A 72,089-nucleotide genomic window follows, 5' to 3' on the forward strand; every position below is an offset into this window, starting at 1 on the left:
CTGTGTCCTGTTTCTGCCCCGCCTCAGCAAGCCACTATCAGCCCTGCCACTTGGCACCAGGAAACTGCGAGGGCTCAAGGCTGTGGAGGAGGTCGCGGGTTCCAGAAGGGGTTGCTGGTTCAGGGCGCAGCTTTTCACTCACCTGTCACTCAGGTCAACTCTTTAGATCTGTGTTTGATGGTCAGGGTTCGTAGATTGTCATGTATGTGATCGATTCACTTGTTTTTCTGAGTCTTTGTTACAAGGGGGATCCGAGGTAGCGTCTAACTAGTCAGCCATCTTGGCCCCGTCTCCCATTAAGTATTTTTTAATGAGTAAAGAAGATAAAAAATAACAATCCTGAAAAAAGACCACTTAAAACTTTATCATAGTTAATTTCCTTCACACTTCCTCAGAGGACAAAGTAATTCCCACCTTCTCCAAAAACAACAAGTCTGGTGAAATGTCTGTAGGTTCTCAGGTCCTGGCACCTTCATTTTTCCATTAGCTTACTTTCTAGATTCCCCAACAAACCAGGAATTGTCTCAATTCTCAGAAAATTTACTAGTAGACACATCATCTTTCTTCTTTCCCTTCTCGTCCTTCTTCTTCCTCATAGAATATTGTATGTGGTACAAAATTCAAAAGGTACCAAAGGGTACAGAGTGAAAATAAGTCTTTTTCCTTTCATTATATCTAAGACGTCCTCTCTTCCCAGATGCAACCACTGCTAGGTTTCTTCTCGGTCATTTGAAAGATTATTTTTTTTTAAACACACACACACAAGTTTATATTTTTTATACATAAATAGCAGTTTACATACTGGCATTCATTTATTCACTTAGCAATATATATTGGAGGTGGTGCCAAGGTTTTAATTTTTATGTTCCAAGAAATTTCTGCAGAGCATATTTCATATCTTTGTTCCTCAGACTGTAGATCACAGGATTAATGAGTGGGGTTCCTGCAGAATAAAACAGGGTCACAATCTTCTGCATTCCAGATTCATGCTTGGATGTTGGGCTCAGATACATGACCATCACTGAACCATAGAAGAGTGAAACCACAGCCAAATGGGATCCACAAGTGGAGAAGGCCTTTCTTCGTCCAGATGCTGAAGGGACCCTCAATACAGCTCTCAGAACCAGAGCATAGGACCCCATGATAGAGAGGAGAGGAATAAATGAGAGCAGAGAACTTAAAATCATCCAGAGGAACTCTATCACCGGGGCTCTGGGACAGGTGAGTGCCAACAGAGGACCTGGGTCACACAGGAAGTGATCTATAATCCTAGATCCACAGAAGGACATCTGGGAGATGATGATGATAGGGACCGGGAACCAGAGGAAATCAAGTATCCAGCAGCTGACCACAAGATTGGTGCAGAGACGTCCAGTCATAACAGTGGGGTAATGCAATGACTGGCAGATGGCAAGGTAACGATCAAATGCCATAACTGCTAAGAAAAAGCATTCTGTAGACCCCAGGGAGGAAAAGAAATAGAACTGCAGAAAGCACCCAGAGAAGGAGATGACCTTGGTCTCAGAGAGGAAGCTGGCCAACATATTGGGGACGGTAGAGGTGACATAGCAGATCTCCAGGAAGGAGAAGTTGGCAAGTAGAATGTACATGGGTGTATGGAGTTTCCAATCCCAGCACACAGCACAGATGATGGAACCATTCCCCATGAGGGTCAGAAGGTAGACACCAGAGAAGAGCACAAAGAGGAGGACCTGACCCTCCCTGGGGCAGGGGAAGCCCAAGAGGATGAAGCCAGTGACGGTGCCGGAGTTGTTGGGGGTGTTGAAGATTTTCATGTGTCTGTGAGCTGTAAAAGACCAGAAAATATGGAATAACACTGTAACAACAGATGGGGACCCAGATTTATATTTAAAGATTCTTGGGAAAGAAAATAAAGACTTATGTATCAATTGCTACTCTTTCTTTAATTCCGAAATATTGTCCTGGCTTGCTCTTTTGCTCTCATTCATATTTTCATTGCTGTTCAAATAAATTTTGTTCAGAATTGATAAGCTCTTGAAGGAGAGTGTCTTAGAGAAATTTGGAAATTATATTAGACTGTATACTTAGTAGAATATCTGTATATCTATGTATATATGTATATATACATAGATAAAGATAAGTGTGTGTGTGTATTCCCCTAAATAAAATATATATGTATATAGAGAGATATGTTGTCTTTGTTGTGTGCCATCCAGTTGATTTTTGACACGGTTATGTGTGTGTGTACTCTTCTAAGTATGATATATACGTATATAAAGAGGTATAAATATATACATCTACGTTGTGATATGTCTATATATATATTCATATCAATATCTATATCAGAGTCAACTCTGACTCATGGCAACCCCATTCATTTCACTGTTGAACTGTGCTCCATAGGGTTTTCAATGGTTGATTTTTGGGAAGTAGATTGCCTGCCCTTTCTTCCCAGGTGCCTCTGAATATAGCCCTTACTAAATTAGGATATTAACAGGAACACAAAGGTTATCTGTTGCCCTTACCTGGTATATACAATCTCAAATGTAAGATTTTCGAACTGTGACTTAAGACACTAAAGAGTCTCTATTAGGGGTAACTCCTAATAGGAATATTCCAGGTTTATAAGACCCCTCAGGACAAAGGGCATAAAGTTGCAGGAGCAGGTAGTTACTCTTATAGGTAACCACTTATATAAGGCTCTCTCCAGATATCCCCCTGCCAGGTAAGGATATGGGTGATTAGAGAGTTGTGTTAGGAGAGGGAAAAATTTAGTGAGGGGGACTGGGGGAGGGTATAATTTTGAAGCTCAAATAATTCACAAAAAGTTCCTTTCTTTTGGTCAAATTTGTTTAAGACATTATTTGATTTCCACAGCAAGGGGGACTCACACAGCCAATAAAAAAGTCTCCCAAGGGGGGGCGGAGCCAAGATGGCGGACTAGGCAGACGCTACCTCGGACCCCTCTTACAACAAAGACACGGAAAAACAAGTGAATCAATCACATACATAACAATCTACGAACCCTGAACAACAAACACAGATTTAGAGTCAGAGAACGAACTAATACGGGGAAGCAGTGATTGTTTCCAGAGCCTGGAGCCAGCGTACCAGTCAGGTACGGCACAAGCACAGAGAGCGGCTCCACCCCCCTGAACTAACCCCGGGAGGGAGACCAGCCGGTACCGTGGGCGGCGTGGGACGCAGCCCGTAGGAGAAGTCCCCGGGAGGCAGTGACTGCTCTTGGAGCAGAAAGAGCAGCGTCCGAGCCGGGGAACCGTCCCGCAGGGATTTGGACTGTACGCAGGCGGCTTCATTAACATCTGAATAGCCTGAGCCAGAGGGAGAACTCTGATAGGGATCTGACTGCATTTTTTTTTAGCGGATTTTCTGGAAAAACTAGTTTCCCAGTGATGGCTCGGAGACAACAATCCATATCAAACCACTTAAAGAAGCAGACCATGACAGCTTCTCCAACCCCCCAAACAAAAGAATCAAAATCTTTCCCAAATGAAGATACAATCTTGGAATTATCAGATACAGAATATAAAAAACTAATTTACAGAATGCTTAATGATATCACAAATGAAATTAGGATAACTGCAGAAAAAGCCAAGGAACACACTGATAAAACTGTTGAAGAACTCAAAAAGATTATTCAAGAACATACTGGAAAAATTAATAAGTTGCAAGAATCCATAGAGAGACAACACGTAGAAATCCAAAAGATTAACAATAAAATTACAGAATTAGACAACGCAATAGGAGGTCAGAGGAGGAGCAGACTCGAGCAATTAGAATGCAGACTGGGACATCTGGAGGACCAGGGAATCAACACCAACATAGCTGAAAAAAAATCAGATAAAAGAATTAAAAAAAAATGAAGAAGCCCTAAGAATTATGTGGGACTCTATCAAGAAGGATAACCTGCGGGTGATTGGAGTCCCAGAACAGGGAGGGGGGACAGAAAACACAGAGAAAATAGTTGAAGAATTCCTGACAGAAATCTTCCCTGACATCATGAAAGATGAAAGGATATCTATCCAAGACGCTCATCGAACCTCATTTAAGATTGATACAAAAAGAAAAACACCAAGACATATTATCATCAAACTCACCAAAACCAAAGATAAACAGAAAATTTTAAAAGCAGCCAGGGAGAAAAGAAAGGTTTCCTTCAAGGGAGAATCAGTAAGAATATGTTCTGACTACTCAGCAGAAACCATGCAGGCAAGAAGGGAATGGGACGACATATACAGAACACTGAAGGAGAAAAACTGCCAGCCAAGGATCATATATCCAGCAAAACTCTCTCTGAAATATGAAGGCGAAATTAAGATATTTACAGACAAACACAAGTTTAGAGAATTTGCAAAAACCAAACCAAAGCTACAAGAAATACTAAAGGATAATGTTTGGTCAGAGAACCAATAATATCAGATATCAGCACAACACAAGGTCACAAAACAGAACGTCCTGATATCAACTCAAATAGGGAAATCACAAAAACAAACAAATTACGATTAATTAAAAAAAAAATACACATAACAGGGAATCATGGACGTCAATAGGTAAAAGATCACAATAATCAAAAAGAGGGACTAAATACAGGAGGCATTGAACTGCCATATGGAGAGTGATACAAGGCGATATAGAACAATACAAGTTAGGTTTTTATTTAGAAAAATAGGGGTAAATATTAAGGTAACCACAAAAAGGTATAACAACTCTATAACTCAAGATAAAAACCAAGAAAAACGTAACGACTCAACTAACATAAAGTCAAGCACTATGAAAATGAGGATCTCACAATTTACTAAGAAAAACGCCTCAGCACAAAAAAGTATGTGGAAAAATGAAATTTTGAACAACACACATAAAAAGGCATCAAAATGACAGCACTAAAAACTTATTTATCTATAATTACCCTGAATGTAAATGGACTAAATGCACCAATAAAGAGACAGAGAGTCACAGACTGGATAAAGAAACATGATCCATCTATATGCTGCCTACAAGAGACACACCTTAGACTTAGAGACACAAACAAACTAAAACTCAAAGGATGGAAAAAAGTATATCAAGCAAACAATAAGCAAAAAAGAAGAGGAGTAGCAATATTAATTTCTGACAAATTAGACTTTAGACTTAAATCCACCACAAAGGATAAAGAAGGACACTATATAATGATAAAAGGGACAATTGATCAGGAAGACATAACCCTATTAAATATTTATGCACCCAATGACAGGGCTACAAGATACATAAATCAAATTTTAACAGAATTGAAAAGCGAGAGAGATACCTCCACAATTATAGTAGGAGACTTCAACACACCACTTTCGGAGAAGGACAGGACATCCAGTAAGAAGCTCAATAGAGACACGGAAGATCTAATTACAACAATCAACCAACTTGACCTCATTGACTTATACAGAACTCTCCACCCAACTGCTGCAAAACATACTTTTTTTTCTAGCGCACATGGAACATTCTCTAGAATAGACCACATATTAGGTCATAAAACAAACCTTTGCAGAGTCCAAAACATCGAAATATTACGAAGCATCTTCTCAGACCACAAGGCAATAAAACTAGAGATCAATAACAGAAAAACTAGGGAAAAGAAATCAAATACTTGGAAAATGAACAACACCCTCCTGAAAAAAGACTGGGTTATAGAAGACATCAAGGAGGGAATAAGGAAATTCATAGAAAGCAACGAGAATGAAAATACTTCCTATCAAAACCTCTGGGACACAGCAAAAGCCGTGCTCAGAGGTCAATTTATATCAATAAATGCACACATACAAAAAGAAGAAAGAGCCAAAAGCAGAGAACTGTCCCTACAACTTGAACAAATAGAAACTGAGCAACAAAAGAACCCGTCAGGCACCAGAAGAAAACAAATAATAAAAATTAGAGCTGAACTAAATGAATTAGAGAACAGAAAAACAATTGAAAGAATTAACAAAGCCAAAAGCTGGTTCTTTGAAAAAATTAACAAAATTGATAAACCATTGGCTAGACTGACTAAAGAAATACAGGAAAGGAAACAAATAACCCGAATAAGAAATGAAAAGGACGACATCACAACAGAACCAAATGAAATTAAAAGAATTATTTCAGATTATTATGAAAAATTGTACTCTAACAAATTTGAAAACCTAGAAGAAATGGATGAATTCCTGGAAAAACACTACCTACCTAAACTAACACATTCAGAAGTAGAACAACTAAATAGACCCATAACAAAAAAAGAGATTGAAACGGTAATCAAAAAACTCCCAACAAAAAAAAGCCCTGGCCCGGACGGCTTCACTGCAGAGTTCTACGAAACTTTCAGAGAAGAGTTAACACCACTACTTCTGAAGGTATTCCAAAGCATAGAAAATGACGGAATACTACCCAACTCATTCTATGAAGCCACCATCTCCCTGATACCAAAACCAGGTAAAGACATTACAAAAAAAGAAAATTATAGACCTATATCCCTCATGAACATAGATGCAAAAATCCTCAACAAAATTCTAGCCAATAGAATCCAACAACACATCAAAAAAATAATTCACCCTGATCAAGTGGGATTTATACCAGGTATGCAAGGCTGGTTTAATATCAGAAAAACCATTAATGTAATCCATCACATAAATAAAACAAAAGACAAAAACCACGCGATCTTATCAATTGATGCAGAAAAGGCATTTGACAAAGTCCAACACACATTCATGATAAAAACTCTTACCAAAATAGGAATTGAAGGAAAATTCCTCAACATAATAAAGGGCCTCTATGCAAAGCCAACAGCCAATATCACTGTAAATGGAGAGAACCTGAAAGCATTTCCCTTGAGAACGGGAACCAGACAAGGATGCCCTTTATCACCGCTCTTATTCAACATCGTGTTGGAAGTCTTAGCCAGGGCAGTTAGGCTAGACAAAGAAATAAAAGGTATCCGGATTGGCAAGGAAGAAGTAAAGTTATCACTATTTGCAGATGACATGATCATATACACAGAAAACCCTAAGGAATCCTCCAGAAAACTACTGAAACTAATAGAAGAGTTTGGCAGAGTCTCAGGTTATAAAATAAACATACAAAAATCACTTGGATTCCTCTACATCAACAAAAAGAACACCGAAGAGGAAATAACCAAATCAATACCATTCACAGTAGCCCCCAAGAAGATAAGATACTTAGGAATAAATCTTACCAAGGATGTAAAAGACCTATACAAAGAAAACTACAAAGCTCTACTACAAGAAATTCAAAAGGACATAGTTAAGTGGAAAAACATACCCTGCTCATGGATAGGAAGACTCAACATAGTAAAAATGTCTATTCTACCAAAAGCCATCTATACATTTAACGCACTTCCGATCCAAATTCCAATGTCATATTTTAAGGGGATAGAGAAACAAATCACCAATTTCATATGGAAGGGAAAGAAGCCCCGGATAAGCAAAGCACTACTGAAAAAGAAGAAGAAAGTGGGAGGCCTCACCTTACCTGACTTCAGAAGCTATTATACAGCCACAGTAGTCAAAACAGCCTGGTATTGGTACAACAACAGACACATAGACCAATGGAACAGAATTGAGAACCCAGACATAGATCCATCCACGTATGAGCAGCTGATATTTGACAAAGGACCAGTGTCAATTAATTGGGGAAAAGATAGCCTTTTTAACAAATGGTGCTGGCATAACTGGATATCCATTTGCAAAAAAATAAAACAGGACCCATACCTCACACCATGCACAAAAACTAACTCCAAGTGGATCAAAGACCTAAACATAAAGACTAAAATGATAAAGATCATGGAAGAAAAAATTGGGACAACCCTAGGAGCCCTAATACAAGGTATAAACAGAATACAAAACATTACCAAAAATGATGAAGAGAAACCCGATAACTGGGAGCTCCTAAAAATCAAACACCTATGCTCATCTAAAGACTTCTCCAAAAGAGTAAAAAGACCACCTACAGACTGGGAAAGAATTTTCAGCTATGACATCTCCGACCAGCGCCTGATGTCTAAAATCTACATGATTCTGTCAAAACTCAACCACAAAAAGACAAACAACCCAATCAAGAAGTGGGCAAAGGATATGAACACACATTTCACTAAAGAAGATATTCAGGCAGCCAACAGATACATGAGAAAATGCTCTCGATCATTAGCCATTAGAGAAATGCAAATTAAAACTACGATGAGATTCCATCTCACACCAGCAAGGCTGGCATTAATCCAAAAAACACAAAATAATAAATGTTGGAGAGGCTGCGGAGAGATTGGAACGCTCATACACTGCTGGTGGGAATGTAAAATGGTACAACCACTTGGGAAATCTATCTGGCGTTATCTTAAACAGTTAGAAATAGAACTACCATACAACCCAGAAATCCCACTCCTAGGAATATACCCTAGAGATACAAGAGCCTTCATACAAACACATACATGCACACCCATGTTTATCGCAGCTCTGTTTACAATAGCAAAAAGTTGGAAGCAACCAAGGTGTCCATCAACGGATGAATGGGTAAATAAATTGTGGTATATTCACACAATGGAATACTACGCATCGATAAAGAACAGTGAGGAATCTCTGAAACATTTTATAACATGGAGGAACCTGGAAGGCATTATGCTGAGCGAAATTAGTCAGAGGCAAAAGGACAAATATTGTATAAGACCACTATTATAAGATCTTGAGAAATAGTAAATCTGAGAAGAACACATACTTTTGTGATTATGAGGGGGGGAGGGAGGGAGGGTGGGAGAGGGTTTTTTATTGATTAATCAGTAGATAAGAACTGCTTTAGGTGAAGGGAAAGACAACACTCAATACATGGAAGGTCAGCTCAATTGGACTGGACCAAAAGCAAAGAAGTTTCCGGGATAAAATGAATGCTTCAAAGGTCAGCGGAGCAAGTGCGGGGGTCTGGGGAACATGGTTTGCGGGGACTTACTTCTAAGTCAATTGGCAAAATAATTCTATTATGAAATCATTCTGCATCCTACTTTGAAATGTGGCGTCTGGGGTCTTAAATGCTAACAAGCGGCCATCTAAGACGCAGCAATTGGTCTCAACCCACCTGGAGCAAAGAAAAATGAAGAACACCAAGGCCACACGACAACTAAGAGCCCAAGAGACAGAAAGGGCCACATGAACCAGAGACCCACATCATCCTGAGACCAGAAGAACTAGTTGGTGCCCGGCCACAATCGATGACTGCCCTGACAGGGAGCACAGCAGAGGACCCCTGAGGGAGCAGGAGATCAGTGGGATACAGACCCCAAATTCTCATAAAAAGACCAAACTTAACGGTCTGACTGAGACTGGAGGAATCCCGGCGGCCATGCTCCCCAGACCTTCAGTTGACACAGGACAGGAACCATCCCCGAAGACAACTCATCAGAAATGAAAGGGACTGGTCAGCGGGTGGGAGAGAGACGCTGATGAAGAGTGAGCTAATTATATCAGGTGGACACTTGAGATTGTGTTGGCAACTCTTGTCTGGAGGGGGGATGGGAGGATAGAGAGAGAGGGAAGCCGGCAAAATTGTGAAGAAAGGAGAGACTGAAAGGGCTGACTCAAGAGGGGGAGAGCAGGTGGGAGTAGGGAGTGAGGTGTATGTAAACTTATATGTGACAGACTGATTGGATTTGTAAACATTCATTTGAAGCTTAATAAAAGTTATTAAAAAAAAAAAAAAGTCTCCCAAGGTTCTAACCATCTCACCTTAGTTTATATTACCCCAGGGCTTTTTTGATCTCCACCTGGGTCAGTGAGGGAGGAGAAGTTGGATGCTCTATGAACTACCTCTTCTATATGTTTTCACTTGGTCTTTAAATACATCTGTTTAGGGGATCATATTAAGTCTCAAACAAGTGTATATTCATGAAGGACAGCTGAAAGCAGATTTCACAAAAAATCTCTTATTTTCAAAATGACTCTGTAGTATCTTCATTTAGGATCAGGAACACCCCCACATGTAGCAATTGATACTTAAGTCTTTATTTTCTTTGTCCTTGTCTTTTTGTAGAATGTTTTTAAAAATAACGTTGTGGTCATTAGTTACATGGCACACTGACTCAAAAGTGACAGAAGTGACACAAAGTAAAACTTGACATAACTGAGGAACTCAAGGTATCTAGTCTCAGAAGTTACAACAAAACAAAAATTTTATCAAGACTCTAAGTTCATAATATTAATCTTGAGTGTTAATATTATCTTAGAGTGCAGGACCAGGCAGTGTTTCGTTTTGTTGTACATAGGATTGCAATGAGTCAGTACTGACTGGATGGCACCTAACAAAAACAATATAATTCAGTGCTAATGATCAATTCAAGAAATCTGTTGCTAATAGTGTTTTTTTTTTTTTTTTCCTCCAGACAGTTCTGTGGATTTTCCTCAAATGATAATTTATAGGCAATCACCTATTTGGCCATCCCATTACTGGAAGTATGGATGGTTGAGGTCTTTATTTTTTTCCTTCTGTTCGTTTTAATGTCCCATCTCCTCCCTTTCTGTTATCCTTCATACTCAATTTAGCTGCAGCTCCTAGCGTCTTTATTTCTAAAATACGTCTTGATGCCTTGTTTCTCTCTCTTCCCTGCAACCCCCTAGTTCATTATTGTTTCTCTGGATCACTACAAAGGCCTCCTGAAGGACTTGCTGTACAATCCATTCTCTATGCAGCAGCCAAGCCTTTGAATCATGTACATCAGATCATGTCATTACTTCTCATAAAAATATTCAGTAACATTCTCAACAATAACAATAAAAGAAATAAAACTTAGGGAAAAAAACTACTCAGTAACTTCTCTTTAAACCTAGAATGACATAAAACAAAAGCTCAATTTTATGGTTAATGGGCCCTTGAAGGATCTGGCCTCTGCCTATTTTACCATCTATCTCACCCCTTTCCACTTCTTCAGTTACAGGGGCCTTCTTTCAGTCCCGAGTGCCTGGGTGGTGCAAGTGGTTAACGTGCTTGACTGAAAACCAAAAGGTTGTAGGTTAAAGTCCACCCAGAGACACCATGGTAGAAAGTCCCGGTGATCTGAAAAATCAGCCATTGAAAACCCTGTGGAGTACAGGTCTACTCTGACACACATGAGGTCGCTGTAAGTTGGAGTTGGCTCATGACAACTGGCTTTTCTTTTAGAATAAGCGAAGTCCTTCTTTGACCAGGTTCTTTGCTCTAGGTGTTCTCTTTGCCTGCAACTCCCTTTTGGAGTTCTTATTCTTCAGTTTTCAACCTAAGCATTATATCCTCAGGGATGCCTTCTTTGCATGCCATGTGTAATCTTTCCTGCCATTCTCTACCCATAACTTTTATTTATTTTCTTCCTGATGTTGTTGTGGTTATTAGATGCCATTGAGTCAATTTTGACTCATAGTGACCCCCTGTGACAGAGTAGAACTTCCCCAAAGGGTTTTCTAGACTAATCTCTGTGGGAGCAGATTGCTAGGTCTTTCTCCTGTGGAGCCACTGGGTTTAAACTGCCAACATTTTGGTTAGCAGCTGAGCCCTTAATCATTGCACCACCAAGGCACCTTATTTTCTTCCTAGTACTCATAAATATCAAATTATTTTGTTTCTCTGCTTATTGTCTGTCTGACACTTGAATGAGGGCAATGCCCTTATCTATTGCTTTCACTGTTTTATTATAGAATATAGCACGAAGCAGGTGTTTAGTAAATATTGTTTTATAACTGGATAGTTCTACTCTTTTTTCAAAAAAAATTTTTTTTCTATGGACTTCCAGCCACGTAACACCATACATAAAAGCACCATGCCATCCCTCCACAGCAAAGATCCAAAAAACTGAGTAAAACAGAGATAAACGTCATTCCTGGAACCTTAAGTGCCAAATGAAGAGAGGACTCAGCCAAGCACCCAATGGGATAAGAAACTGACAGAAGACGGAGAGCAAGGAGAGATACCTTTGGAAGGCCCCACAGCTAATGTAGCACGGATCCGGCATCTTGGACTCCTGTACAGGATTAGCAGACAGGGAACATGGGGAAGCAGCTTCGCAGAACTCCCAGGAGGAGACAGAGCATCCAGTAACGGGCTATACACGCTTTCCCACCCCCCCATTCTCTCCCCTTTCTCTCTCTACCTCTGAGCTTCCAGGCTGGCTGCAGTGGCTCTTCCTTCAGTGAAGTGCAGCACTCGTGCTGCTTTGATTCGCCCCGCCCACGTTGGAGATCCCGGTAACAGAAGTATGGAAAAGCAGCTTCATGATATTCCCAGCAGGAGACAGATCACCTGGTAACAAGCAAGGATATACGCTTTTCTAGTTCTGCCCTTCTTTTTTTTTTTTTTTCCTCCCGCCTTCGGCCTCCTCTGCTTCCAGCCAGCAGCAGTCTCTTAGCCTGGAGGCACTGCTTTGGCCTCAGGCGGCTTGGACTCGCCCTGTCCACAGTCCCATAGCCCCTGAGCTGATGTTGGTTCTTTCCGTCTCCTTTGGTATCTTCTGTGCCTCCTACCACCTTTTCCTCCTTTCTCTGGAGCACCTGGCTCCGTGTGCCATCTTTGCTTCTCCTTGAAAAGCTGTGAAGCCACGCTCAACTGCGAAACCACTCACCTGGCCTGTGACGCCATGCTGGTGGGATCCCTGGGGCTTTTTTTCTCCTTGTTTTTTGCTTTGATCTATTTTGTTTGTTGTTTTCTTTTTCTTTTTTGCAGCTTGGGAGCCCCATCTAGCCAGGCTGCACTGCAAGGCTTAGGAGCCACTCTCCCAATCTGAGCATGGACATAGGTGGGATCCCTGGGGGCATTTCTTTTTTTTCTTTCTTTTTTTTTCTCCCTCTTTTTCCCTTTCTGTCTGCCTTCATTTCTCAGGTCTCATCTCTCTACACTTATCTTATTTTCCTGTCTCCTGAATACCTGGTGCTATGTGACATCTATACCCCCTGTAGCCAGACTGTACTACGCAGCCTGGGAGCCACTTCTGCAATCTTAGCAGCCCCAGCAGTGGGACTCCAGCACCTCCGGGGCCTTTTCTTTTTTTCTTTTCCAAATTTTTATCAAGTTATTTTTTTCTTTCTTTTTCCATTTTTAATTTTTCTTTTTGGTTTTCTCCATTTCTCAGTTTCTCATCTCTCCACTCCAATGGGAAGCTCCCTTAGCACTCTTTTTTTTCCTGTCTTTCTTTATTTGCTTGTTTGTTTTCAGCTCCTATTTTTCTCTCCTCTCTCCTCTTTCCCACACCCCTGTTAGCTCTGCACATCACCACCTCCACCCTCTTTCCTGCCTACCTGCACCATGCACTGAACATCACACTCCCAAGCAACACAGGCACAGCCTACTGGAACCTGCCCAACACTGATTCCTGGCCCACCCTTTCGGCCCTAGTATGTGCCACAAACAACCCCTCCTAGCCCCTCCCCTTCATCTGGGCCTGCCCCACTGCACCATAGCTGAATGACTGTCCCTGCCCATTAGAACAGGAGGTGAAAAGTATCATGACTACAGACCAGCAAACAACAAAGAATGCGCAGCCCATCTGCTCAGACATAACCAAATAAAACAAAAAAGCAGGACAAAACAAGTAAATCTACAATCAAGAAATGAAGAAAATAACTACTGAGTGTCCCAAAGACAGCAGACAATATCAAAACATATTTAAAAAACAGGACAGGATGGGTCCAGTAGGCATCCAAAATTAAACACCAGATAACTTTCAAGTAGAAGAAAAGGCACTAGAACTACCTGACAGAGAATTGAATTCTCTAGTATTCAGAGAAATCCAAGAGTTGAAGCAAAAATTAAGAAAAAAACAGACAAATTTTTGGGAAAGGCAGACAAATTCATGGAATATACAGATAAAAAAAAAATTGGAACAATTCAGTAAAGTAATACAGGAACAAAATGCCAAAATAAATTCACAACTAGAAATCATACCAAAACAGCAATTAGAAATCCAAAAGATAAACAACAAGATTTCAGAAATGCACAGTATAATAGAAGGGCTGAAGAGCAGATTTGAAATGATGGAAGACAGAATCAGCAAAACTGGATACAGCTTTGAGGAAAAATCTGAAAAAAGAACACAGAAAAATGAAGAAACCTTGGGAATTATGTGGGATAAAATCAAAAGCAAAAATATGTGAGTGATCGGAGTTCAAGAGCCAGGAGAGAAAACAGAAAACACAGAGAGGATCATTGAAGAATTGCCGACAGAAAACGCCCCTAATATGAATGATGAAAAGCTGGCCATCCAGGAAGGTCAACAAACCCTACGTAGGACAGACCCCAAAAGAAAAACACCAAGGCATATCATAATCACACTCATGAAAATCAAACACAAAGAAAAAATCCTGCAAGAAGCTCAAGAAAAACAAAAAGTCACACACAGAGGAGAAACACTAAGACCAAACTTTGATTATTTGTCAGAAACCATGCAGGCAAGAGGGCAATGGGATGGCATATATAAAACCTTGAAAGAAATTAATTGCCAACCAAGAATAATATATCCTGCAAAACTTTCATTCAAATATGATGGTGAAATTTGGACATTTTCAGATAAACAGAAATTAAGGGAATATGTAAAAACCAAACCAAACTTAAAATAATTATTAAAGGGAGTCCTTCAGTCTGAGAACAAACAACATGAGACCACAGCCTGAATCTAGGATGCAAGATTGCACCAGCTAGATACCAATCTAGGAAATGAACTCTCAAGGACTATACAAAACCAAAATAATTGCAACAGGGAACCAGAGAAGTTAATCTGTAAATGACAACAATGTCATAACAATAAAAGAGGGAATAAACGGTATAGGTATAGAACTCTCTAATGGAGAGGAAGGCAAGGTGATATCAAGTAATAGTAGACTCGTTCAAACCTAGGAAGGTAAGGATAAATTTCAAGGTAACCATAAAAAGTTAACAGACTACTCACCAAAATAAAGAAGAAAAACATAGTCTCAATAAAAACAAAATCTACAAAAACAAAAGAAATCCACAAACAAAAGGAACTCAGCACGGGACATTATATTGAATGAAATAAGTCATTCACAAAAGGACAAATATTGTATGAGATCACTGCTATAAAAACTCATGAAAATGTTTACAGACAAAAAGAAACAATATTTGATGGTTACGAGGGAGGTAAGGGGTGGGAATCGAAAAACACTTAATAGACAAAAGATGGGCCGTAACTTTGGTGAAAGGTAAGACAGTACACAATGCTGGGGAAGCCAGAACAACCTGTACAAGGCAAGGCCATGGTATCTCCACAGACACATCCAAACTCCCTGAGGGAATGAATTGCTGGGCTGAGGGCTGTGGGGACCATGGTCTCAGGGAACTTCTAGCTCAATTGGCCTAAGAGTTTGTAAAGAAAATGTTCTACATTCTACTCTGATGAGTAGCATCTGGGGTCTTAAAAGCCTGTGAGTGGCCATCTAGGATACTCCACTGGTCTCACCCCTTGGGGATCAGGGAAGAATGAAGAAAACTAAAGACACAAGGGAAAGATTAGCCCAAAGACCTGATGGACCACATTTACCATGGCTTCCACCAGAATGAGTTCAGTACAACAAGATGGTGCCTGGCTATCACCACTGACTGCTCTGACAGGGATCACAGTAAAGTGTCCCGGACAGAGCTGGAGAAAAATGTAGAACAAAATTCTAACTCAAAAAAAAAAAGACCTGACAGAGACTGGAGAAACCCTGATAGTATGGTCCCGGGACACTCTTTCAGCTCAGTAATGAGGCCACTCCTGAGGTTTACCCTTCAGCCAAGATTGAACAGGTCCATGGGACAAAACAAGACTAAACGGGCACACAGCCCTGTGGCAGGGACTGGAAGGCAGGAGGGAACAGAAAATGTGGTAACAGGGAAGCCAGGGTTGAGAAGGGAGAGTGTTGACATGCCGTGGAGTTGTTAACCAATGTCATACAATTATGTGTATAGTAATTGTTTGATGAGAAACTAGTTTGTTCTCTAAACCTTCATCTAAAATTCAATAAAAAATAATAAAATAAAAAAAATTCTAATTGTAAAATATGTTAATTGTAGGAACTTTGGAAAATGCATGAATTATAGTGAAGAAAATAAAAGCCAGTTTCCATCTATAAAAAGGGGATATTTTGAAATAAACATGTTCCAAACCTTAAAGCAATATTATTCATATAAAAGTGATTTTTACACCACGTGAATCTTAAAAAACACATGAGTAAAGCTTGTGGGAATGAAACATCTAAGAAATGCTGTTTACCTGAAGATACTAGAGTGTTGATACAGGTTTCAGAGAATTCATCTGAAAGGGCGTTATGCGAGACTGACTGGTCTTGGCAATAAAAGCTACACTTTTTTAGCTGATTACCCCTCCAGCTGCTAAAGTTAATTACAGTCCCATCCATAACACTAGAAAGAGGTGTGAGGCAGGCTGGGAGAGTGGGAAAACTAGGGCCTAGTTTTTTGTTTTTAACTAACTTGTTCTATGGTTTGTGGTTGTGGTCTGCCGAGTCTATTCTGACTCATAGCAACCCTATATGATAGAGTAGAACTGCCCCATAGGGCTTCTTAGGCTGCAATCTTCATGGGAGCAGATCACCAGGTCTTTTCTCCCATGGAGTAGCTGGTGGCTTTCAACTGCTGACCTTTCAGTCAACAGCGGAGTGCTTAACTACTATACCACCAGGGCTTCTGAGGTCCTGAGTTTTTTTTTTTTTTTTCTTGCATCTAAAATGGAAGTTGGAGTACATCATTCTTAATCCTGTCACTTCTGAGATGTTTATTGCTCTTCCAGGATTGCCCAAGATACACATGACAGCTAGACTTGCAAATCCAGAAGTGATCGATTTATATGGTATAATCCTGGAATGAAAACCTTTGCTGGATATTGCATTAATTATATATCAAGATTCAGGATTCAGGACAGCTCTCTTTTAGGATTGTTCTCTACATATAAGCCTGACTGTCCTGGAAAATGGGAAATGTGTAAAAATAGGTTATACTAAATCTAATAAAATTAAGTATGGGTAAAAGCAAAGATGTTTCCACTAGGCTATTTTGTTACCCCTCTAGTTATTATGTTTTTTTTTTCTCCTTAATTTTTTTTTTTTTTTGATGGCATGTTTTCTGTATTGGAATGCATGCGTACTAATTGAGTGCCTTTAAATTTTTGGTTGGTAATGTGGAGAAATATGATCTGGTAATACAGGCCACCAATGAGGCAACTGGCACTGTGATGCCACCAATCTGTGGTGTGACAATATACCAAAGTGAACTATATAAGTGATTTATTGTGGGCAGCTTTCCACTAGGTTACATGGGGAACTTCTAGTTTTCCAAATATGACATGGGAAAATCAAAACAAAATCATCAGGGCCCACTAACTATCACAAAGGGAAGCCATAATTATGCTTGAAAGGCTTATCTCAGAAATAAGGGGAAAAAAAGACAAAATTTTACAAAACTAACACATCCAGGAAGCATCAGCTAATAGAATGCTCAACCCTCCGGACAATGAGGGTCCAACTCTGGTGTGCTGAGCTTCACAAATTTCAAAAGGGACCCACCTTGACACTAAATGCATTTAGAACTGAAATAACACCTTACCTCTGAGGTCCAGGGCATAAAATGTGTCTGGTATATCCTTAAGCCAATGCTAATGGAAGAGTTACTCAACCCTCCTTAGTTGGCTCCTGCGCATAGAAAGCAGCCATTGTGTTCGCTGGTCTGTCAAAGTTGGCAGTTCCCTCTGACTTGGCAGCAGAAGGAGCTGCTGTCCAGGTAGTGGGAACATGTGTACAGGGGCCTCAAGGCCGTGTCTATGAACATAGGCTGCTTGAACCGAGGAAATGAATAAAACCCACAAAACAAACTTCACTTTTTTACTTGTTAAATTAGCACCCAGAAGTCGGGATGCTGTACATGCTGTATGTGTTACATGCAAGGTAAGAGAGGACATTTCCCTGAAATTTCTTTTTCCCTGAAGCTAGGTCCAGAAGCTGCAGGCAAGTGAAAGTCTTGTCATCCTCACTAGTAAGCTTCTCTCAGGAGCCAGTTCAGACAATTGTCCTGTCAGCATAATCCTATGCCTCGATGGTACCTCTGTGAAGGAACACTGCTTCCAGAGCTGGATCATCTGAGTTCAAATCCTCCACCACTTTCTAGCTGTGGGATATTAGATATGTTATTGACCTCTCTATGCTTTGCTTTCCTCTTCTGTAAAATGCAGAGAATAAAAGTACTGACCACACCGGGTGTTTGGAGGGTTAAATGAGTAATATTTGTAAACTGCCTGCCCACCAGTAAGTGATGTGTAGCCCTTTATGCCGTAATATAAACTCTTTTTTTGAAAGTCCTTGGAAATATGTTTACTCATTCATTGCTGATAAGCCGTAGCTGTGGTGTACTGGAATAAGCACTTTATTTGAAGTTGGAAACAGGGTTTGGGTTCCAGCACTAACATTGCTATGTGTGGGAAATTCTGCAAGCCAATTATTTCTTTTCTTTTTAAGCCAATTATTTCTTGCCTCTTCGTTCCTCAAATGTAAAGTGGAAATGATAATGCCTTTCTCAAAAGGTTGTGATGAAGACTGCCGAATGAGGAGCATGTGGAAACACCTTGTCAATGTCTGACATATAAATATTGGATGTTTTGTGTAAAGCCATAGCAGAGCTAACAGGAACATTTTCTCAGAGGCTTAGGTCTTCAGCTATATTTTAATATGTTTTCTCCCCCAATCACTACATCACCTTCTCTCCTGAAGCAGAAAAGGGAATTTCAATCAAAGCTTCTCAGTCAGTTTCTTGCAGGCTTTTCTGAGAGCAGAGCAGCTGTCTTTGTGATAACCACCTCCGAGAGTTGTTATTTCCTGTTGGACCCAGGGGTTATAAGAAGAGCCTACCCTTTGCTCCTTGAGGATTCATTTATTGCCTCTAGAAGAACAGGGCCATTAGGCAATTTTGCGCTAGTTATTCCCTTGTTCACTCCACCTTCTCTGGAGACACTTGTGCCTTTGGTTCTGCCTTTATTCTCCCCAGTAGTGGAAGAATAATACTTTTTACTGGGTTTAAATCCCTCAGAGATGACCAGAGATGCAATCAATAGATTTGTGAGCCAATCATCAAACCTGTTCGGAATACACCATGTGCCCAGTCGAAATTCTGTGGAACACAACCCAGGATAAGATGTCTGTATGCAGGAGTTTATGTTTTGACTTCTGAGAAGTGATGTCAACTGTGGGTTCTGAGGAAAAATCCCCCTCTCCCTACCAGAAAGAGGAGATTGACTGGGACCTCAGCCAAGGGGTTGGGCAGTTTTAGCAGGAATCACTCACTTCCCAGGAGTAGGATGGCCTCCACAGGGATCTTTCCCTCTCTCACTGCGTTAGAGCCACTGAGTCACAACAGGTCCCCCAAAGAAACTGCCTCTTATAGGACATTTACCAGACCTGAGGACAACCTTGGTCAACAGGGTCATAGCAGCGTCATTCTACAGCAATGCTCAGAGAACCAGCAACTGGGTTTGGGCTCTGAGATTTCTTCATCCCCTCAAAAGGGGTAGGTCTTTCGGCATAATTCATCTCCTGTCCCTTCGCACACACTGAACAACTTTTCATCTTACGCATTCACTTCCTGTTTAAGCCTCTTTGATGTTTCCCCTGCCTTCAACATAAACTCAAAGCCCTTAGCTTGGTCAGTAAGGCCCCTGCAATGCAGCTTAACCCACCTTTCAAATCTTGCCCCTCAGAGTTTCCAGTGCATACCCCCTCCTCGACGTGCCAGGCATATTTACTTATTTGTACACAATATTCCAGACACATATTTGTGGAGAGAGTCCTTTTACCCTCTGCAAGGCATGAGAGAACACCCTGAATGATTGAAAGCAGAGTCCTCCACCTTATCTGTGTGTGGTGATATATCCAAAGTTCTGAATTCATATCTTCTGGTGTAGCAGATCTACAAGTTAATTGCATGAAAGAGTAGCTATGTGTACTATGCCTAGGTTTCTTCCTTTTTATTTGCCTTTCCTACCCCTCCTGGTGGTGTGATTAGATCTTGGAATACATTAGTATTATGAGAAGGTACATTATAGGTTAAATAAGATTTTGTGTGTTGACTTAGGTACCTAGTCACCATTTACAATGTTTAGATAAATAAAACCTCTTGCACAGTCCAATTAACTTTCAATAAACCTTCGACTTGAGTTTATATTTCCAGGAATGGTTACTTTAAAAGTGCACATTTCAAATGGAAAAATAGTTATAAAAAGGGATGCAACACAAAAACTGAATCTTCAGAATGGCTGATAATTTTTATCTACACAGTATTCTTTGTTTCTCTTCATATTTCTTGGCAACTATTTTTAAGGATGAAATTCAAGACAATTGTGCATTGTAATATACTGTTAGTGATAGCAGGCAAAGACCATCCTGTAGCTAACTCCCCTGTTTCTCTATTTGTTAATTATGAATTTATGTAAACTCAGCAGCTCAACTTAGTATTCAACATGGGCTATCAATAGTGAAAATAATTTTTGGGGTTTTTTTTTTCCTGTAGAAACAAAGCACTTAAGAATCTTGCACAGAATCTGATAAGCATTCTGATCTTTCTATGGAAAGAATGATTTTGCTTTTAGAAGTCTACTTGTATTCTCATCTTTCTCTAGAAGAATGATTTTGATTTTAGACATTTGCTTTGGAACCTTGAAGTTTTTCATTACTTTATCACCATTTATTTCCAAAACTTTTTCATTACCCCAAACAGAAACTCATTAAGCAATAACTGTAAGCTCCCTACTTGTCCAGCCTACGGTAACCACTTGGAAGTGTGCTTTTCAGTGGCATTTGGTACATTCATTACCTATACCTACTTCCAAAACGTTTCATCATCCCAAAATGAAATCCTGTACCCATTAACATGTCCCTCCCTATTCTCCCTTCCCTCAAGCCCCTGGAAACTACCAATATGCCTTCTGTCTCTATGGATTTTCCTATTCTGGATATTTTATATAAGTGGAATCATACACTATGTGACCTTTTATGCCTGGCTTATTTCACCTAGCAATAATTTTTTTTTTTTTTTGAGGTTCATACACATTGTAGCATGTATCAGAGCTTCATTCCTTTTTATGGCTGAGTAATATTCCATTTTATGTATATACCACATTTTGTTTATCCATCCATCTGTTGGTGGGTGTTTGTTTCCAACTTATGACTATTATGAATAATGTTACGTACGTACATTCCAATACAAGTATTTTTTTGAGTATCTATTTTCAATTCTTTCAAGTATATAACTAGGAGTGGAATTGCTGGGTCATATGGTAAGTCTATGGATAACATTTGGAGGAACTGATAAACTGTTAACTGTTTTACTTTCCACCAGCAATGCGCGAGGGTTCTAATTTTTCCATATCCTCGCCAACACTTGTGGTTTTGATTTCCATTTTCCCTAATGACTTATTAGTAGCACCTGAGTGGTACAAACAGTTAATGCTCTTGGCTGCTAACCAAAAGGTTGGAGGTTTGGGTCCACCCAGAGGTGACTCTGAAGAAAGGCTATCTACTTCCGAAAAATCAGCCATTGAAAACCCTATAGAGCACAGTTCTGTTCTGATACACACAGGGTCACCATGATCCGAGTAGATTGGACAGTAACTTGTAACTGGTAATGACATATAGTGTTCAGCATCTTTCCATGCAATTATTGGCTGTTTACAAATCTTCTCTGAAAAATGTCAATAGGGTGATTAATTGTAAATCAAGATGCCTTACAGTCTCTAATTCTATGAACACTTCTCTATTCTGTATAGCGTGGTGTACTTGTAAATAGATAATGCCCTCTAAATGGTGGTACATGCATTTTTCAGAAGCTGCCATGTTTTATCACCCCTCAGTATTCGTGGCTATTATCTGTAGTGTTCGTTCACTAGCTCTAATAGAAATTATAATTACCACTCCACATATAACATGTTTATAGCACATCTCACTCCTTTTACCACTGGTTTGTGAGCCCCACAAGGAAGGAAATATGTCTTGTCCAATTTTGCATATGATTCTGGTTTTAGCTCAGTGCCTAGAATAATGAAGGTTTTTTGATGAATAAGTGGTAACAGAGGAAGATAATAAAATCATTATTAAATATAGCCAGTTTCAATTTTTCTTAATTTATTTACTCTCACAGGCTCCCAGAAGAGGAAGACATTTTCCACTTTGTTGTATAGTATTCCATTCAATGGAATGCAATAATTTAATCAGTCTTTAACTAATGGGAATTTAAGTTGTTCTAATCTTTTCATATTAGGAACAGGCCACGGTGAATATTCTTGTATATATGCCAACAGAATCAAAGACTTTGAAGAGATGATACCAAGTGGCTGTCAGTTTCCTTTTTCATTTTTTATCAACAATCAGCCCTCTTTCTAGTTTCCAAAGAATCAAGGAATTATGAAGAAATGTTTCCCTGATGCTAAATTCATAATGAAATAGACTTTAAAGTTTGTTTCTAAAACTTTCTTGGAAGTTAAGCAATACATGCACATAGAAAGGTATTTAAGTAACACAAAGGCTTATACAGTAAAAGCAAGGCTCCTTCTCTCCGTGTCCCCAGAAACTCAACTCTCTTTTCTAGAAAAATCACTGTTACCCATTTCTTCTTTCCTCAAGAAATATACCAGGTATTTATAAACATAAATATATACGTATCTATATGAGTTTTCTTCACATGAAAGACAGCCAAAGATACAGCGCTCCTCCATCTTGCTTTTCATACAACAATACATGTTTAAGATAGTTTCATGATAATAGGCTTGTATACCAAAAAAAAACAAACCCAAGCCCATTGCCGTTGAGTCGATTCTGATTCATAGTAACCCTGTAAGACAGAGTAGAACTGCCTGCATAGGGTTTCCAAGGAGCAACTGGTGGATTCAAACTGTTAGTCTCTTGTTTAGCAGGCAAATGCTAACCACTGCAAGATCAGGGCCCCAATAAGCATGTATATCCGCCTTGTTTTTAAAAGCTATGTAGTATTCCATTCAATGGAATCCAATTATTTAGTCAGTCTTTAACTACTGGGAATTTAGATTGTTCTAATCTTTTGATGTTAGAAACAGGCTATAGTGAATATTCTTCTGCACATGCCATTTTTCTCATGTGTGAATATATCAGTAAAATAAATATGTAGGAGTGGAATTGCTAGGGCTAAGAGAATGACCTTTAAATTTTTATAGTTACTGGAAAAATGCCCTTCAGAGAAGTCTTACCAGTTTATTCTCTAAGAGTATCATTTTTTTCCCAACATCATTTTTTAGCTTTTTCAATTTGAGAGGAAAAAGAGAGGTATATTTATTACAGTTTTATTTGTATTTCTCTAATTGAATGTCTTTTCATATGTTTAAAAACCTTTGCTGTTTACTTTTTTCACATAATTGGTACTTTCTATAGTGTCAGTGGTATTTATTGATCTCAAGATAGTTCTGTTTATCAAATATATTAACCTTTTGTTTATGCAAATTGCTGAAAACATGAGAGATCATCTGGAGGACAGAAATATAAGCTTAGTCAGAAAAGTAAAGACAATTTGTTGTTGAGCAAAGATAAAAAATTTTATAATAGAAAAATTTGGTTTTGCCCTGAGGTTATGACCTTATCTAACTTACCAAATTTTTCAATCTATATCCCTATCATTTGTAAAATCAGGGAGTTGGAGGACATCTTCAAGATCCCTTGTAGCCATATAAATTCTAGGAAATATAAAAAACACCATGGTATGTAACATTCAAAAACAATATGAACAATTTTCTGAGTGATACCAGTAAATTTTCTTTTTAACCAAGAAAAGTTAACAACAAATTCTCTGCTCCAATATCCTTTTAACTAAGACTTTCATTTTTATATTCCCAGGAATTTCTTCATTGCATGCTTCATATCTTTGTTCTTCAGACTGTATATCACAGGGTTAATGAGTGGGGTCACAACAGAGTAAAACAGGGTCACAATCTTCTGCATTCCAGCCTCACGTTTTGATGTTGGGCTCACATACATGACCATCACTGAGCCATAGAAAAGTGAAACCACAGCCAGATGAGACCCACATGTGGAGAAAGCTTTTCTTCGTCCAGCTACTGAAGGGACTCTCAACACAGCTCTCAGGACCAGCATGTAGGATCCCATGATGAAGAGAAAGGGAATAAACAAAAGTATAGAACTTAAGGCAGAGCTAGTCAACTCTATTGCAGGGGCTCTGGTACAAGTGAGGGCTAGCAGAGGACCTGGGTCACACAGGAAGTGGTCAATGATCCTAGATCCACAGAAGGACATCTGGGAGATGATGATGATAGGAAACAGGAACCAGAGGAAACCAAGTACCCAGCAGCTGACCACAAGATTGATGCAGAGATGTCCAGTCATAATGGTTGGATAGTGTAGAGGCTGGCAGATTGCAAGACAGCGATCAAATGCAATAACCGCCAAGAAAAAGCTTTCTGTAAAACCCAGGGAGAAGAAAAAGTAGAATTGGAGAAAACAACCAGAGAAAGAGATGACTTTGGTCTCAGAGAGGAAGTTGGCCAACATGTTGGGGACAGTGGAAGTGACGTAGCAGATCTCCAGGAAGGAGAAGTTGGCGAGGAGGATGTTCATGGGGGTGTGGAGTCTCTGGTCCCAGCGCACAGCACAGATGATGGAACCATTCCCCATGAGGGTTAGGAGGTAGACAATAAAAAAGAGCACAAAGAGGAGGATCTGACCCTCCCTGGGGCAAGGGAAGCCCAAGAGGATGAAGCCAGTGATAGAGTTATTGGGGGTGTTGAAGATTTTCATGTGTCTGTGAGCTAGCTGTAAAAAGACCAGCAAATACTGAATGACAATGTAGATAAATGGAGACTCAAATATGTATTTAAGCCATCCTGAGGAATGCAATAAACACATTCAATAATTAGCTATGTCTCTTCTCGAAATATGGTCATGTGCCACATAACATCTGTTTGGGAGATGTTGAACCACATATACATCCATGGTCTCATAAGTTTATAACAGAATTCAGAAATCCCTATTGGAGAGCAGAATGTAGTGGAGGTAACTGGATGTAGTGAATGCAACAGCTCCCCACATGCAACACGTGTATCTCATGCCTCTTATATAAAGTGATTGTGATGCCAGGCATATGAAGGTACAGTACATATGTAACCTATAATACCTGTCTTGGTAATCATAATAAATGCCTATGTTACTGGCTTGTGTATGTACTGTATTTTCTATCTTTATTTTAATTTGAACTTTCCCTACTTACAAATAAAAATTTTACCATAGAACAGTGCATGCTTTGACTCCTAGTCAGCAGTATCCAATCTCGTGTTCACACAATGTCCAAATCACATAATGTCCTATTTCACAGAATGTATTGTAGATGTTAAATGGCACATGACTGTACTGCCCTGGGTTACTTATTGGTCTGAAAACACCAGAAATTACTGAATATTAGTGGTAGGCAGAGAAGTTTTCTTATTGCGATCTGTATGAAAACATACATATTATATAAATATACAACTTAATAAATCATTATGCAGAAAATTCCATTGTAACTACCACTATGTTCAAGAAATAGAATATCATTTGTATCTAGAAGCTTCCTTCATTGTCCATCCCAATAACTATCTTCTGCACCTCTGACTCTAGAATCATTACCCTCCCCTTTCCATTATAGTAGTCACTTCCTTGCTTTTATTTTTAATTTTAGAACTTAACTACGTGTAAAAATGGAGTGGGGGTATTGTTGACCTCCTGTAACTTCACAGGAGGGAAGGAGAATCAAGATCAATAACCAAAGACTGATTCCTACGAGGTAGAATTCAGACATGCGTCCTCTCTCTGCCATCTTTACCACTTCTGACACCAACCATCCCACCCATGGCACTCTCTACTTTTCTGCTGAATTCAATAATTCATTGCAATGGCCACACAACTCAGAGACAATACTTAAAATTATGGGTTTACTAGGGAAGTAAAAGGTTACAGTTCAGGCTGAGGAACACTCAGGATACAGTTCTTCTGTCAGGACAGCACTCTTCTTAGCCATGCTCACAGGCATGCCTCTCTCTGGCCTTCAGCCTCTGCCCCTGCCCCTGCCCAGGCAACTCTTACAAAGCTCTTTTAGCTCTACTGGTAAGTGTTCAGAGGCACTCCAGCTCCGTGGGTAGGCAAACTAGCTCCATCAAGTGCCTGGAGGCACCCTACTCCATAAGCAAGCCTCCTGCCCGAAGGCATTCAGCTAGCTGTGAGGGGCTACCACACCATCTCCTGCCAGTCTCTCCTGTTGCCATTTCTCTGCCATAGCTTCTCACCGTCTTCAGTGTTACTGCTCTCTCTCTCTCTCTGTTTGTCTCTCTGTCTCTGTATCTTTGACTCTCTGTCTCTCTCTCTCTGTCTCCTTGTTCCAAGAGCTTCTAAGTGCAGGATTCTGAGTCCAAAGGGCATGCTCTTGGTCCTTCTTCCTTGGTGGTGGTGAGATCACCTCCTTCCCACCTCTGCGATGGCTCATTTCAAGCCCGGTGGGAAGGCAAAACTGACTAATCCCCTTGGTGGGCCACAATTACCCTATTTGCACAGTCCTCCCCAATCACTTGGGTGGGAGTTACAAGACCATGGTGAGAAAAGCCACATAAAAGCAATCCACTGCACCACAGTATGCATCTCTAAACAATAATATTTAGTTGTACCTGTTCTTGTACTTTATAAAAATGGAACCATATTATATGTAGTATTTTGTAGATAGCTGAACATTAAGTTTGTTACATATAGCTATAGTTTATTCATTTTTATTACTCTATAGTATTACATTTTATGAATAAACCACTTTTTTTTTTTTTTTTATTTACCTAGCCTACTATAGATGAGTATTTTGATTATTCCCCATTTGGGCTGCTAGCAGTAACGCTACTGTTAATATAAAATTCATTTCTCCTAGTCCACAAATACATGTGTTTCCGTAGGCTGCATCATAGAGTATGTGTACCTTCAACTTTAGTAGATTAAGCTAAACCGTTTCCATAATCATTGTATTATTTTTTAATCCCACTGGAAGTATATGAGCTCTCTGGTTGTCAACATTCTTCTGCAATTTACCAGAGCCTGGGGAATGATATATGCATTCAATAGTTTTTCTCTCTTTCTTTCTTCTGATAATATCAGAAGAAAATAATATCTGGTAGATTAGTTCTCTTCTTGGCAGTAATTGTTTTCAGAATAGGCAGTTACATTAGCATTGGTCCACTCTTAAGGGAGAGTATCCTTGAAGTGAGAAAGATAATTATCCGAAACCTGGTTTAGGAGAATACTTTACCACATGATGTTACAGCTGCTTCTGAGAAGTTCATTATCCATCTAGGTGAGCTTTGAGTCTTGTGACCAGCTTTATGCTTAATCCAAAAAATAATACCAGGCATTATTTTCCTTTTACTGAAAGAGAAATCTTCAGAGTGGCTCACTCAGAAACCTCTTCCTGGGCAACAAGTTTCAAACAGAACTTTATCATGAGTTTGACATCATTTTATCTGAGAAGTTCACTTTAACAAAGGTTATTGGGAGTTAGCATAATGCTTTCACTTAGAGAACTTTCAATAACTATAAAATGATTAAATAAATCCATTTCCTAGGTTTCCTCAAAGAGAACACACCAACACAGTTACTTTTGAACAAAGTCAACTCCTATTGTGTGACTGTGGAACAGAGACTCTTTGGTACTATTGGGTTCAATTTTCTTCTTTTTTTTCAGGCCATTGAATAACTTGTTAATTCATGTTATCTACCAATTTTATGAGAGAACCATTCAAATTAATTATAGGAAATAATTGCAGCTCATTTGCTTCTAAGAAGTTAGTCACCTAGTCATTCTGGGTCAATACCGTTGAAGGATAGAATTTGGCCTTCTTGGCACAGCTGTTTGATTGGGTCAGAAAACCGAGTGGAACCTGATATTACTGGTCTAATGTTAAGATTGATTTAGCAGAAAACTTAAAAAGAACAAAAAACTTTTTTTTTTTTTTTACTCTGTCTCTCAACCATTGCTTGTGACCACCTAAGTCATTCTAAGAGCACATTGACTTTGGATGATTATACATCTTCATAATGGCCTTCCTCTCTTCTAAGTTAAAAAAAAAAAAAACTTCTGTTCTCTGTTAAAAAAAATAATCTTGAACTCAGACATTGGCTTTGGTTACTACAGCCTTTTGTAATGATGGGCTCAACTATAGCAACAATTGTGAAGGTGGCACAGGACCAGGCAGTGTATCATTCTGTTGTGCGTAAGGTTGTATCTTACTCATCTAGTGCTGCTATAACAGAAATAACACAAGTGGATGGCTTTAACAAAGAGAAATTTATTCTCTCATAGTCTAGGAAGCTAAAGTATGTATTTAGGATGTCAGCTCCAGGGGAAGGCTTTCTCTCTCTGTCAGCTCTGGAAGAAGGTCCTTGTCATCAAATTTCCCCTGATCTAGGAGCTTCTCTGCACAGGAGTTCCAGGACCAAAGCAGGCACTATTCTCCTGGTGCTGCTTTCTTGGTGGTATGAGGGCCCCATGTTTCTCTGCTCACTTCTCTCTTTATGTCTCAAAAGAGATTGGCTTTAAACATAATCTAATCTTGTAGATTGAGTCCCATCTCGTTAACATAATTGTCACTAATCCAATCTCATTAACACCATAGAGATAGGATTTTCAACACTTAGGAAAAGCACATCAGATGACAAAATGTTGGACAATCACACAATACTGGGAATTATGGCCTAGCCAAATTGATACACATATTTTTGGGGGACACAATTCAATCCATGACATGTCACTGTGCATCAGAACTGACTCAATGGTACCTAACAACATAACAGTTAGGGCATGCATAAGGAACACACCAAAAAAAATGTCTATTTTCCCCCATATGGAATACAGCACAGTGGACTAACTAAAATATATAATTATTTTTGAGAGTTAGCATACTTATCCAAAGAATTTGTTAATAATTTATCTTCTAAACACTATACCACCTTATTACCTGAATCAGGAAATGGAATCCCAAACTGAACCTTCTCAGATGATTTTTCTTTTTATCTTCTTGTCAATAACCAGAGAGGAACAAAGAGGTAGAAACAGTTGTGATAAAGATTCCTTGATTGTGTTTGTTGGAGCATGGAGGAGTTATAAGCAAAGGCTACTAGGGAGTAAGCCCTGTTTTTCATGATCCTTGAGGATCCATTTACTTCTTCTAAAAGGAGAATGGTATCAAGAGACAGCTCCATGCTTGCTATTTACTTCCCTCGGGGCCTGCCTTCATTTTTTTTTGCAAGTTGAAACAACATATTTTCTTGGCTTCAAACATCTTATAGGTGGCATGAAATATTAAAAATCAATTTATTGCTTCTTTGATTAATTTATTAACTAACAATTAAATTTCTAAGTCCCCTTATAGTGTTTTACCACATACCCAATGAAAAATCTTACAGGCCTGAAAGAGGGAAAAAAAAAAAACAAGAGCAGCCACTGGCATCCAGAACTGATCTGACATTCACAGCTAAACCTTACTGTTATTACAAGCTGATCTGACCACAGGCCATGTTATTCTCCTATTGGATATAAACAGTCTCACAGAGTATCCACCTCAGACCATGATAAAATCAGACAAAACAAGGCACTTCATAATTTTGGCTAAGCACAGAAAAAGACAATGCCACTTTGTTACCCATAAAATACCAAATATCTTGACCTTTTTTTAAAAACAAATTATAGCTTTGTTCTCATTCTAGTATATAGAAAACCAAAACCCAAACCAAACCCACTGCTGCCGAATCGATTCTGACTCATAGCTACCCTATAGGACAGAGTAGAACTGCCCCATAGAGTTTCCAAGGAACACCTGGCGGATTTGAACTGACAACCTCTTGGTTAGCAGCTGTAGCACTTAACCACTATGCAACCAGGATATATAGAATTGCCCCCTTTTCTGACAACATCCAATCTGGAGCAAACCTCTGCTTCCTTAGTTGTTGTTAGTTGCCGTCTAGTCAATTCCAAGTCATGGCGACCCCATGAGTGTACAGTAGAACTGCTCCATAGGGTTTTCAAGGTTATGACCTTTTAGAAGTAGATTGCTAGACCTGTCTTCTGAGGCACCTCTGGGTGGGTTCGAACTGCCAACCTTTCAGCTAGTAGTTGAGTACTTAACTTTTTGTGCCACCCAGAGACCTAGTACTTCCTTAGACCCCTCCCCCAGATCACCTAACCAAAGCTCAAATCCTATAATAGGTTCTTTCCATAACTTCCCCCTGGTATGTGCTCTTCCTCATTACAATGAGTAATAAGCCCAACTTGCTCATCTACAGGTGTTCATGCGGTCTTTGGCTGAAGGACATTAATAAACCTAACGCAGACTATGGTGGCTGGGACACCTGCACTTTTTCAATAAGACTTCACTTATCCATCTCCAAGAAAATGGTGGCCTCTGGGGAACACGATCCAGGCCCAAAGATGTTCCTGGTTAAGGTTGTAACCTGACCCCACGAGTGTCAGTAAATTTTCATTAGTCCTTAAGCCAGATTTGTCCCATCCCACATGCACAGAAGGTCAGCTGTGACAGCTAATTAACCTCAAGTGAGGATGAAGCAACAGGTGGAATGAACCAGAAGGAAAATCATCACCGGACCCTATTCAGAAGCAAGAAGTCCAACAAGAACCAAGTCATTTCCTGTTTCCTGGCCACCTTCTAGAATTTTCCCTCCCAAGTAGCTGCCATCTTGTTGCCCAAATCACATATAAGTCCTGCTTCCCCGTAGCTCAGGGAGTCAGATCTGAGCAACTTCCTCCCAGTTCCTTGCTCTGCGCATTGCAATAAAGTTACTTTCTTTTTCTCAAAGAGCAGTGTCCAGATTATTGGCAAGTCTGAGCACGCCAGACAGAGCTCACCTTCTCAGTTTTGGCAATAAGATCAGTCAGAACAGGGTCATTCTGCAGCTGCTCTCTGGCCAGCTTCAATTGGGAGGTGGGCTCCAAAGTTTACCCATCCTCATTAGAAGCACAGGTCTTTTAACACTGCTAATCTCCTATCCCTCCACCCTCCCTACTGTGGCAGATATTTTCATCTAAAATGCTAGTTAGTTCAGCTCACTTCACGGCTTGGGCACTGTTATGGATTGAATTTTGTTCCCAAAAAAATGTGTATCAATTTGGCTAGGCCATGATTCCTAGTATTGTGTGATTGTCCATCATTTTGTCATCTGAGGTGGTTTTCCTACGTGTTCCAAATCCTACCTCTATGAAGTTAATGAGGCAGAATTACAGGCAATTATGTTAATGAGGCAGGACTCAAATCTACAGGATTACGCTGTATTTTAAGTCATCACTTTTGAGATATAAAAGAGACAAGCTAGCAGAGAGACATGGGGACCTCATTATCACCAACCACATAGAGCCAAGAGGATAGCATGTCCTTTGGACCTGGAGTCCCTATGCTGAAAACTCCAAGACCAGGGAAAGATTGATGACAAGGACATTTTCCCAGAGCCAACAGAGAGAGAAAGCATTCCCCTGGAGCTGGCACCCTGAATTTGAGCTTCTAGCCTCCCAAGCTGTGAGAATAAATTTCTCTTTGTTAAAGCCATCTGCTTGTGGTATTTCTAGAAGCACTAGATAGCTAAGACTGGCACTGTTAATATTTCTGTCAATGGCATAAAATTCAAAGTCCTAAGCCTGGCAAATGAGGCACTGAGCAGTGCAGCCTCAGTCTCTTTACTACCCCACTTGTCAAGAGTTTTTTGCACATGTCTCCATGTCTTAGTAACACCAAACCACTTGGGTACACTGTGGGAACTCAAAAATATGTTTAATTCTTTGAAAAATGTAAAAGAGCACCCAGTGTGAGTGGCTTTCAAAAAGTCAAATCCATGTGGAGAAAGTGACCTGCAGGTGTTGAGGGTTGATAGGTTAATGGTGTTCAGGAGTATCTGTGCTACTCTTTGCCTTTTTTTCAGTCCTTTTTTTTACCCCTTCCTCATTTCTAAGATTAACCCAAGAAGGCACTTTATTTTTAAAACACATTCATGGATGTATAACTGACATGCAATAAACTGTATGCACTTCAAGTGTGTGTTTTGGTAAATTTTCACATATGTATGTACTGTGAAACCATTACCATGATCAAGATAGTGAACATAACCATGAGCCCCCAAAGTTACCTTGTGCTACATTTTTAACCTCCCTCCTCCTCTTCCTCTTCTTTCCACTCCCCAGGAACCCACTGATCTCATTTTCACTATGTTTTCTATAAATGAAATCATACAGTATTCTTTTTGTCTGGCTTCCTTCACTCAGCATAGTTATTTAGAGATTCATGGATGTTGTCGCATGGACCAATAATTTATTCCTTTTGTGAATATTTTATGAATATTGAATTTTAATATTCAACTCTATGGATATACCGAAATGTGTTTGTATATTCACTTGTTAATGGATATTTAAGTTGTTTCCAGTCTTTGATTATTGGTTAACGATGTTGAGAATTTTCTTTTTTATTGTGCTTTAGGTGAAAGTTTACAGCTCAAGTTAGTTTCTCATTCAAAAATTTGTACACGTATTGTTTTTGACATTGTTTGAAATCCCCACAATGTGACAGCACTCTTCCCCTTTCCATCCCAGGCTTCCCATTTCAATTTGTCCAATTTTTTTCACATCCCTTCCTGCCATCTTGTCTTGCTTTTGGGCAAGAGTTGCCCATTTGGTCTCATATATTTAATTGAACTAAGAAGCATGTTCCTCATGTGTGATATTATTTGTTTTATAAGCCTTCTAATCCTTGTCTGAAAGGTGTGCTTAGAGAGAGATTTAGTTCTGAGTTAGCATAATGTCTTGGGGCCATAGTCTCAGGGATTCCTCCAGTCTCTGTCAGACCAGTAAGCCTGGCCTATTTTTGTGAATTTGAATTTTTTCCACATTTTTCTCCCTCTCTGTCTGGAATTCTCTATTGTGATCCCTGTTAGAGCAGCTGGTGGTGGTGGCCAGGAACCATCTAGTTCTTCTGGGCTTAGGCTGGTGGAGGTTCTGGTTCATGTGGTCCATTAGTTCTTTGGACTTTTTCCTTTTATCTTTGGTTTTCTTCATTCTACTTTACTTTGGATGAAATGGGACCACTGAATGTGTCTTAGATGGCCACTCGTAAGCTTTTAAGACCCCAGACACTACTCACCAAAGTTGGATGTAGAACATTTTCTTTAGGAACTGTGTTATGCCATTTGCCATGGTCCCTAGCCCTCAGCCCCATTAACTCAGTCCCTCAGGGTATTTGGATGTGGCTAGAAACTTTCTATGGCTTTGCCTTGGTCCTGTTGTTCTGATTTCCCCATACTGTGTGTTGTCTTTCCCTTCACCAAAATTGACATTTGTCTACTATCTAATTAGTGATTTCCGCTCCCCATCCCTCCCCCCCCATAACCATCAAATAATGTATTTTTTTCTCTGTGTAAACATTTTCTTGAGTTCTTATAATAGTGGTCTCACACAATATTTGTTTTTTTGTGATTGACTTATTTCACTCAGTATAATGCCCTTCAGATTCATCCATGTTGTAAGATGTTTCATGGATTCATCATTGTTCTTTACCATTGCATAGTGAATATGTTTTAATTCTATAATTTTTCACCTGTTTATCTTCAGGTGAAATGTCTATTCTAATATTTTGACCATTTACCATGCAAGAGACCCAGGTTTGACTCTAGGCCAATGCTCCACAAGTGCAGCCACTACCTGCCTTCAGTGCAGGCTGATTGTGATGTTGAATAGGTTTCATCTAAGCTTCCAGACTAAGAAGGGTTAGGAAGAAAGGCCTAGTGATCTACTTCCAAAACTCAGCCAATGAAAACCCTGTGGGTCTTAATGGTCCAATCTGCAGCCAATCATGGGAATGGTGTGGGACCAGGCAGCATTTTGTTCCGTTGTGCATGGGATCACCATGAGTAGGGGGGTTGACTCAATGGCAGGTAACAACAACAATAACAAGGAGCCATAAGAGTTTTACTTTCCCTGAGGAATCCATTTGTTTTCTTCTCACAGATAATGAAAATCATATACACATATGTTTCCCTCTTTCCTCATTTTGATGAAAAGGGAGTTCAGAGCAAATTTAGGGACTAGACTTTAATAACAACACAAAATCTTATAGTCCAGAAATCTTCATTCTATTTTTTCCTTCTAAATTCATATTTTTCCTTCTTTCTCTCTCTTTGCATTTTTGTTGCAAATCTTTTACAAAACAAGGTGGAATATAGTAAAATAAACAAAGACATATATATATGAAGATGTAAGTAAATAAGTAGCTACGAGTGAAGAATAGTTTATGAAGGTGGTGATATCTTTATTAAGACTTTACTTTTATAAATAGTATTCAACAGGCTCCCTCAAAAGTTCACATCAAATTCTAACTCATTACTGTTGCCAAGATGTTCAGGAGATCTGACCTTGCCTGCATCTCCAGCCTCATGTATCATTTTCCTCCTGTGTAGCCAAATTTAATTTTCCTATTCTTTAAAAACCCCAAACATGTACATATACTCACTTGGTACTTGCTTCCTCTAGATCTTTGCCTTTTTTGCTCCCTCTCTTTGAAATAGCACCTCCTCAGAAAGCCATTCCCTGACCATGTTATCTAAATTATCCCTCATCCTACCTCAATATTTTTAAATTCCTACTCTCTTTTATTTTTTCCTAACACTTATGACTACTGAATTACAGATTATGTGTTTAACTGCTTTTTGCATGTCTTCTTTACTAGAATGTAAGCTTCACAAAGGCAGAGACTTGGTCATATCAGTAAATGTTTGTTGAATTAATGAAATGCATCAATCTCAGATGCCAACAGACCAATTTGTTTTTGACTAAATAGACCAAATCACCTGGAGCTGCTATCAAAATCTTCTGAACCTGCCATTTTCCTCTGTCGGTGTATTAGAATCACACTGGTTTTTTTTCCCTCTGCTTTTTATCAATTCTGGGCTATCTGTTCAACCTAAGCATCCTTCTTTTGAAACTAACCCCAAAATGTAACGCCACTGCAAGCTAATCTTTAAAAATGTAATCCTATTCCAAGTATCTTAACTATCTGTCACAAACAGGGAAAGGTAAGAAGAATGTAATCTACTGCTTATTTTGTAAATGGAAGTCTTGAAAGTTGAATCGGGGGAAAAATTTTTAAAAGGAGCTTCTACTGTTGTAAATGTTTTAATCAAAGTATTCGCTGCAGCTTCTTTCCTTTTCCCTGCTAAGAACAGAACTAATATAAGATTTTTATGTCTCGGCCTGTATCACACACTTATTTAACATAGTGTCTCTAAAAGACCAGTCTGTGGACTGGTGCTGGTTCAGGTGCATCAGAATCACCTGGTTGCTTTAAAATTATGATTTTAGGGTTCACCTAAGGATTCTGTTTTAGGAGACTTGAAGAAAGTCTCAAGAATCTGTTCTTTTAAAAATTTTCTCTGGTAATTATGAAACACGCTTGGGAGCTAGTGCTTTAGATCATTATTAATCACTTGGGTGCCAACTAAATAAAAATTTTAGCTCAGTTATGATTTATTGAGTGGCATTAATTTCCTTTTATCTGAGCCTCAATGGTGTGAATGCTTTATTCCCCTGCTTGGAGTAGAGTAGAGACACTAGGCTGGAAAAAAACAAGCCTAAGAATGGAATATGCACTTATCAGAGGTAAAAACAAAACAAAACAAAAACATGAGGTCAGGGACTAGGTAAATATTCACACAGAGAAAGGGAGCCCTGGTGGCGTAGTTGTTCAGAGCTTGGCTGCTAATCAAAAAGTCAGCAGCTCAAGTCCCCCAGCCACTTCTTGGAAACTCTATGGGGCAGTTCTACTCTGTCCTATAGGGTTGCTATGAGTTGGAACTGACTTGACGGCACCTAACAACAGCAATAAAAGCAGAAGAAATTATTGGAGAAAGGCCTAAAGTCCAGATATCCAGGTGATTTAATTCAAATTACCAGCTACCAAGTCCTAATTTGCAGGCAAAATCTGATTTAATTGGGATGCAGCTATTCATTCCTTGACTAGGCAGCAATTAATGAATTTGGGTCTGGGTCTATAGGTGCAAATGAAGAGAAGCTTACCTTTCACTTGGGAATAGAAATAGAGGAAAAATAGTCTGATCCTGGTACACTCATTTGTTCCATTCACTCTGACCAATTTTCACATACATCTGAATTTTTCTCAAGCCAGCCTTCATGTCCTTGTTCCGGAGACTGTAGATCAGAGGGTTTACCAGTGGGGTCACAGATGAGTAGATCAAGGTTACAATCTTCTGTACTCCAGCTGGATTTCCCGAGTTTGGGCTGATGTACATCATCATCACAGTCCCATAAAAGAGAGACACCACAACTAGGTGGGAACCACAGGTGGAGAAAGCCTTACTCCTGCCCGCTGCTGAAGAGACCCGTAACACTGCTCTGAGAACCAGGGTGTATGACCCAATGATGAAGAAGAAGGTGATAAAGATAATAAGAGAACTCAGTATAGAACAGGAAAGCTCAATTCCAGGGGCAGGGATGCAGGACAGGGCCAGAAGGGGACCAGGGTCACAGACAAAGTGGTCAATGGTATTGGAGCCACAAAAAGGGAGTTGTGTGATGAAATAGATAGGGACTGGGTAGCAGAGGAAGGCTGTCACCCAGCAGATGGCCACCAAGTTCATGCAGAGATGATTGGTCATGATGGTTGGATAGTGGAGAGGCCTGCAGATGGCTAGGTACCGATCAAAAGCCATGAGGGGCAGTAAGAAGGTTTCAGTGATGCCCATGGAGAAGAAGAAGTAGAACTGGAGGAAGCAGGCAGTGAAAGAGAGGGTTTTAGCCTCAGATAGGAAGTTACCTAACATATTGGGAACAGTAGTATTGATGTAACAGATCTCCAGGAAGGAGAAGTTGGCCAGCAGAATGTACATGGGGGTGTGGAGCCTTTGATCCAGCGTCACTGCACAGATGATGGCCCCATTGCCCATCAGTGTCAGGATGTAGGTCACAGAAAACAGTATGAAGAGCAGGACCTGGATCTTTCTGGAGCAGGGGAAACTCAGGAGTATGAATTCAGTCACTGTGTTCACTCTTGACAAATTCATGGCTTCCTAAGGGGTGAAAAGCAAAAGAGTGACAAAGACTCGGACAACCTTATTACTTAATTCTCAGGGGTATTTCTTTATATCTTTCTTTTTTTTTTTTTTTTAGAAATTCCTAAGTTCTTCAGGTTATGTTATTTTACTACATAGCTAATAATATTACTCTACTGTTAAAGACTGTTGAACTCTGAGAGTGCTTGATATGATCTGACACTTAGAATCCTTGAACTCTTATTCCTCTTTCAGAATTTTCTCAAAGTAAAGGATAGGATCCTGTGCAATAAGCATCTTGGAGAAAATTAATAACAGTAGTTACAAACATATGTAAGGAAATACGAAAATCATGTATAGAATAAGATATGAAACACCTAATTTCAATTACTTGGATGTCTGGAATCAGAAACATAAACACTATGCATAAGAGAAGGAGAAGAGGGAGAATGGTAATGAAGAAAGTTTTTATGAAATTCACTTTCATTCTGCATCAGAGTTAGAGTTATACTATTATTGGTTTTAAGGTGATCTTATATCCCATTCAAAACAATGTCAAATGTGCTGTCCTTTCTTTAGTGTTCATCAAGCCTGTTAATGCAGGAAATCTTTGAACATCCAAAAACCAGTTGCAGTTGAGTTGGTTCTGACAGATGGCAGCCCCATGTGTTGCAGAGTAGTACAGCTCCACAGGGTTTTCATGGCTGTGATCTTTTGGAAGCAGATCGCCAGGACTTTCTTCCAAGACAGCCACCTTTCAACTAGTAGGTGAGAGCTTAACAATTTGCACCACCCAGGGACACTTTTTGAACACCTAGGCATCTACATGATGGTTTTCTATTTGATTCTGTATTTCACCAGCTAAATTAAAATATCACTCTTAAGCCTTGATCTAAGTTAAATTCTCCTTACAGGTAAAAACAAAACAAACAAACAAAAAAAAAAAGTGAGGAATAGATGTGGTATCTAATTTTAAAATTTTTGCTACAGGTGTCAAAATTTCTAGAAAGCTCCTACTCATCTGATTTAGAGATGGATGCAAAGGATTACAAGTCTCAAGCATACACAAGCAGAGACCCCTGGGACAAATGACAGGGTCCTAAACTGTCTCTCCAGATAAGGATTCCCTCCGTTGCCCTCATCACATTATGGGTGTGGGAAGGTGGATTGGTTTTGAGAAGTGGAGGCAAAGCTGGGAAGTCATTGTAATTTTGGAGTATAAAAAAATCTTCATGAAAGCTTCCTTCTCAGACTTCAACTTTGTCTAGAACATTATCTGACTTTCGTTGTGAGAGGGACAAAACAAGGTCATCAAAATCTCCTGAGATTCTGTAGCCAATAGTTTGGCCTTATTTTACTTTCTGGATCCCCTAAATGGGTCTAAATGATCCCAAGTGACATGATTGAGTAATATTTGTTTAGGAAAATATAAGCCCAGAATACAGCTCCAGACACTTTTACTCGTTTTTTTATATTCTAGCTAAGAATATTTATTAATGTATTAGTTATAAAATGTGTTACTGTCCACATCACATAATGCCATACCTTTAAGGATGATCTTGATTATTGCAATTGGAGACACTATGGGATGGGAGAGGTACAGAACTTTTCAAGGCAAACTTCACTGTAAGGCTCCTCTTCAGTCCATCGATAGATTGTCTCTGGTGTGGCAAAGCTGTGAGTGTGTCTTCTGTAGCAGGAAATCAAAGTACCCAGGAAACTAAAAAAAAAAAAAAAATGAGCAAAGAATAAGAAAAGCAAGAAGACATATTTGGTAACTAATGTGTATGAGCATTCTGATGGCTTCACAAAGCAAGTGGAAATGTATTTCACCAATTTGGAATGCTCAATCAGCTCATTGCTCTCCCGTCTTTCAGTGGCTATCATCTGTTCTTAGGCAGAGCCACGCATGCCAGACGGGGAGAAATGAAAATTATTACAGCCCTGCTCCTCATCATCCCTTTCCCAAACCTTTCCAGATGACACTTTGCCAATGTCTCTGTTCCCCTGAAGAATTAGTTCTGATTGGTTAATAAAGACAGCTTTTACATGCTATTGAAGTTTCTTCCTCACCCTCATCTCTCCTGAGTTTCCCCAGCCCTCTTAGTTTTAAACATGAGTCTCCTTACATTCATTCATGCAGCCTGAGGATGCTGTTGTTTTTACAGTCACACAATAGAAGGCTAGCTAAACAGCAAGCCTAAGAGCTGTTGTATACTTGTATCTCTTCTGAACCCATCTCCACATAGAACTGGCAGGTCTGACTTGTAATCTTCTGTTTTTACTGCAACGAATGGCAGGCAGGATGGGAGGCATAGCATCCTTGGTAACCAGCAGCAAGAGAAGGGACTTACATTGCTGGACACTCAGTGTTGGTTTGTGGGGAAAGTGGCATATTTGCTGTACAACAAAGTCTTATCTATGTTACTCTGAAAGCCGTGTCTTATGCATCCTAAGGGATATAGTCTCCTAGGAATTCTAAAAGTGGGACTTTATGCAGGAAGATTGTCAGTCATACCCCAAAGGTTTTCTTCCCTCTGGAGCCCATTAATTGGCTCTTGGGACTCAGTATTTCCACTGATGATCACATCACTTCATGTTATTTTAGGGCAGATGTTTATTTTGGTTCTGTTGAGAAGTTGCTGTTTTGATGGTGCAAACACCAGCAACACTAGCTTATTTAGAACACTTGGTTATGTTGTTCTTCCTGTTCTCTTGCATTCGATTTTATTCATTTTTGAGTCTGTAAATTTTGGACTCTCTTATTCGTTAATACCAGAGTTGACACTAGAGTTATAATGTTCTTTCCTATTGACTCGCTCAACAGCTTGGGGGGGGGGGCTACTTCCTTTACTTTGGTGAAAGGCTTTCTCTTCCAGGTCATTTCTGTGCTTCTAGGCAAGAGAACTGAAGCAAGAGTAAAAAGAAAGCATAGCTCTGTCGTCAGGAATCTCAAGATGTAAACTGTAAGGGAAATTGGGGGTAGGATGGGAACTATTATAATCGTGTTCCAAATTACATGGCTTCCTCAAGAAAATGTGTGAAATCATAATCCTCTTGCCACTGCTGCTTAGTAGATAATTCTGCTTTGGCAGTGATATTGTGGAGCTTACAACATGTTTCCTGTGATTAGTTCTATCAGTGGAGCGAATTCCGTTAGGTTAACTCTAAGCTACCTGGAATAAAAACGCAAAAAAACAAACTTCTCTTTAAATAGAGTATGACTTTTCAGTGGTAAAAGTATTTTTTCTTCCATGACTGAATCCAGAGACTCTTGGAAAGTCCAAATCCCCCAAATACCTGCCTTATGTTCAATAGTCATGATGTTCAAAATGCCATTGTTGTAATTTCTTTGAGTTCAGATTAATGATGATGAAACACCAACAATTTACTTAATACTTACTATGTGCTTTGTGTTTATTATCTCATTAAATCCACAGAACACTATGGCATAAATGGAATATGTCTTGTTGCAATATAATATTTTATCAACTTTAGTTAATTTCTGCCCCGGTGGCTTTTGAAAAGAAAAGGAATGTGGGTGTGGTCTCATCCTGTGTTAATGTAGAGGTTGGAAATTCCTAAATGTGAATGCAGTGATTTCCAGTTCTCTCTGTGTATTAGAATCTCCTGAGGAACTTTTAAAAAATAGCCATGCCTAGGTCCCACACCAATTCTGAATCAATTGATTGAGAAGCACTGCTCAGGTGAAGGGAGATGTCAATGAAAACTCCCATGTGTGGTTGTGATTACTGTAACTGTCCCTGCATGGACTTGTAACATGAAACCTGTCTCCAAAATTGGAGGGCACCAGGAGACCAAAGAAAGAGGAGGGCATCTTCAAGGTGGCAGCAAGGGAGTTTATTAGGACAACTTACAGCAAGACCAAGCAGATCTCCAGGCCCCACAATGGGAGGGCAGAGGTTTTATAGTGGTGGTGAACAATAGTGGCTACACACCACGGATGCCTTAGACTTACCTAAGGCTGCCTCAACAAGAATCACATAAGAATAACTTAGCAAATGGGAGTGAACTCCTGGAAAGCATGAGGGAGGTCATGTGTGGCCTTGCAAAGCATGTGCCCCTTCAGGGCACCCCTTGATGTTGGCTGTTACAATCTGGCATGTTCCTCCTCATTTGCAAGGTCCCTTAGGGCTGGGAAAGGAGGTGTTACACTTTTGCAGTTAAGAACAGACAGCATTGTTGTAATTGGAGGCACAGACTACACCAGCAGTATAGACAAACACAGCAGATAAACCCTATATGCAGGAAAAGATCAAGACCCAACAAAAAACCTTGTCAGCCAGAGGGAAAAGAGGAAAACCAGGCTACCACAGCAGACCAGCCATCAGCTGTCTTCAAGGTCCCTATCTGTTATACTCCAATTAGTTAAAGAGACTTTAATACCCCCTACCATGTCTCCCACACCTGCCCAATCAGTTCCATTCAGGCGTTTTACACTCCAAGGCACTCCTTTGGTGATTGACAAGGGGTGTTGTCCACAGACTCAGCAGCTGTTTTTGTTGTGGACTACTGCGAAGCTGTGATCACACTCTAGGAAGACACTGACAGCCCCAAAAGGAAGAAAGCAGAGTAGGCCATACCTACAGTAGGAAAAACAAGGGTTTAGCAAGTACTAAGTGGGGTAAATCTTCCCCTTCAATTAAGATCACACTAGTGGCTCCCATTCAGGTGGTGAGAACAGCGGCTGATTTAGGTGTTTTTTTCCTGGCTGCTGGGTTTTTGTTAGTGTACCATATGTAGTCCCCTGAGGAGGTCACTTAAGGGGTTGTGAGTAAAGTCACCTGCCAGAAAAGAAGACCCATTTTTGATTTTCATGATATAGCCATCATTCCTTTCCATGTAAAGTGTGACTCTTGAGGTCCTATGCATAGTAGGAGTGTGGGCTCCCACATTAGGTTGATCAATACATCTGCCTCCAGGGGTTGAAGTAACCAATCCACCCTGGCGCCCATGACAGGTGCCAATAGATGGTTGCAGTTCCAAACACCAGGTCCTGAGGTGTCCAGAGGACCATGCAGTTTGTTCTGCTAAAAATCTTGGCGAATATACTTCTGGAGTCTCTGATGTCACTCATATTGTGGGAGGGTCGCTTGGGGCTACTTGTCTGGCATATGGGGTTAAAGCCTCAGTTATTGCCTAATTTGTCAACCTCAAAGCCCCAAACAGCACCTGGGTCCACCTAGCCAGGGAAGCCTTACCTACAAGTGTTTGTATTTGTTGTTTTAGGACACTGTTCTGCCTTTACACCAGGCCTGTGCCCGGGGGCTGTAGGGCAGGTGGTTCTTGGCTGTCCATTTGCACACATCGTGACTTGTAAAGTGTGTACCTTGGTCACTATCAATATTTTGTGGTATTCCGTACATAACGCTCAATTTTTTGTAATCCTTTTATTGTAGAAGCCTGGTTTGCTCATTTACACAGGACCCCTGTGTCAAGCTGGTAACAGTGTCCACACAAACAAGAGTGTATTTTGCTCCTTCACTGGGGGGTAGAAACCCTATATAATCTACCTGCCAGTCTGTCACTGGTTGTGCTCCCTTATGGATCTCCCCGGGATCCTCATGGGGCAGATGTCTTGGGCATTGACATGAGCTCATGGAGCAATTTTGTACAACAACCACTAAATCACTATACTTCACTGTTATACCTGTCTCTTCAGCTATTTTCCAAAAAACACAGTCACAATGTTATCCACTTTTCTGATGAATCTAGTGAGCACATTTCCCTTTGGGATGCACCATTCTAACTTGTGCTGTAGTGTCTGGTTCTTTGTTTCCCAGTGGGGAAAAAGGTGAATGGACTGCTGATCATATGATCCTTAAGAACTTTACCAATGCTTCTAGCCCCTGTACCTTTTGGGGATCCACGGCCCATCCTCTCCCCTCTAGGTGGATGATTAGGGTATCTAAACCCAAAACACAACCCAATGCTGTCGAGTCGATTCCGACTCATAGCGACCCTATAGGGTATCTGGACATTACTAAAAGAGGAAAACATCTAGACACTAATATAAGAGAAAAACATCAAAAGCAGTTAACATGACATCATAAATGTAATGAAACCAACAGGTAATAGTGGAAAAGGTAAGAGTCCGATCCTTAGCAACTATACCATAGCAAATGGTGGGACTATGTAGTTACCCTTGGGGTAGCTCCTGAACATCCACTGCTATCCTTTCTAGGTGAAGGCAAAGTGGTCTTGAGTGGGTAGGGCTAGAGAGATGCTAAAGAATGCATCGGCCAGGTCCAATGCAGCAAGATAGGAGCCCAGGTCTCTACTAAGTGTCTCCAACAAGGAAATTATGTTTGGAACTGAAGCATGTATAGGAGGGATCATATTGTTAAGTTCTTTATAGTCCATGGACATATGCCAGGACATAGCTGGTTTCTTCACAGGTAACACAGGGCTTTTAAAGCACTGTGGGCTGCCCGGAGGATTCCTGCCATTTTCAAATCCAAAATGGTTTCACTGATTTCCTCATGTCCTCTGGGCAACTTATATTGCCTCATGTCTACCACTCTTGGTGGTAGTGGCAGGGTCACTGGTTCCCATGCCATATTCTCCCTCAAGACAGCTTTTTCCAACCTCACCTGCAGTCCGAATTCTCTGACAGATGTTGTCAAAGTCAGTCCCATGAGGACATACACCCCTAGAATGTATTCTGGTATTGGGGATTATAAACTTGATGCAGTTGAGGGAGAGTATGTCCTAGTTGTAGGGTCAGGAGTACCTGACTTACACAAATGGATTTTTCACCCTGCCCATCAATTTTTAAGGGGGCCCTTGAAACCATTCAGGGTCTCCAAAGACAAGGGTATACTCTGCCCCTGTATCGAACAGAGGTAGAACATTCTGTTTGTTTGTTTTTGTCCAATGTACTGTGACATCTACGCAAAGCCTCAGGTTCCACTGCAGGGCCCTGATCTGCAGGTTACCTCAGTCCACCACTAGTTCTAGGTATTGATGGTATCCAGCCGGTTTCAAGGGGCCCTTCCTCATGGTGGGCAGTGCAACCCAGAGGTCAGTATAGTTGTTCTGGCTTCAGATTCTTCTAAAGGTTTTCCAAAATTGCATTCGATTTTTAATCTATCTTTTCCACTGCTGTCATGGTAGTCACTAAGTCCACCCACATCTGCTCTCAGATTACTTTCAAGGGACCCTTTAACAGTTGTCTTACAGGGTTTTCAGCCTTTCTTTTCTGTCTTCCCACGGTTCACAACCCCTTCTCTCCAGCCCTCTCTGTTTCAACCAAGTTGGCTATGGCTTGTCCCAGCTGGTAGACCATCTGGCCCACTAAGGGACTAACCATAGCCATCAGCGTGCTGTACCAGGAAGGTGGGGATGCCTGTAGGATATTTGGTTTCATTCCTGCAATAAAGAGTTCATTGTCAGAGGTGGAACCAAGGTGGCAGAATACACAGACACTTCTGGCGAGCCCTCTTTACAACAAAGACCTGAAAAAACAAGTGAAATGAGTATATTTATTACAAGCTAGGAGCCCTAAGAATCAAAGGCAAGCTTAAAAAATGAACTGAGGGGCAGGGGGAGGAGGAGACAGTTCAGAAGGGGAGAGGAGTTACCAGACTTGAATCGTGGGGAGCCCTCAGGCACCATTCCCAGGAGTGGTGGTGGCAGGCTGGTACTAGCATTCGGTCGCAGTTTCCTCAGGGAGAAGCAGCCACCCATACAGCCTACTCACACTTCCAGAACCAGAGAAGAACAGCGCTCTTGGCAAAAGCTAAGTACTTGCATATATATTCTACTCTGCCTGCCCGCTCCCAAGCTGGCTTCAGCAGCTGACTTTTCTGGGGCTGAGATAGGCCCTGTTGAGTATCTACAGCCATCCTCCTGACCTTGATAAGGAACAAATTTGCTATTAGGGGAAAAGATAAATTGCCAACTCCACTACCCGGGGTGCTCAGGACAGAAGCGGCTCCTGCCCAGGCATAAATGGTCCATGGACTTTGAGTGCCTTTCCCCTCTGCATGGACTTGTGTGCTCCTATTTCAGGAGAATAGGTCCTTGTTGGCAGACTCCCACTGTTACAGCTGTGTGGCGGAGAGGTGGGTGTTAGATGTTTGACATTGTTTTGCCTATTAATGGGGTCCTCACCTACCCACATCAGGGGTCTAAGGACTGATAGCTCTAATGAGGTCACCCAGCCACCTGCGACAGGGATCCAAGGATAACTACCTCCCAGTCCTTACAACCAAAAATATTTGGTGCCCATAGTCTGTCTGCAGAACCCACCCACCTGTATGCTCTAGGGAACAGGGACACACTTTCCTCAGAGGCACTTGGGGGATGATTCTCACCCCCCGCCTGTTCAGAGTGTGACCCCTTGCTGTAACCAGATACCGGTACCTACACCAATCACTGCTTGCCCCTCTAAGATGGTAGGACAGAGCCTGTACCACGCACATGATAATCAGGTACCTGGGCACCTCAGCTGAATTCATACAAGAAAGGTGAATGGACTCCTAGACAGTTATGCCTGATAACAGATCTAGCCTTCTCGGGACAGGACATCAGAGCTCCAAAGGCAAAAATAATGAAGCTAACTCAGTCAAGCAACCCATTTGGGCATATCAAAACAAAATAAAGCAAGATGTAAGACACAGTAAGCAAACATAAAATCAACTATTACAATAACTTATAGATGGCTTGGAGACAACAGTCGATATCAAGTCACATAAAGAAACAGATCATGATCACCTCAACAAGCTATCAAAACAAAGAATTAAGGGATCTTCTAGATGAAAGTGCATTCCTGGAATTACCAGAGGCAGAATACAAAAGATTAATATACAGAACCCCTCAAGATATCAGGAAGGAAATGAGGCAATACATGGAACAAGCCAAGGAACACACAGATAAAGCAATTGAAGAAATTAAAAAGGTTATTCAGGAACATAATGCAAAATTTAGTAAGCTGGAAAAATCCACAGACAGAGAGCAATGAGAAATTCAGAAGATTAACGATAAAATTACAGAAGTAGACAACTCAATAGAAAGTCAGAGAAGCAAATATGAGCAAGAGGAAGGCAGAATTTCTGAATTTGAAGATAGAGCACTTGGCACTAACATATTTGAAAACAAATCAGATAAAAGAATTTTAAAAAGTGTAGAAACCTTAAGAATACTGTGGGACTTCATCAAGAGAAATAACCTTTGAGTGATTGGAGTACCAGAACAGGGAGGGATAACAGAAAATACAGAGAGAATTGTTGAAGATTTGTCGGCAGAAAACTTCCATGATATTGTGAAAAATGAGAGGATATCTACCCAAGATGCTCATGAAACTCCACATAAGGCAGATGTTAAAAGAAAGTCACCAAGACATATTATAATCAAACTTGGGAAAACCAAAGATAAAGAGAGAATTTTAAGAGCATCTTGGGGTAAACGAAAAGTCACCTACAAAGGAGAGCCAATAGAATAAGCTCGGACTACTCGGCAGAAACCATGCAGGCAAGAAGGCAATGGGATGGCTTATATAAAAAATTGAAGGAAAAAAAAAACTGCCAGCCAAGAATCATATATCCAGCAAAACTGTCTCTGAAATATGAAGGTGAAATTCGGACATTTCCAGATAAACAGAAGTTTAGGGAATTTGTAAGAAACCAAACCAAAACTACGAGAAATACTAAAGGGAGTTCTTTGGTTAGAAAATCAATAATATCAGGTATCAACCCAAGACTAGAAGACTGGGCAGGGCAATCAGAAGTCAATCCACACAGGGAAATCAAAAAATAAACAAAGATTAAAAAAAAAAAGTTCAAAACAGAGTAACAGCAATGTTGTTATGTAAAAGAAGACAACATTAAAACAATAAAGAGGGACTAAGAAATGTAGTTATAGATCTTCCACATGGAGAGGAAGAAAAGGCGATACAAAGAAATAAGTTAGGTTTAAATTTAGAAAAATAGGGGTAAATAAGAAGGTAACCACAAAGGAGACAAACTATCCTACACATCAAAATAAAATACAAGAAAAAATACAGAGTCAGCAGTAATAAAATCAACAACAACGAATATGAGGAAAGGACAATATATAAAGATAATCTACTCAGCACATAAAATTAAGTGGGAAAAAGGAACTGCCAACAACACACAGAAAAAGACAACAAAATGATAGCACTAAATTCATACCTATCCATAATTACGCTGACTGTAAATGGACTAAATACACCAATAAAGAGACAGAGAGTGGCAGAATGGACTAAAAAACATGATATATGTATATGCTGCCTAGAAGGGAAACACACAAGCTGAAACTCAGACAATGGAAAAAAATATATCAGGCAAACAACAAACAAAAAAGAGCAGAAGTGGCAATATTAATTTCTGACAAAATAGACTTTAAAGTTAAATCCACCATAAAGGATACTGAAGGACACTATACAATGATTAAAGGGACAATATACCAAGAATATATAACCATATTAAATATTTATGCACCCAATGACAGGGCTGCAAGATACATAAAACAAACTCTACCAGCATTGAAATGTGAGATAGACAGCTCCACAATAATAGTAGGAGAATTCAACACACCACTTTCAGTGAAGGACACGACATCCAGAAAGAAGCTCAATAAAGACACGGAAGATCTAAATGCCACGATCAACCAACTTGACCTCAGAGACATATACAGACCACTCCACCCAACAGCAACCAAGTATACTTTCTTTTCTAGTGCACATGGAACATTCTCTAGAATAGAGCACATATTAGCTCACAAAACAAGCCTTAGCAGAACCTAAAACACTGAAATATTACAAAGCATCTTCTCTGACCATAAGGATGTAAAAGTGAAAATCAATAACAGAAAAAGCAAGGAAAAGATATCAAACACTCGGAAACTGAACAATACCCTGCTCAAAAAAGACTCAGTTATAGAAGACCTGAAAGATGGAATAAAGAAATTCAGAGAATCCAATGAGAATGAAAACACTTCCTATAAGAACCTTTGGGACACAGCTAAAGCAGTGCTCAGAGGTCAATTTATATCAATAAATGCACTTATACAAAAAGAAGAAAGGGCCAAAATCAAAGAATTGTCCCTACAACTTGAACAAACAGAAAGAGAGCAACAAAAGAAACCCTCAGGCACCAGAAGGAAACAAATAATAAAAATTAGAGCAGAACTAAATGAAATAGAAAGCAGAAAAACAACTGAAAGAATTAACAAGACCAAAAGCTGATTCTTTGAAAAAATTAACAAAATTGATAAACCACTGGCCAAACTGACAAAAGAAAAGCAGGAGAGGAAGCAAATAATACAAACAAGAAATGAAATGGGCAATATTATAATAGACCCATTTGAAATTAAAAGAGTCATATCAGATTACTATGAAAAAATTGCACTCTAACAAATTAGAAGTGTATGAATTCCTAGAAACACACTACCTACCTAAACTAACACAAACAGAGGTAGAACAATTAAATAGACTCATGATGAAAGAAGAGAATGAAAATTTAATCAAAAAATTTCCAACAAAAAAAAGCCCTGGCTCGAATAACTTCACTTCAGTGTTCTACCGAACTTTCACAGAAGAGTTAACACCACTACTACTAAAGGTATTTCGTTCTATGAAGCCATCATATCCCTGATCCAAAAACAAGGTAAGGATGCCACAAAAAAAGAAAATTACAGACCTATAGCCCTCGTGAACACAGATGCAAAAACTGTCAACAAAATTCTAGCCAATAGAATTCAACAACATATCAAAAAAGTAATTCACCATGACCAAGTGGGATTCATACCAGGTATGCAGGGATGCTTCAACATTAGAAAAACAACTAATGTAATCCATTGTATAGATAAAACAAAAGACAAGAATCTCAGGATTTTATCAATGATGCAGAAAAGGCATTTGAAATAGTTCAACACCCATTCATGATAAAAACTCTCAGCAAAATAGGAATTGAAGGAAAATTCCTCAGCAAAATAAAGGGCATTTATACAAAGCCAATAGCCAACATCATCCTAAATGGAGAGAGCCTGAAAGCATTCCCATTGAGATCAGGAACCAGACAAGGATGCCCTTTATCACCACTCTCATTCAACATTGTGGTGGAGGTGCTAGCCAGAGCAATTAGGCTATATAAGAAATAAAGGGCATCCAGATTGGCAAGGAAGAATTAAAATTACCTCTATTTGCAGATGACATGATCTTATACACAGAAAACCCAAAGGAATACTCAGGAAAACTACTGAAACTAACAGAAGAATTCAGTAGAGTATCAGCATACAAGATAAACATACAAAAATCAGTTGAATTCCTCTACACCAACAAAAAGAATATTGAAGAGGAAATCACCAAATCAATACCATTTACAGTAGCCCCCAAGAAGATAAAACACTTAGAAATAAATCTTACCAGAGATGTAAAAGACTTATACAAAGAAAACTACAAAACACTTTTGCAAGAAACCAAAAGAGACCTACATAAGCGGAAAAACATACCTTGCTGTTGGATAGGAAGACTTAACATTATAAATATGTCTATTCTACCAAAATCAATCTATAGATTTAATACAATTCTGATGCAAATTCCAATGACATTTTTTAATGAGATGGAGAAACAAATCACCAACTTCATATGGAAGGGAAAGAGGCCCCGGATAATAAAGCGTTACTGAAAAGGAAGAACAAACTGGGAGGCCTTACTTTACCTGATTTTAGAACCTATTATACTGCCACAGTAGTCAAAACAGCCTGGTACTGGTATAACAACAGACACATAGACCAAGGGAACAGAAGTGAAAATCCAGACATAAATCCATCCACATATGAGCAGTTGATATTTGACAAAGGCCCCAAAACAGTTCAATGGGGAAAAGACAGTCTTTTTAACAAATGGTGCTGGCATAACTGGATATCCACCTGCAAAAAAATGAAACAAGACCCTTAACTCACTCCATGCACAAAAATGAGCTCAAAATGGATCAAAGACCTAAATATAAAATCTAAAATGATAAAGATCTTGGAAGAAAAAACAGGGACAATGTTGGGAGCCCTAATCCATGGCATAAACAGTATACAAAAGATTACTAACAATGCAGAAGAAAAACTAGATAACTGGGAGCTCCTAAGAATCAAACACCTATGCTCATCCAAAGACTTCACTGAAAGAGTAATAAGATTTCCTGCAAACTGGGAAAAAGTTTTTAGCTATGACATTTCCAATCAGCTCTTGCTCTCTAAAATCTACAGGATACTGCAAAAACTCAACTACAAAAAGGCAAATAACCCAATTAAAAAATGTGGAAAAGATATGAACAGACACTTCACCAAAGAAGACATTTACGGAGATAACAGATACATGAGGAAATGTTCACAATCATTAGCCATTACAAAAATGCAAATCAAAACTACAATGAGATTTCATTTCACTCCAACAGGCTGGCATTAATCCAAAAAACACAAAACAATAAATGTTGGAGAAGCTGTGGAGAGACTGGAACACTTATACACTTCTGGTGGGAATGTAAAAAGGTACAACTACTTTGGAAGTCGATTTGGTACTTCCTTAAAAACCTGGAAATAGAACTAGCATAGGATCCAACGATCCAGCTCCTTGGAATATATCCTAGAGAAATAAGAGCCTTTAGACAAACACATATTTGCACACCCCTATTCATTGCAGCACTGTTTATAATAGCAAAAAGATGAAAGCAACCAAGGTGCCCACCAATGGTTGAATGGATGAATAAATAAAGGCATATTCACACAATGGAATACTATGCATCAGTAAAGAACAGTGACAAATCTGTGAAACATTTCATAACATGGAAGAATATGGAAGGCATTATGCTGAGTGAAATTAGTCAGTTGGAAAAGGACAAACATTGTGTAAGACCACTATTTTAAGAACTTGAGAAATAGTTTAAACAGAGAAGAAAATATTCTTTGATGATTACAAGAAGGTGGAAGGAGGGAGGGTGGGAGAGGCGTATTCCCTAATTAGATAGTAGGTAAGAACTACTTTAGGTGATGGGATTGACAACACACAACACAGGCGAGGCCAGCACAACTGAATTAAACCAAAAGCAAAGAAGTTTCCTGAATAAACTGAATGCTTCGTAGCATTCTTAGTTTGGGGACCACGTTTTCGGGGGACATCTAAGTCAATTGGCATAATCAAATCTACTAAGAAAACATTCTGCATCCACCTTGGAGAGTGGGAGAGTGGCGTCTGGGGTCTTAAATGCTAGCAAGCGGCCATCTAAGATGCATCAATTGGTCTCAACCCACCTGGATCAAAGGAGAATGAAGAATACCAAGGACACAATGTAATTACAAGCCCAAGAGACAGAAAGAGCCACATAAACCAGAGACTACATCAGCCTGAGACCAGAAGAACTAGATGGTGCCTGGCTACAACCGATGACTTCCCTGACAGGGAACACAAAAGAGAACCCCTGAGGGAGCAGGAGAGCAGTGGAATGGAGGCCCAAAATTCTCATAAAAAGACCAGACTTAATGGTCTGACTGAGACTAGAAGGACCCCAGTGGTCATGTCCCCCAGACCGTTTGTTGGCCCAGGACAGGAACTGTTCCCAAAGCCAACTCTTCAGACAGGGATTGGACTGGACAATGGGTTGGAGAGGGATGCTGGTGAGGAGTGAGCTTCTTGGATCAGGTGGACACTTGAGACTATGTCTGCATCTCCTGTATAGAGGGGCGATGAGAGGGTAGAAAGGGTTAGAAGCTGGTGAAATGGACGTGAAAAGGGAGAGTGAAGGGAGGGAGCGGGCTGTCTCATTAGAGGGAGAGCAATTGGGAGTATGTAGCAAGGTCTACGTAAATTTTTCTGTGAGAGACTGACATGATTTATAAACTTTCACTTAAAGCACAATAAAAATGTAAAAAAACAAATCATCTATGAGAGACCAAACGATCAACAGTTACCCTAAAGCAAAGATGAGAAGGTAAGGGTCCTAGGAAGCTAGATTAATGGAAACAGAATGACCAGAATGGAAATAATGAAAATGTTGACACATTGTGAAAAATGTAATCAATGTCACTGAACAATATGTATAAACCCAAAATAAAAAACCAAACCCGTTGTCATGCAGTCAATTCTGACTCATAGTGACCCTATAGGGCACCGTAGAACTGTCCCCTAGGTTTTCCAAGGAGCAGCTGGTCGATTCAAACTGCTGACCTTCAGTTAGCAGTCAAGCTCTTTAACCACTGCATCACCAGGGCTCCGGAAACAATAGGTACAGAAACTGTTAAATGGGAACATAATTTGTTGTGTAAATGTTTGCCAAAAACACAATTAAATATTATTAAATAAAAAAAAAAAAGAGTTCATTGCCTGGTCCCCGGAAGTGGTCAGCATAAACGGTGTGGAGCATACCTAGCTCCCATATTAGTTGCTGTAACCCTTCTATGGAAGACCACATCCCAACCTAATGGGAAGATCCCCCACATTTGCCACACTTTTTATAACTCAAGATGATCCAATCAGTGACGGCATGTGTGCCCTCTGTATTCTTTGCTGCATGTAAACACAGCTGTAGGGTGGGATGGGTGGTTTTACTACTCATTTTTTCTACTATGGCTCTATTGGAATAGACATTACTTCCCAAGTATCCCACAGATGTAATAACCAAGGTTCAGTGGTTTCCTTTCCTTCCTGCACTGTCATAGAACTGATGGGCAGAATTTCTTGTCTAGAGTCATCCAGCTCTTGGGGAGCTTTCATTTTATGGGTTGAGTAGCCATTCCCAGAGGGGCCACTCTGCAAAGCTAAGCTCCTGCTCTAATATTATCTCCACATCGGAGAGTTTCTAGACTCACTCTTTGAAAGATTCTACATGTTCTCATCTCAGTCACCTTTCCACAACACTCTCCCTAATCTTTACCTTTGGCACTTCCCTTCCCCTCATCTTTACAAACCTGCAGGAGAGAGTTTCTATTTGCTCATCCTGTTCACAGACACAGCTGCTAAATATATCAGTCATGGCCACATACAACTACTCCACATCCCTTTCTAACTGTAACTCTTCCTGCAAAACTCTTACATGTGCTTCAGCAGCCAGCTGAATGGCCCAGCACAGTGGCCACCCTAAAGCTGCTACTGCTTTCCTAACTTCCTTTCAAAATTACAGAGGCACGCATCTTCCCACAACCATGCAATGCTTCTTGGCATTTTTGGTGTGTTCCTATACTCACATGGCATTCCATATGCATCAAGCATATGGGCCAAACCTCCCTACACACAGGTTGCTGGCCAACCAGGGATTTCCTCAGCTGAGGCCTCACTCCCACTTGCCATTTTCTCAGTCTCCTGGGTGACTCATCAATTGTCCCAGTATGAATTTGTAATGTGAAATTTGCCCCCAAAAATGGAAGGTACCAAGAGACCAAATAAAGAGGCAGATGACTCCAGGGTGGCAGCAAAGGAGTTTATTAGGGAGCCTTACACATGAGATGGTTTCTGGGTAGCAGCAGATCCAAGTAGAACTCCATGCCCCACAGTGGGAGGGCAGAGATTTTAAAGTGGTGGTGAATAACATTGGCTACATGCCAGGGATGTCTCTTGTCATGGTTTGAATTAAGTCCCCCCAAAAATCTGTGTATCAGTTTGGTTAGGCCATGTGTGGTTGTCCTCCCTTTTGTGATTGTAATTTAAAGTTTGGGTGGGATTGTAACACCACCCTTACTCAGGTCACCTCCCTGATACAAGGTAAAGAGAGCTTCCCTGGGGTGTGGCTTCATCACCTTTTATCTCTCAAGAGTTAAAAGGAAAGGGAAGCAAGGAGAGAGCTGGGAACCTCGTACCACCAGGAAAACAGCACCAGGAGCAGAGGAGTCCTTTGGACCTGGGGGTCCCTGCACCAGGGGAAGATTGAGGCCAAGGATCTTCCTCCAGAACGGACAGAGAGACAGAGCCTTCCCCTGAAGCTGATGCCCTGAATTTGGACTTTTAGCCTACATTACTGTGAGGAAATAAATTTCTCTTCTTTAAAGCCATCCACTTGTGGTATTTCTGCTATACAGCACTAGATAACTAAGACATCTCTAGACTTACATAAGGCAGCCTCAACTATAATTACATAGGAATGACTTAGCAAGCAGAAATGAACTAGCAGAAAGCATGAGGGCAGTCATGTTCGACCTCACAAAACCTGTTTCCCCTCACTAACCTTTTCAGATAATCCGTTGTAGATCAGTGCTTCTCAAAGTGCATAAGAACCCCTAGAAGATTTCCTCAAAGCACAGATTCAATTTCAATAGATCTGGGATGGGGCCCTGAAACTCTGGCTTCTAAAAAGCCCTCCTCCCCACACCCCAGTGATGCCCAGCAGATGATGCAAAGACCACACTTTCAATTGTAACGGTTGTATAATATATGTTTTTAAATGTGCAGGAGAGGAAACATGGGATGTTGAGAATGTAAATCAGTTTACAGAGCAGTGGGGAAGGATATAATAAAAAAAAGTGGAGAAAGTAAGTATATTGCGTTCTTTTGAACAGTTTAGTAACTAAAAAAAGGAGATTAATGGTAAATATCTCCTTAATAAGAATAGCCTAGGGAAGAACCTTTTTTAGACAGAGGAAAGTGATGTGTATTTTGATACCGAAGGAAAGAACTAATAAAAGATTGATGATGTAAGAGGGATAAAATGTATAACTGATTAGTAAAATTACTAGAACAGATAGAAAGGATGAGGAGTTTAGGTGGAAATATTCACACTAAAAAGAAGGAGACGGAATATGAACACAAGAAAAGATACAGGAGGAGGAGGAGGAGGAATTGGTGTTGTCTATATGGGCTGTCTTTATGTTTTTTCAGTGGTAAGAGTGATGGGTTTTAGGTAGCAAGATTGATGGAGGATATGCCAACGTTAAAAAATGTGCAATATTGCTCAAGTGCAGACAAAATAAAGGTAAACAGAGTTAAGAAATCAAGGAATTATGAGGCCAGGATTGGGTGAGTTATTTAATAGAATCTTGATATCTTCCATATATTGTTTATTGATTACAAGTAGGTCAAATCACAGAACTTGTGAGGAGAGGCCTAGGGAATTTAAAGAGTCATAATTTACAGCTGGAATCCCTGAGTGGTGCAAACGATTAAGTACTCAGCTACAAACCAGAAGGTTCGAATCTACCCAGAGTCACCTTGGAAGGAAGTCCTGGTGATCTACTCCAAAAGATCACAACCATCAAAAACCCTACAGAGTACAGCTCTGCTCTGACACCCATGGGCTCATCATGAGTCTGAAACAACTCAAAAGCAACTGGTTTGGTTATTTCACAGTCTGCCTACCTCCACATGTTCCCATCACTTACTGGATTCTCAAGTCTTCACTGGCAGGAGGTTTATAGTTAGAAGTCATGTGGGAATGACTCACTAACATCACAAACCATTTTCAGGAGCCTCCTAACACTTTCTTCAAGGCATCCTTCACCTCTTTATTCCGGAGGCTGTAAATCATGGGGTTGAAAATGGGGTCGAAACTGAGTAGAAAAAAGTAGTGAACTTCTGCATGCCCTCTCCTTGTCCTGACCCAGGGCTCACATAGGTTATCTTGACAGATCCACAGAACAGAAACACCACAGCCAGCTGGGAGGAGCAGGTGGAGAAGGCCTTCTTTTGGCCAGCAGCTGAGGGCACCTGCATCACATCCCTGAGCACCAGCGTGTATGAGCCAATAATGTAGAAAAAGGTGGCAAAGATGAGAAGGGAACTCATGGCGCCACATATGAGAGCAGTCCTTGGGATTGGGACACAGGCTGAAGCCAGGTCTAGCAGAGGACCCAGGTCACACAGAAAGTCATCAATAACATTTGAGCCACAAAATGGCAGTTGAGTAACAAGTATCACTGGGATCAGGAACCAGAGGAAACCATACACCCAGCAAAAGATGACCAGGCTGCCACAGAATTTATTAGTCATGACTGTGAGGTAGTACAGGAGGTGGCAGATTGCCAGGAATGGGTCATAGGCCATGACAGAGAGAAATAAGCATTCAGTTGTGCCCAGTGAGAAGAAGAAGTACAACTGTAGGAGGCACTGACTGAAGGAGATGGTTTTGGTCTTGGAGAAGAAGTTGACCAGCATGTTGGGCACATCAGAGTTGACATAGCAGATCTCCAGGAAGGAGAAGTTGCCCAGCAGGATGTACATGAGTGTATGGAGCCGGTGATCCCAGGGCACTGCACACACAATGGCCATGTTTCCAAAGAGAGTCAGGATGTACATCACAAAGAATATGGAAAAGAGGAATTGCTGTATTTCCCAGCGGCAACGGAAGCCCAAGAGGATGAACTCAGTCACAGTGTGAGACAAATTTTTGGCTTCTGAGGTCATTTCCTTTTCTCGTGTGAGGATTGCAACAGAAATTACATACTATACAGGGAATAAACTTTTTTCAAAAAGCTTTACTAATATTTATTATATTGATTTACAGTGGTTTATATATAGTATGGGAAACCCTGGTGGCATAGTGGTTAAGAGGTACGGCTGTTAACCAAAAGATCAGCAGTTCAAATCCACCAGGTACTCCTTGGAAACTCTACCAGGCAGTTCTACTCTGTCCTATAGGGTCGCTATGAGTCGGAATCAACTGGACTGCAACAGGTTTGGTGTTTGGTAATATGAGCACAATTTTCTCTGGATAAAGGCAATTAGCAAGCACAGGTGGCTACTCCAAATACCAGGTGAATATAGGATGAACTATTTGTGATAAATGGTGCCCTCGCCACCTCTTACTTTAGGACTAGTTATAGTTTATCTTGAGAACATGTAGGACATGAGTTGCATCTGCTTGGCTATATAAAGGTCAGATTTCTGTCTTTACGATCTCTTTAGAGAATTGCCTGTGTAAAAATCGTGCTATGGCAGCGTCAGACCTCCTCATCTAACTTCACAAGAGGAAAGGGATAGAATCATTATCAGTATCAACAGTCCAAGGCTGATTTCTATGAGGTAGAGGTCAGAAATAATTCCTCTCTCTGACTTTTATACCAATTCTGACACCAACTAACCCTTCCAGGACTCTCTAATTCTCTTCTGGGTCTGATAATTTGTTGCAGTGGCCACACAGAACTCACAGACAATACTGACCATTATGGGGCTTATCAGGGAAGTAACAGGCTACAATTCAGGATCAGGAATGAGGTAGGATACAGTTTTTCCATCAGGACAGCTTCTCAGCTGTGCCACAGGCAGGCTGCATCCTGACCCTTGGTGTCTCAGCCTTTGGCCCTGGGGCCCTTGGGTCTCTTGGGCTGGCCTGGCCTCTGCCCTGCTTGGGAAGGAGTAACCAAGCTCTTTAGATCCACTGGTAAGTGTCCAGAAGCACCCTAATTCACCAGGCAGCCTCAGTCCAAAGGTACTCAGCTCTCTAGCTCTATGGCTTGGCCAGCCTAGCTCCGACTACAAGTGCCCAGAGGGACCACACTCTGCCAGGAAGCCTCCTCCACGAAGGTGCTCAGCTTTCTTGCTTTGTAGGTCGGCATACTCTCTGTAACAACCTTGCTCCCCAGGCCAGGAAGCCCATTGAGCCATCTCATGCCAGTCTCCTGGTTCTACTGCTTCTGTTTCTCTACCACCGTTTCTCACCATCCTATAGCTCTCTCTCTCTATCCCTTGGGTCTAGGAGGTTCTTAGCACAGGAAACCCAGGTACAAAGGACATGATCTATTCCTGTCTCCTCTTAGTGGTAGTATGGTCCCCCCCTCCGCTCTGGGACCAGCCATCTTTTATGCCTACTGGAAGGCAAAACTAACCAATTTTCTCATCAGAGTTCCATACAGCTTATTTGCATGTTCCCACAAGCATGCCGTGCACCTTATTTACATTATTGTCAGGTTGTCCAATCTCCTTGGCGGGCCGTAAAGATCTTATTTGCATAGTCTCACCCAATCATTCGGTGGGAGTTACAAGACCATGCTAGAAAGGCCATATAAAAGCGATCCACCACACCACAGGCACCCTGTAGCTTTTCTAGCCACAGTTCTTTCATACTTGGAGGATAACTTCTCCTCCCAATTGTTTTACCAGTCCAAAACAGTCATTAGCAATTAGTCCTTCAGTAGGTCAAAAAGTCCCCGGGATGAGGTTACTTAGGTATCAGACATTCTAGACTGCTACAGGTATTCATTTGACCTAGTCAGGTTCTCCAAAGTCATCTCAGCTTCACCCTTTCTGGTGTCTGATAAAATTTAAGTGACAGAATATTATCCCCTTGCTCTGAGCCTCATGAAGTATCAATCAGCATAACAAATCCTTTACGGGACTTTACATTCACTCACTCTACTCCAATCCAACAATGCTTTCCCCTTAGTCCACTCTTTCACAGTTATTGCTTCTACGATTACTGTTTGTACAATCATAATTAACCCTGTTAACAATAAATACTCACAACTGAATCGTATAATTCTATTAGCATCTTCCCCAACCCTCTCTTCCCCAGACTCGTCAGGAAAGGAAGAATCTATTCAGTGTGGGTCCTCCCTTGTCCCCCTCGTTTTGAGTGTAAGCATACCCACAAAAGCGTGTAAGCCAGCCAATTCATGCCTTTATCTCCCCCCATTTTCAATAGCAAATGTTTAAATTGCCCATCCCTCTCAAACCACTACTCTGAGGAGACAAGCATATTCCTTGGTCTGAAAAATCTTCTGTCCTGGTTGGAACACTGAGCATCTGCACCCATAAGAAAAGTCCAGTCCAGAGAAAACCATTGAATTGCAGCAGTTTACACCAACCTATCGTGTCAACAGATATCATCCATAGGCTTGGGTGTCCCTGCACCTCCTTGTACTTTTGACCACCCTGCCCTTTCTCTCTCTTATCCCTGGCTTCCGTGGGCTAGGTCAACAGGTTCCAATGGAACATGTCCAAACTCAACCCATCTCTTCATTGCTGCATCTCCCCTACTCCCACTAATCTCATGGCTCCAGGTGGTCAACTCAAGTAAGCACGCTAGGCTGTCTACTAACCAGCTTCCTTAACTTCCATTGTGGAAGAAGGTTCTTCTGATGGACACTGACTTTTCCTGTTTTGATGCATTCAAGGGCAAACTCCTAGCCTGAAATTCAAAAGGCAAAACAGTCTTTTTTTTTTTTTTTTTTTCTGCAGGTTCTTCCTTTTAAATGCAAATTTACTGCTCTCTCAGCAGTTCTGGGAAGGTCTGCGTGTCTTTGCTAATGCAAATTTCTTGACTGGATATAATATGCATTGGGCTCAGGTTTTCAAACTAGGACTCTGATACTTTATACACAGGGCTTCTGCATTGAAAGGGACAGCCTGTATTCCCTACCCCTCCCCCCACCCCCACCGCAAACCCTAATTCCCTTTTTAGCATATCCAATCAAGTACTCGCTGAAGGTAAAGTTAAATGCTCTCTGCAGTCTTTAACATCTTTATCATCCAGTATTCATTTCCATCAAACATTTAGGTCTGTTTTATAACACTCGGTAGGAGAAACATCCAATATCCACAGTACATTAAAGTAAATACATAACCCTTTTTAAAACATTCCAGTTTCATCTTCCTTTCTCCACACCTTGACTATTTTCCCATTCATATTCATATGGCCTGGGGCCTCTGACTATGTGGAACCAGAAGACCCTGGCCTCCTATCAATCATCTTGTTTAACTGACCTGGCTTTTGACCCAAGCCACTCCAGATGCAGCTTTTCTCCCCTCAGCTGCAGCATAACTTCTCTTACTTTCCTTTCAGCCTTTACGGTTAATGACAACCAAAGCAACCACCGAAGAATGTTAAGTTTCATTTCCCACACCTCTTCATTCTTTTGCTTCCAAAGTCCTGTATTTCCATGAGTCTGGAGCTATTGCAACAAGTCCCACCCCGACACCAACTGTAAAAATGGTGTGGCAGCCAGGTCAGGCCTCCTTTTTTAACTTCACAAGGGAAAGGAAAGAGAATCATTATCAGCACCAACACCCCAAGGCTGATTCCTATGAGGCAGAGGTCAAATGTACCTCCTCTCTCCAACTTTTTTACCAATGCTGACACCAGCAGTCTCCCCCACAGCACTCTCTATTTCTCTGCTGGGTTCAAAAATTCACTGTAATGGCCACACAGAACTCAGACAATACTCATGATTATGGGGTTTATTAAGAAAGTAACAGGTTACAATTCAGGACCAGGAATGATTCAGGACAGGTTCTGCTGTGCCCACAGGCAAGCTTCTCCCTGGATCTTTCCCCTTGGCTCTTGGCCCCCCAGCCCCTAGGGCCTCTTGGGACAGCCTGGCCTTTGCCCTGCTCAGGCAAATGTTACAGAGCTCTTTAACTCAACCAGTAAGTGCCAGAGGCACCCTACTCTGCCAGGAAGCCTCAGTCCAAAGGCAGTCAGCTCTCTTGCTCTCTGGGTTGGCACGCCTAACTCCACCAAAAAGTGCCCTGAGGCACACCACTCTGACAGGAAGCTTCTTACTGGAAGGTGCTCAGCTGTCTTGTTGTATGGGTTGGCACACCCTCTGTAAGCATCTTGCACTTTGAACAGGAAACCCACTGCACCATCTCATGCCTGTCTCCTAGTTTCGCCACTGCTGTTTTTCTACTACTGCTTCTTGACATCTTGTGCCATCTCTGGTGTTATAGCTCTCTCTGTCTCCTTGGTCTAGGAAGTTCTCAGTGCAGAGACCATGAGTCCAAAGGACATGTTCTACTCCCATCTCTTCTTCTTGGTGACAGCATGGTCACCCCTCTGCTCTAGGATAGGCTCTCTTTTAAGCTTACCAGATGGCAAAACTAACCAATCCCCTCATTAGGGTTCTATGCACCTTAATTGCATGGTCCCATCACCCATTCCCACAAGGCTGCATGCACTTTATTTCCATTATTAACAAACCATCCAGTCCCCTTGGTGGGTCTTAATCACCTTATTTGCATAGCCATTTGGTGGGAGTTATAAGACCATGACTACAAAGGCAGTATAAAAGCAGTCCTTTGCACTGCAAGCAACCTGGGATGCACATCTCATTCTGTGTTTTCTGAGAGTTTTCTGAGTTGGCATGAGATTTTGTATTTAATTACATTTCTCCAACTCTGCATCCCTGAGTGGGTTGCATGGTACACTCTGCTTTTTGGGATATTGGAATAATGTATTGGTCATAGACACTGGTCTCAGAGAAACCATTAATTAGAATGCAACTTTGAAAGTCACGTATACCTCTTCATCTGAACTTAATGACTTTTGGAACTAGAAGATAATTTACGGGTTCTCAATCCTGTCCTTCCACAGCAGTAGGACCAACCAACCAACCCAATTCATAGCAACCCTGTAGGAAAGAGTAGAACTGCCTCGTACTGTTTCCAAGGAGCACCTGGTAGATTTGAACTGCCAACCTTTTGGTTAGCAGCCAAATTCTTAACCACTGCACCATCAGGGCACCACAGTAAGGACCAAGGATGATTAACAACTAAGTAAGGTACACACGGGTTTAACTGTGTTTACTTACTAATCTGTAGCACACAGTCTTTGATGTAGAGAAAAATAGGTGAAATTGTGCGCTACAGATTAATACATAAGCACAAGTAAACCTGTGTGTACTTTGCTTATTGGGTAATCCAACCCTAGAAAGGACCCTCACTTCTAAGGTCTTGCTAGGAGGCTATCTAGCTTCTGCTGGAATCATCAGTGACAAAGGGCTAGTTACAAAGGAAGCCAAGGCACCGCCTTCAGAACAGCTTTCCTTTTTAGAAGTTGTAGTAAACTTCTTTGTTTTCTTACCTTCTTGAGTCACTTTCCCATCTTGATTTTTCATCTTGGTGTTACTTACTTCTGCCTAAGAGAAGTTACATCTACTATGTGCATATGATATATACACATTTTGTTAGGATTCTGAACAAGCATTATCCACCTCAATGCTTCAACAATGACAGAAGGCTTTAATCAGCACAGACTCACAAAGGTACTAAGTGGCTTCACTGGGCAAGATTTGTTTTTCTACTACTAGGCTATACTTATGCTGGAAACCTGGGTGGCGTAGTGGTTAAGAGCTACGGCTGCTAACCAAGAGGTTGACAGATGGAATCCACCAGGCACTCCTTGGAAACTGTATGGGAAGTTCTACTCTGTCCTATAGGTTTACCATGGGTCAGAATCGACACGAAGGCAGCAGTTTTGGTTTTTATACTTATGCTCAGAATAAGTCTACACAGCAGCCCTTGGGTATATTTTAGGAAACTGCTTATGTCCTATTTTCTACTTAGACTAAACACTCTTGGTTTCTTCAACTGAATATGACATAATTTCCAGGGTGTTCATCATCCTGGTTGATTTCCTTTTATTGGTCATGTCCTTCTGAAAGTGTCCCTGATAACTGTGTGATCAATAAGGAGCAGAGTGGTGTTATAAACTCTCTTGCTTTAGAAATCCACGCAGGCTAAAGTTAACATTAGCTTTTGGGGGCAGCAATTTTCCACTTTTGACTTTTATTGAGTTTGTGTTTTACCAAAGTCTTTAGAGTTCGTTCACAAGAGCTTCTTTAAAACCAGATTTCCCTTCCCTGATGTTTGAGCCCTGGTGGTGTAGTGGTTAAGTGCTACAACAGCTAACCAAGAGGTTGGCAGTTCAAATCCACCAGGCACCCTTGGAAACTCTGTGGGGCAGTTCTAGAGTAGAGTACAGAGTGTCCTGTAGGGTTGCTATGAGTCAGAATCGACTCGACAGCAGTGGGGATGCTTGAGCAATTGAGCTTAGAAGTGTGGGGAGTTAAATATTAAATTTCACCAAGTGTTTCAATACATTAAGATCTTTCCGGCTTTGCATTGACTTTCAAAATATTAGTTATCTTTTCTATTTTTATTGCCTGCATAGCATCATTTGTCTTTTATTGAAATATTAGGCAAAACATAATAAAGTGCTTTGTCATGCCACTTAAGCCTCCTTCCAGGTTAATGTATGTCATGGATTGAATTTTGTTCCCCCAAAAGTGTGTGTATCAATTTGCCTGGCCCATGATTCCCGGTATTGTGCGATTTTCCCATATGTTGTAAATCCTACCCGTATGATGTGAATGAGGGAGGATGGGCAGCAGTTGTGTTAGTGAGGCAGGACTAATCTACAAGATTATATTGTGTCTTGAGGCAATCTCTTGAGATATAAAAAAAAGAACAGAGCAAAGAGACAGGGGGACCTCATACCACCAAGAAAGCAGCGACCAGAGCAGAGCTCATCCACGTACCTGAGAAGCTCCTCAACCAGCAAAAGACTAATAAGGCCAACAGAAAGAGAAAGACTTCCCCTGGAGCTGATACCCTGAATTTGGACTTGTAGCCTATTTTACTGTGAAGAAATAAATTTCTGTTTGTTAAAGCCATTCACTTTTGGTATTTCTGTTACAGCAGCACTAGATAGGTAAGACAATATATTATCAACAATTGTAGATAGATAGCTGAACTTAAGACATAAACTGTGAAAAACGTTAGCGAAATGACATTGTAGCTCTGGAAAACATTCCAGCATGTGTTATTAAACAGTTGGTTCATAAAATTATTTTCAAAGCAACTTCTGGACTTTCACCTTTGTGCCATTAAAGTATCCTTGCTTAATTTCAGGTTTTAAAAAACTTTTTTTTTATTCCCCAGGATTCAACAAATTTTACTGAGTACCTATTGTATTCTTACATCCTTTTCAATGCAATAGGAGTTTGAAAATATATTTACATATCTGCAGAGTGGAATGTTTTAAAAATTAGAAACTTTAGTGTTTTCAACAAAGGGGCATTTTTAGTACTGAACATAAAATTTCAGTATATATCTGGAGTTACATCTGTAATCTCCACTTTTTTTCATTTAAATATGAAAAATATATTTTTTCTTTTTCTTTTCAAATTAGCAAAGATGAAAAATCATGGTAAAGGTGCAATGAAACGATACTCAGAAAAAGTGTTGGAATATAAACGTGTAGTTTGTTTTTTTTTTTGGACAGGCAATTTAGAAATACCCAGTGCCTTTAAAACATTTATACCCATTAAGTATAAACTAGCAAACCCACTGCCGGCGAGTTGATTCCGGCTCATAGCGACCGTAAATAACACAGTAGAACTGCCCTGTAGAGTTTCCAAAGAGCGCCTGGTGGATTCAAACTGCAGACCTTTTGGTTAGCAGCCATAGCGCTTAACTACTACGCCACCAGGGTTTCCGTATAAACTAACTAACTAAAAAAAAAAAAAAAACTAACTAGAGGGGTGGAAAAAAGAAAAGTTATTCATTATAACAGTGCATAAGAATCTCTTGGGAATTATGTTAAAATGCACATTCTCATTGAGAATGAATGAGAAGGGGCATATAATTCCAAATGTCTAATAAGCAATGAGATAATGCTGATTCATTGAATAACAAAGGTTTACATGTGTTTATATTTTATAGAGTTCATTACCTAGCAATGTTTTATAGAGTTCTTTATATACATTTCTGAAGAAAAATTAAATGCTTATAATGGAATAGAAAAAAAAATGCTGGAAAGAAACAAAACTGAAAATTAATAGTGGTTAATTTTGCATGGTTAGATTATGGGTTATATAATTTTCTTCTTTATATATGTCTATATTTCTCCAAATTTCTATGAATAACAATATTATTACTCATATAATCTGAAAAAAAAATCATTATAAAAAATTGTTTTTGAAGGTATTCACGTTGGTAGGTCTTCTACCTCCCCCAAGAATTTTTTGTGATATCTTCTGCCCCTGGAATGTTTCAAGGCTCTAGGAGGCCTCCTATGTGTGCCATGTTTGACTTCCCATATAGGATGTCATCCCCCTGCATTTGCTACTTGAACTTAAAACCAATGAAGTCAACCTCTGTTCTGTAAAAAAAAAAAATTTTTTTTTTTTTTTGTAGTTGCGGAAAATTACCGAGGGCATTCTGAAGGCTGTATTTTACTTTTGGATGACCAGTACCATTTCATAAATCCAGGGCTGGGATTAGAAGTGAAGTTTAAAATTTTGAACGCAATGTTATAAGCAGCCATAGCCATCAACTTCTGGAGGAGATTTGCTTTGTCAATCCTTCCCTTGTTTGGAAGGAGTCATAGCATATCCTCAGTCTAATTTTCTTCCCCAAAAGAAACATAAAGGAAGATGCCATTATTTGAATTGTGAGTTTTGCTTTTCTTCAGTACATTTATTTTAAGGAGAAGCTGCAACCTGGAGTGGCAGTCACAAACACTGTGGCAATGGTGAAAAAGATTATATGGAAGCAATATGATTCTTTATCTTCTAATTTTTTTTCTGCCTTTCAAATCGACAAAATATGTAATTGACAGTGTCTTTTCCAGCTAGAAACTGTAAGACAGAAGGGTAATTTCTTAAACACACATTTTCAAACTCAAAACATAAGACATACTTTTCTGAGTCCCACGTTCGTGAAATAGGGACACCTACTCTCTGAGGAAGGAGTTGAGACCAGCACTGATCTGGAAAAAGGAACCCTGATGGCAGATAATCGCAGAGTTCTGCCCCTGGTGCTTTCACTGTGATTGCATTTGGGAGAAAAAAAAATTTTTTTTCTTGAAAGACAGGAGAAAATGTAACTTTATTTGTTTTTGACCCAGCAGTGACAAGAATGAAGTCTTGGATTCTTCATTTGTCCCACTAAAACTATTGCTGGGCCAGAGCCAGCTTCCTGAAAGGTCCCTTGAGGAAAGAGTCACTGAGTCTCCCTCAAGTGGATGGACATTACCCCAAGGACGTATCCTTTGATGAGTTCATTCATTTTAAGCATCTGATACTCCTTTTCTCACTCGAACTAGAAGTTCTACTCTGTCTTCTGGTACTCTTCCTCTTATTAAAGGGATATCTATTTTGTTTACTTATTTTTGAATTCATTACACGGATCTAAAAGGGCTTGCAACTGATCTTTGCCACACCAATATGAGAACTTAACATTCAAAGTTTATTATTGTTAGGCACTGAACTAACTTTTATGAAAAATCTCGTTTAATTCACATAATCAATGAATTAGACATTACTATTATTTTTTATTATATTGGTGAGATCATTGAAACGTAAACAAATTAATTAATTAGTTCATGTTCTCTCAACTAATAAATGACAATGCCAATATATGAATTTAGATTTCTCTGAGAGCAGAACCTGATTTCTTCAAGACTAAACTATCCTGTCCCTATTTTTAACAGGGAAGGAAGCTAATATTCATTGATAACTCATCTCATGCCAGGCACACTGACAAATTCTTAAATATAAATAATTTTATTTATTCCTTGCAACATCCTGTATGCCAGATATTACTTCTGAAATTTAAAAAAAAAATCAGTTTTTTCCCTGATTATCAAAGTAATATGTGTTCATTGCAAAAATTTGGATGATTAAGAAAAGCTAAGGAAGATCAAAAACTTTACCAAGCTGACATAATTTAATTAAGATAAATTCACTTAAAAACTTGATTTTTAAAATTCTAATCATTTTTCTTTACATATTGGAGATTATATAACATTTTAAATTTAGTATTCGCCTTCCATAGGCATTTTTTTCAGATAAAGTACTTCATAACTATTTTTAAAGCTAAAAAAAAAAAATTTAAAGCTGCATCTGGTTAATCTCATTTTTATAACATTCTCCTAATATATTTAGGCCATTTTCTGATCAAAAGGAGGAAAATTCAGAGCAGAATTTCAAATTCTCATGGATTCCAGACTTTCTGGAGCCATGGAGGCTGGATAAACCCCTGGAACTATTGCCCTGAGAAATCTTTAAACCTTAAACCAACCCTAAGTGCAATAAAACAAAACACTGCCCAGTCCCGTACCATCCTCACGGTTTTTGCTATGTGAGTCCATTGTTGCAGCCACTTTGTCAATCCATCTTGTAGAGGGTCTTCCTCGTTTTTGCTGACCTTCCACTTTACCAAGCACTATGTCCTTCTCCAGGGACAGATGCTTCCTGACAACATGTCCAAAATAAGTGAGGTGCCATCTCTCCTCCTTGCTTCTAAGGAGCATTCCAGTTGTACTTCTTCCATGACAGATTTGTTTTTTCTTTTGGCAGTCCATGGTATATTCAATATTATTCACCAGCACCACAATTCAAAGACGTCAATTCTTCTTCAGTTTTCCTTATTCATTGTCCAGCTTTCACATGCATATGAGGTGATTGAAAATACTATGGCCTGGGTTAGGAACACCTTAGGGCTCAAGGTGATATCTTTGCTTTTCAACACTTTAAAGAGGTGTTTTGCAGAAGATGTGCCCAATGCAATGCATCTTTTAATTTCTTGACTGCTGCTTCCATGGGTGTTGATTGTGAATCCAAGTAAAATGAATTCCTTGACAACCTCAATCTTTTCTCCATTTATCATGACGTTGCTTACTGGTGAAGTTGTGAGGATTTTTGTTTTCTTTATGTTGAGATGTAATCCATACTGAAGGCTATGGTCTTTGATCTTCACCACTAAGTGCTTCAAGTCCCTTTCACTTTCAGTAAGCAAGGTTGTGTCATCTGCATAAAAGGTTGTTAATGAGCCTTCCTCCAATCCTGATGCCCCAATCTTCTTCATGTAGTTCAGCTTCTCAGATTGTTTGCTCAGCATACAAATTGAATAGGTATGGTGAAAGGATACAACCCTGACGCACACCTTTCCTGACTTTAAATCATGCCGTATCCCCTTGTTCTGTTTGAACGACTGCCTCTTGATCCAAGTACAGATTTCTTATGACCACAATTAAGTGTTCCGGAATTCTCAGTCTCCACCATGTTGTCCATAATTTGTTACAATACACACAGCCAAATGCCTTTGCATAGTCAATAAAACACAAGTAAACATCTTTCTTGTATTCTCTGCTTTCAACCAGGATCCATCTGACATCAGCAATGATATCCCTCATTTCATGTCCTCTTCTAAATCCAGCTTGAATTTCTGGCAGTTCCCTGTCAATATACTGCTACAGCTGCTACTGAATGATCTTCAGCAAAATTTTGCTTGCATGTGATATTAATGATATCGTTTGATAATTTCTGTATTTGGTTGCATCACCTTTCTTGGAAATAGGCATAAATATTGATCTCTTCCAGTCAGTTGGCCAGGTAGCTGTCTTCCAAATTTCTTGGCATAGACAAGTGAGCATTTCCAGTGCTGCATCCATTTGTTGAAACATCTCAACGGCTATTCCATGAATTCCTGGACCCTTGTTTTTCACCAATGCCTTCAGTGCAGCTTGGACCTCTTCCTTTAGTGCCCTTGGTTCCCGATCATATGTCATCTCCTGAAATGGTTGAGCGTCAACCAAGTCTTTTTGGTATAGTGATTCTATGTATTCCTTCCAGCTTCTTTACAGCTAAAATTCACATATTTTAGCTCATTTAATTTACTTAAAAAATATATGAGGTGAAAATTATTAGTCTCTTCCTCCTTTTGGGAAACTTTATAATAATTTTATTATTAAGAAATCCACTTCCATAACTGTCATGAGATGCACAATTTAACTAGAAATACAGAAATGGTGTCAGATTGTGAAGGCTTCAGTGTTTGAAGGTAATTCTGTAGGCCATGGAGAATTGTTCTAGTGCAGACTTTTATACATCAGTGAGATCCAATTTATATTTAGAAAGCAAATTCTATACAAAATTTATTAGAAATAGGGAAAACAATCAGGTTTTGAACAATTTAAAATGTTATATAATAAAAGTCTGAATTAAGGCATTGGTGTTAGGGCAACAGAAAGGAGATAAAATGTGGAGTTTTCAGAGATGGAATATATTAGACTTTGTGTTCAATGAATAAAGAGGTGAAGAAAAAGGAGGATTCTAGCTTTAGCTTCATAACTGACTGAATCAAGTTTCCATTACCTGTGATAAGAGATAAAAACTAATTTTTTATAATTCAAAACCATGTATTTACTCCTGCTACGATGGTTAGGTTTCATTTTATGGTTGTTTGCCTTTTTTTAATGAATATTTATCAGGGGATTTCTGTCATATTTTTGTTTTGAAAGATTTCACTGATAAATTTTTCTATCAATTGTATTTTTTTGTATTTTCAAGTTATTTAATTACATATTATGTATTTTTTTCTGTATTTCTACTTGCAGTGGCTCATAGTCTTGAACTTTTATTTCCATGTCAAATTAAATGTTCTGTGCATTTATTTTTATTTGTTATTTTATTATTTGATTGTAACAATATTTCATGCTTTTATGAAAAGTATAATTTAAAAAATCACTAGATATTACAAGAAAGATAAAGATATTTCTGGTGCTAGGCAAAGTGTTCATAAAACAAATATTTCTGAAAAATATATCTTGCTCCAAATACCATCTGGCTTCTTTGTGATTCACAGAGTATATGAGCATATTAAAGACTCTGAGAAGGCCTGCTGTAACAAAAGTAGATAAACTTAATAATAATACGACATTTCTTAGAATAATTTGAATATTTTTCTTATTGCACAGTCTATCGTTATCCCATGAAAGTAATGTTTTTGAGAAACATGCTTTGATAAATGATGTATTTTAGAACTCTGACCAAATATGTGTCTGTGTGACATATCCAGTCTTAATCTTTAGGTTTTCCATCAATGGACATAGCACTAGAAGAGTAACAAGGTGGGTGAAGTTATTTCTGTGACAGTAGTCAAGGCTGGTTGAACCCCTTAGTTTTGAGCTTGTTTAGAGGCTTGTCTTAAAGATCTTGTGGAAACAGTGTCAGTTAAAGACCTCTGCTTCTAATCAATGTCCAGAAATTCTTTTCATCTCTCTTTTTTCCTTGGGCTAATGTACAGAGTTTGGCAGTTTGTACTCCAGACTATCCTGGAGGAAATGCCACTCCTAATGTGTTATGTGATTGGCACTCCTTGGAGTTCCTCAGTGTATAACATTTGTGGCAATATGCAGAGACCTTGTGATCCCTCAAAGAATGACACATCCCACTTGAGGGATGGAAAAGGCGAAAGGCTGAAGAAAAATTTTCTGAAGTGACTTGCTTTCTTTGGCATCAAGAAGGGCATGCCCATTGTCTAGGTTCAGTCATAGTTATCAATCCTAATGCTAAGGACTGAAACAAGGGAAAGAGCCACAGTGCCATTATGTTTATTTTACCCCCAAAATCAACAACCAGATGACAGCCACCAAAAAACCAGGAAAAGGAAGGGGAAGGAGAAATACCAATTATGAAACATGTGACCACCCTTTCCATTGTCCATGTCTGATAACAATAAAAAGGAAGTTACTTTGAAATTTGTGATTCTCTATTGAAGAAGAAGAATAAAGTAAGAGGACTTACACCACTTGACCTCAGAACCTTCTATACAGCTATGGTAGTCAAAACAGCCTAGTACTGGTACAATGAAAGATACATTGAGAACCCAGATGGAAAACCATCCACCTATGGTTACCTGATCTCCAACAAGGGTCTAAAGCCCATCAAATGGGGAAACAACAGCCTTTTTAACAAACAGTGCTGGCAAAACTGGATGTCCATCTGCATAAAAAAGGAAACAGGACACATAATTCACACCATACACAAAAACTAACATAAAATGGGTCAAAGACCTAAATATAAAGCCAAAAACTATGAAGTTTGTAGAAGAAAAAATAGGATCAACACTAGATGCCCTAATACACAGCATTAACAGGCTACAAACCACAACCAACAGCACACGAGATCCAGGGGATAAGCTAGATAACTGAGATCTTCTAAAAATCAAACACTTATGTTCATCAAAAGACTTCACCAAAAGAAGTAAAAAGAGAACCTACAGACTGGGAAAAAAATTTTGGCTATTCCAAATCAAAGTCTAATCTCTAAAATCTGCAAGAAAATCCAACACCTCTACAACAAAAAGACAAATAATCCAGTTAAAAAATGGTCAAAGGAAATGAACAGAAACTTCACCAAAGAAGATACTCAAGAGGCCAACAGACACATGAGGAAATGCTCATGAGCTCTTGCCATCAGAGAAATGCAAATCAAAACCACAATGAGATTCCATCTCACCCCAGCATTAATGGCATGAATCAATAAAACACAAAATAATAAATGTTGGAGAGGCTGTGGGGAGATAAGAACTCTTATGTACAGCTGGTGAGAATGCAAAATGATACAACCATTTTGGAAAATGATATGATGCTTCCTTAGAAAGCTAGAAATAGAAATGCCATACGATCCAGCAATCCCACTCCTAGGAATATATCCTAGAGAAATAAGATTCTCACATGAATAGGTATATGCACACCCATGTTCATTGCAGCATTGTTCACAATAGCAAAAAGGTGGAAACAACCTAGATGCCCATCAACAGATGAATGGATAAACAAACTGTGGTACATACACACAATGGAGTATTACGCAATGACAAAGAACAACGATGAACCTGTGAAGCATTTCATAACGTGGATGAGTCTGGAGGGCATTTTGCTGAGTGAAATAAGTCAATCCCAAGAGGACAAATATTGTATGAGACCACTACTGTAAAAACTCATGAAAAAGTTTACATACAAAAAGAAACAATCTTTGATGGTTACAAAGGAGGGGAGGGGTAGTGAAGGAAAAACACTTAATAGACCATAGATAAGTGGTAACTTTGGTGAAGGGTAAGACAGTACACGATCTGGGGCAGCCAGCACAGCCTGTACAAGGCAAGGTCATGGTAGCCCCATAGACACATCCGAACTCCCTGAGAGACTGAATTGCTGGGCTGAGGGCTGTGGGGACCATGGTCTCGGGGAACATCTAGCTCAATTGCCATACCATAGTTTGTAAAGAAAGTGTTTTACGTTCTACTTTAGTGAGTAGCATCTGGGGCCTTAAAGGCCTGTGAGCAGCCATCTAGGATACTCCACTGGTCTAATCCCCTCAGGAGCAAAGAAGAATGACAAAAACTAAAGACACAAGGGAAAGATTAGTCCAAAGGACTAAAGGACCACATCTTCCACAGCCCCCACCAGACTAAATCCAGTACAACGAGATGGTGCCTGGCTACCACCACTGGCTGCTCTG

At 39.9% G+C, this 72,089-nt stretch overlaps 4 protein-coding genes across 4 annotated transcripts; all 4 read right to left on the reverse strand.

Annotated features, from left to right (window-relative positions):
• Window positions 1-860: 860 nt before the first annotated feature.
• On the reverse strand, window positions 861-1,811 carry LOC135232518 (olfactory receptor 11G2-like). The gene has a single exon (XM_064291898.1). It carries the CDS (start codon window positions 1,794-1,796, stop codon window positions 861-863), a length of 936 nt encoding a protein of 311 aa, XP_064147968.1. The 5' UTR covers window positions 1,797-1,811.
• A 22,047-nt stretch (window positions 1,812-23,858) lies between these two features.
• Window positions 23,859-24,910, reverse strand: LOC135232519 (olfactory receptor 11G2-like). Its single transcript, XM_064291899.1, has one exon. The coding sequence runs from the start codon at window positions 24,894-24,896 to the stop codon at window positions 23,859-23,861; it is 1,038 nt and encodes a 345-aa protein (XP_064147969.1). The 5' UTR covers window positions 24,897-24,910.
• An 11,083-nt stretch (window positions 24,911-35,993) lies between these two features.
• On the reverse strand, window positions 35,994-37,159 carry LOC100674976 (olfactory receptor 11H6-like). Its single transcript, XM_064291900.1, has one exon. It carries the CDS (start codon window positions 37,119-37,121, stop codon window positions 36,168-36,170), a length of 954 nt encoding a protein of 317 aa, XP_064147970.1. The 5' UTR covers window positions 37,122-37,159; the 3' UTR covers window positions 35,994-36,167.
• An 18,431-nt stretch (window positions 37,160-55,590) lies between these two features.
• LOC135232520 (olfactory receptor 11H6-like) lies at window positions 55,591-56,491 on the reverse strand. Its single transcript, XM_064291901.1, has one exon. It carries the CDS (start codon window positions 56,467-56,469, stop codon window positions 55,591-55,593), a length of 879 nt encoding a protein of 292 aa, XP_064147971.1. The 5' UTR covers window positions 56,470-56,491.
• Window positions 56,492-72,089: the final 15,598 nt, after the last annotated feature.

Source organism: Loxodonta africana, chromosome 10, assembly GCF_030014295.1.
Source record: "Loxodonta africana isolate mLoxAfr1 chromosome 10, mLoxAfr1.hap2, whole genome shotgun sequence".
In the NCBI taxonomy this organism is placed as follows: Eukaryota; Metazoa; Chordata; class Mammalia; order Proboscidea; family Elephantidae; genus Loxodonta; species Loxodonta africana.

Excerpts from the sequence above, each read along its gene's own strand:
- LOC135232519 (XM_064291899.1), bottom strand. The coding sequence starts at position 24,896 with ATGTGTTTATTGCATTCCTCAGGATGGCTTAAATACATATTTGAGTCT.
- LOC135232518 (XM_064291898.1), bottom strand. The coding sequence starts at position 1,796 with ATGAAAATCTTCAACACCCCCAACAACTCCGGCACCGTCACTGGCTTC.
- LOC135232520 (XM_064291901.1), bottom strand. The coding sequence starts at position 56,469 with ATGACCTCAGAAGCCAAAAATTTGTCTCACACTGTGACTGAGTTCATC.
- LOC100674976 (XM_064291900.1), bottom strand. The coding sequence starts at position 37,121 with ATGAATTTGTCAAGAGTGAACACAGTGACTGAATTCATACTCCTGAGT.